The sequence below is a fragment of the Coregonus clupeaformis genome, chromosome 30, assembly GCF_020615455.1.
Source record: "Coregonus clupeaformis isolate EN_2021a chromosome 30, ASM2061545v1, whole genome shotgun sequence".
NCBI classification, from domain to species: domain Eukaryota; kingdom Metazoa; phylum Chordata; class Actinopteri; order Salmoniformes; family Salmonidae; genus Coregonus; species Coregonus clupeaformis.
In genome coordinates this window covers 11,310,412-11,382,500 of record NC_059221.1, presented here as the reverse complement: position 1 = coordinate 11,382,500, position 72,089 = coordinate 11,310,412, and the positions used below count along the sequence as shown (strand labels likewise).

The window sequence follows — 72,089 nt, the reverse complement described above, 5'->3', positions numbered from 1 at the left end:
TGTTTGGGGCAAATCCAATACAACACATTACTGAGTACCACTCTCCATATTTTCAAGCATAGTGGTGGCTGCATCATGTTATGGGTATGCTTGTAATCATTAAGGACTGGGTCGTTTTTCAGGATAAAAAATAAACGGAATGGAGTTAAGCACAGGCAAAATTCTAGAGGAAAACCTGGTTCAGTCCTCTTTCCACCAGACACTGGGAGATTAATTCACATTTCAGCAGGACAATAACCTGAAACACAAGGCCAAATCTACACTGGTTGCTTACCAAGAAGATAGTGAATTTCCTGAGTGGCCGAGTTACTGTTTTGACTTAAATCTACTTGCAAATCTATGACAAGACCTGAAAATGGTTGTCTAGCAATGATCCACAACCAATTTGACAGAGCTTAAATATTTTTTTCAGAATAATGGACAAATGTTGCACCATCCAGGTGTGGAAAACTCTTAGAAACTTACCCAGAATGACTCACAGCTGTAATCGCTGCTAAAGGTGCTTCTACAAAGTATTGACTCAGGTGTGAATACTTATGTAAATTATTAATTGAATCCATTTTGAATTCAGGCTGTAACACAACAAAATGTGGAATAAGTCAAGGGTTATGAATGCTTTCTGAAGGCACTGTAAACAAGGGTTACCGGTACTGAGTCAATGTGCAGGGGTACGAGGGAATTTATTTAACCTTTTTTTAACTAGTCAAGTCAATTAAGAACAAATTCTTATTTACAATGATGGCCTACCAAGAGGCAAAAGGCCTCCAGCAGGGACGGGGGCGAGGATAATAATATTATTGTTATTTGTTTTTAAGTAGGAAAAAACACACATCACGACAAGAGACACCACAACACTACATAAAGAGAGACCTAAGACAACAACATAGCATGGCAGCAACACATTACAACACAGCATGGTAGCAACACACCGTGACAACAACACTGGAGCAACACAACATGGTACACACATTGTTAGGCACAGACAACAGTACGAAGGACAAAAAGGTAGAAACAACATTACATCACAGGAAGCAGCCACAAGTATCAGTAAGAGTGTCCATGATTGAGTCTTTGAATGTAGAGATGGAGATACAACTGTCCAGTTTGAGTGTTTTTTGCAGCTCGTTCCAGTCGCTAGCTGCAGCGAACTGAAAAGAGGAGCGACCCAGGTATGTGTGTGCTTTGGGGACCTTTAACAGAATGTGACTGCCAGAACGGGTGTTTTATGTGGAGGATAGGTTACTAAGATAGGGGGGAGTGAGGCCTAAGAGGGTTTTATAAATAAGCATCAAACAGTGGGTCTTGCATCGGGTATACAGAAATGGACAGTTAACAGAGAAGTATAGAGTGCAGGGATGTGTCCTATAAGGAGCATTGGTGGCAAATCTGATGGCCAAATGGTAAAGAACACCTAGCCGGTCGAGAGGCGCCCTTACCTGCCGATCTATAAATGACGTCTCTGTATTCTAGCAGGGGTAGGATCGTCATCTGAATCTGGGTTAGTTTGGCAGCTGGGGGGGAAAAGGAGCGATTACAATAGAACAAGGTTAAGGGCAGAGAAAGCTTGTTGGACACTAAGAAAGCTGGTCTACAATTTTGTTTCTAGTGTCCTTTGACAGCTCTTTGGTCTTGGCCATAGTGGAGTTTGGAGTGTGACTGTTTGAGGTTGTGGACAGGTGTCTTTTATACTGATAACAAGTTCAAACAGGTGCCATTAATACAGGTAACGAGTGGAGGACAGAGGAGCCTCTTAAAGAAGAAGTTACAGGTCTGTGAGAGCCAGAAATCTTGCTTGTTTGTAGGTGACCAAATACTTATTTTCCACCATAATTTGCAAATAAATTCATTAAAAATCCTACAATGTGATTTTCTGGAAAAAAAATCTCAATTTGTCTGTCATAGTTGACGTGTACTTATGATGAAAATTACAGGCCTCTCTCATCTTTTTAAGTGGGAGAACTTGCACAATTGGTGGCTGACTAAATACTTTTTCCCCCCACTGTAGGTAGGGGTAAAAGTGAATAGGCAATCAGGATAGATAATAAACAGAGTAGCAGCAGCGTATCTGTAGAGTGTGAAAGTGTGTGAAAGAGTGTGAAAGAGTGTGAATGTGTGTGTCACATCAATATGCATATGTGTGTTTTGTGTGTGTGTGAGCATATGTATTGTGTGTGTCAGTGTAGTATGTGTGAGTGTGTGGGTAGATTCCAGTGAGTGTAAATAGAGCCGGTGCAAGAGAGTCAATGCAAAAAAAAGGGGTCAATGCAAATAGTCCAGGTAGCCGTTTGATTAACTGTTCAGCAGTCTTATGGCTTGGGGGTAGAAGCTGTTCAGGACCTGGTGCTCCGGTACTGCTTGCCATGCGGTAGCAGAGAGAACCGTCTGACTTGGGTGACTGGAGTCTTTGACAATTTGTATAGAGGTCCTGGATGGCAGGGAGCTCAGCCCCAGTGATGTACTGGGCCATATACTCTACCCTCTGTAGCGCCTTACGGTCGGATGCCAAGCAGTTGCCATACCAAGCTGTGATGCAGCCAGTCAAGATGCTCTCAATGGTGCAACTGTATAACTTTTTGAGGATCTGATGACCCATGCCAAATCTTTTCAGCCTCCTGAGGGGGAGGCGTTCAGGACTGTGTTGGTGTGTTTGGACCATGATAGGTCCTTAGTGATGTTGACACCGAGTGATGTGCCTCAGCTTCAGATCTCTTGACCCACTTTCCCATTTCCTTCTGCGGTTTCTTTCTCTCTCTCTCTCTCGCTCTCTCTCTCTCTCTCGCTCTCCACCACTAACATGCCTCCAGCCCTGAGGCGCTGGGGCTCATGTGAGATCATGCACCATAAGGTAAAACATACTGAAATGAGAACTAGATGGGCTACATTACTACAGTGTGCTATAGCAGCACTGGCCACAGTCAGATTTGTTTGACAAGGTGAGGGTGATAGAGTCGGATAAACACTGTTCAGGACAGCTCAACCAGTACAGAATATGATGTCTTCTTGTATTCCAAAAGGATGCTCAGTAAGGACAAAGTTCCTTGAACATCGAGCACCCGTCACTAATCACTAAAGAAAACAGACAATAATGCCCTTTTCAGATGATTAACCCGTTTCGCTTTTTCTCCCTCTGTCTTTGTGTCTGTAGCTGTAGAGCAGTCTGGGGGGAAGGGCAGCACCCCAGGGAAGACCAGGAGAAGTCCACTACAGACCCTCTACAACGGAGACCAGGTGACTAGCTTTAGAATGGCCCCATTCTATCATGCCTTGAGTGCGTGTGAACACTCAAGGTTATATAATGTTTGTTCACCTGATATTGATGTGTAAGTGTTTCCAGATGTGTCACACACAGGAAATTAAATTTGACAAAGTATTGATCTTGGTGAACCACTTTGACACATTTTATTTGGTTAACACATATTTGATTTCTCAAAAAATATAATTTTTGGGTAGCCTTTGGTCTCTGAACTGAATTATTGCTGCTGTACATTAAATATTGTTACATCATACTACATACCAACTGCCTTTTTCTTTCACTTTCCTCAGAGGTAATGGCTCAAGCGTTACTGCAAGGCTGAGTTGAGTTAATTTGATTTGACTTAGAAGTTATGACTCAAGTCCTTAGTGTTTACTATAAAAACAGTACCCCCTCTTCCTCAGAAAGACAAAGCTCTCTTTTTCAGCTCCAATATCTCAAATCTCAGGAATCCAGTGTATGCTGAGTGATACTGTATCTCTCTCTCTCTCTTTTTCTCTCTCTCACACAGAGGGCAGTTAGTTTGGTGCTGCTGATGCAACTAATCTTATCTGTTGTGTTCTTTTTCTCTTGGACTCCGGCCACCTGGCAACCCCTCTATCTTCTGTTCATTATTCACAGTGGGCCAGCAACACAAAGCACCATGCCCCATCCTTGATCCTTCTATTGCTTCCTCATTTCTCAAATCAAGCCACCTCTTTTGCTTCTCATTATTATAATGTTAAACACTTTGTCTCTTGCATGTGACTAGTGCCACAGCCTGTCTACTGGGAAACACAGTGGATGGCCTTGATGTTGCAATGCCAATTCCAGTTCATTTTCTAATCCGACAAGATAGATTAAAAGACTGACAGTTGGACACAATTGTTTTAGTCAGAGGATGTGGCTACATGAAGATGTTATCATTGGAGATATTTCCTATTTCATCACTAATTGTTACATTCTAAATGTGAGTGTTGAACTTGTACGTCCCCTTTTCTCTCTGTGACTGTAGTTGGATTTGTCTGCAGTGCAGACGTCTCTGCGTGGTCGGCGAGAGCTGCTGGAGGAGGCGTGTCTCACCCACACCAAGAAGCGGCGGGTGTTGACCCCAGATGACCTCCGCCACCTCATCGTGGACGATAAGCACGGCCTGCTGTACTGCTACGTCCCCAAGGTGGCCTGCACCAACTGGAAACGTGTCTTCATGGTCCTGACGGGGGACGGACGCTACCGTGAGCCCCTAGCCATCCCCGCCAACGAGGCCCACGTGGCGGGCAACCTGCGCACACTTTCAGAGTACTCCACCTCTGAGATCAACCGCCGTCTGCGCAGCTACCTGAAATTCATCTTTGTGCGGGAGCCCTTCGAGAGGCTAGTGTCGGCCTACCGCAACAAGTTCACCCGCAGCTACAACACGGCCTTCCACAAGCGCTACGGCACCAAGATCATCCGCCGGCACCGGCCCCACCCCCAGCCGGAGGCACTGGAGCAGGGAAACGACGTCACCTTCCAGGAATTTGTGTACTACCTGGTGGATCCCCGCACACAGAGAGAGGAGCCCTTCAACGAGCACTGGGAGCGGATCCACTCACTGTGCCACCCCTGCCTCATCCACTACGATGTGGTGGGGAAGTATGAGACTCTGGAGCAGGACTCCCGCTCTGTGCTGCGGCTGGCCGGCGCTGACGGGGAGGTCCACTTCCCTACCTCAGGCAAGAGAACCAGGACCAACGGGGACATGGCAGCTCAGTTCTTCCAAAACGTCAGCCCCTTTTACCAAAAGAAGCTGTACAACCTTTACCGCATGGACTTCCTGCTCTTCAATTACTCCATCCCAGAGTACTTGAAGACTAGATGAGGGCAGCTCTCTCCATGTAGGTTGGAGATTTAGTAATGACTCTGTTTGGCTCTGTAATCTTGGTGTGTACAGCTTGTAATTGATGTTCCAGATGTTATTTATAAGTGCCTTGCCAGTGGGGGGAATCACTGCATTGTCAGATGTAAGAAGTTTATGGGCATGGGGGCTTGACTTTGGAGGCGCCGTATTTGCTTTAATCCTCCTCATGTGGCCTAGATAAGAGAGAAGCAGGTTCTTCTTTTACAAATCAATGTGTCGAGGGTTGTAAAGAACTCGTTGTGTGTATCACAGAATCCCTCTACTATGCCTTCCTCTTAATTTATACAATTGTACGAGTATTTATTGTCAATACAGACTGAGTCATGGACAGAGCGAATTGTGTGAGGACGTTCTAATTCATGCATTTCTTTCTGCTTGCACATACAGCATGTTTCCTTGGCTCTTGCACATCTTCTGTAGCCAAAATGATCCTCTGGGGACAAAGGGTGTCATAAAACGTACATAAACCACCAAACAAAAGAAAGCATAGTCCACAAATAAAAAGAAAGAAACCCAATAAAAATAAGCAATTTACTCTCTAATGACAGAAGTATGAGGCTTACACAGACCCAATATGAATTGAACCAGTTTAAATGGTATATCTTACATGGTGGTTGCATTAAAAAAAATAAACGAAGTCCTCGTTCATACTGTACCATGTCACAATTTTCCCACATTATAAAATAATTGCCTCTATTTTGGTGGCTTTAAAGCCACCTGTTCATTTATGTTAGACTACAGTTGATAGTAAAAATGTACTGATAAACAATGTATGCTGGTTATATAAAGCCTGGCAGGCAGAATGACTGCAGATAGGAAGTTAATGACAAAATGGCACGTTTCGCAGTCACCCCTTTATTTAGCTCACATCAGACAGAGCAAACGGTGCATAGCTCATCAATCTACACACAATACCCCATAATGACAAAGCAAAAACACGTTTTTAGAAATATGACATTTACATAAGTATTCAGACTCTTCACTCAGTACCTTGTTGAAGCACCTTTGGCAGCTATTACAAGCTTGGCACACCTGTATTTGGGGAGTTTCTCCCATTTAATCTCTGCAGATCCTCTCAAGCTCTGTCAGGTTGGATGGGGAGTGTCGCTGTACAGCTATTGTCAGGTCTCTCCAGAGATGTTCGATCGGGTTCAAGTCCAGGCTCTGGCTGGGCCCCTCAAGGACATTCAGAGACTTGTCCCGAAGCCACTCCTGTGTTGTCTTGGCTGTGTGCTTATGGTCCAGTCTGAGGACCTGAGTGCTCTGGAGCAGGTTTTCATCAAGGATCTCTCTGTACTTTGCTCCGTTCATCTTTCCCTCGATCCTGACTAGTCTCCCAGTCCCTGCCGCTGAAAAACATCCCCACAGCATGATGCTGCCACCACCATGCTTCACTGTAGGGTTAGTGCCAGGTTTTCTCCAGACGTGACGCTTGGCATTCAGGCCAAAGAGTTCAATCTTGTTTTCATCAGACCAGAGAATGTTGTTTCTCATGGTCTGAGAGTCCTTTAGGTGCCTTTTGGCAAACTCCAAGCGGGCTGTCATGTGCCTTTTACTGAGGAGTGGCTTCCGTCTGGTCACTCTACCATAAAGGCCATCTCCACAGAGGAACTCTGGAGCTCTATCAGAGTGACCATCGGGTTGTTGGGCACCTCCCTGACCAAGGCCCTTCTCCCCCCGATTGCTCAGTTTGGCCGGGAGGCCAGCTCTAGGAAGAGTCTTGGTGGTTCCAAACTTCTTCCATTTAAGAATGATGGAGGCCACTGTGTTCTTGGGGACCTTCAATGCTGCAGAAAAAAGTTGGTACCCTTCCCCAGATCTGTGCCTCGACACAATCCTGTCTCGGAGCTCTACAGATAATTCCTTCCACCTCATGGCTTGGTTTTTGCTCTGACATGCACTGTCAACTGCGGGACCTTATATAGACAGGTGTGTGCCTTTCCAAATCATGTCCAATCAATTGAATCTACCACAGGTGGAGTCTCATAGCAAAGGGTCTGAATACTTATGTAAATAAGGTATTTCTGTTTTTAATTTTTAATACATTTGCAAAAAATTATGTTTTCACTTTGTCATTATGTGGTATTGTGTGTAGATTGATGAGGTACAATTTTTATTTAATCCATTTTAGAATAGGGCTGTAAAAAAAAAAAAGTCAAGGGGTCTGAATACTTTCCAAATGCACTGTATTTACAACATTATTTGCATCAACGTATGCTATAGGCCATGTGTTGAGGTAGCAGTGGTGTGGAGGACATGTTCTTATGTTGGAAATAACCAAATACTTTAGAAATGTCAAATTGCTGACTTGAAATAGAAGTAGCCTCTCCTAAGTGTTTCAAGTTGTAAAGTTTATTTGTCACATGCACAGGATACAGCAGGTGTAAAATAGTACCGTTAAACGCTTACTTGTATGTAAGCTCTTTCCCAACAATGCAGTATTCAGTATCAAGGTGAGTGGAAATAATATAAAGGAATAATATACATTACTAATAAGAAAACACATGAGAAGTATGAAAAACTACAACAACAAAAAACATGAGAATGCAAGTCATATACAGGGTCAGTGCTAGTACCGTAATTACTATGTGCAGGAGTACCTGTGTAATTGAGGTAGATACAGTCATGTGAAAAAGTAAGTACACCCCCTGGAAAATTGTCTGTTAACATTTTTTTTTTTTTTACATATTTGGACAGATGGATATGTAATCTTCACTTCAGCACTATTAACAGATAAAGGTAACCTAATTTAGTAAATGACACTGAAAGATTATACCTGGCAAACATTTATTCATCAAAAATCAACAGAAATGCAATTCCATAGCGCGGAAAAAACAAGTACACATTTTACATTTACATTTTAGTCATTTAGCTTCAATAGCTTGTGTTGCCCCCTTTGGCTGAAATAACTTAATGTAGACATTTCTTACATCGACTGGGAGGAATTTTTGCCCACTCTTCTTTACAGTACTGCTTCAAAAGTGTCATGTTCGAGGGCTTTCTTACATGCACGCCAGCTTCAAGTCCCCCCACAGCATTTCGATAGGATTGAGATCTGGGCTTTGACTCGACCATTCTATAACTCTCCATTTCTTCTTTTTGAGCCATTCTGTTGTAGCTTTGCTTTTGTGTTTTGGATCATTGTCCTGTTGCAAGATCCATGTTCGGTTCAGCTTCAGCTTTTTGACAGATGGCCTCACATTCTCCTCAAGAATTCTCTGGTACAATATAGAATTCATGGTTGACTCAATGATGGCAAGTTGGCCAGGCCCTGAGGTAGCAAAGCAGCCCCAAACCATAATGCCACAGCCTCCATGCTTTACGGTTGGTATGAGGTTCTTCTGTTCAAAGGCAGTGTTTAGTTTTCGCCAAACATGGTGTCTGGCATTGCGGCCAAACAACTCCACCTTTGCCTCATCTGTCCAGAGCACATTGTTCCAGAAGTTTTGGTCTTTACCCAGGTGTTGTCTGGCAAACGTCAGTCATGTCTTGATATTCTTTTTTTGAGAGCAGAGGCTTCTTCCTTCCTGACCTCACATGTAGGCCAAGTTTGTGCAGTCTCTTTCTGACAGTTGACTCATGCACTTCGACATTGATTGTGGCAAGAGAGGCCTGTAGATCCCTTGATGTTACCCTGGGGTTCTTACAGACTTCTATGAGCATCTTTTGGTCAGCTCTTGGGCTGAATTTGGTGGGACGACCTGTCCTAGGTAGATTGCCAGGGGTCTGGAATTTTCTCCATTTGTAGATGAGCCAGTGGAATGATGTAGTTCAAATTGCTCGGAAATTGATTTCTAGCCCCTCCCAGACTCATCTGCATCAATAATCTCTCTTCTGAGGGCATGCTGTGTTACCACACACCCATATGGTTAAGACCAAACCAGACCAAGTTTCTAGTCTTTATGGAAGGCTGGACCCTCCTAAGTTTCTCTCTAATGATTTTCTAATCATTTGCACCTGTTTTGGTGCACCTGATTCACATTTTTGCCATTTTATGTGCTGGTAAAGGTAGGGGTGTACTAACCTTTTCCGCATAAAGGAAAATGCATTTTTGTTTATTTGAATGGCATAACATTTTCAATGTATTTTATTTTTTGTGTGATTTGTTAAATTGGGTTACCTTTATCAATAAATGTGGTGGGAATTTAGCTCAAATATCAATGTGTCCAAATATGTACAAAAACAAGACCACTTTCCAGGGGGTGTACTTACTTTTTCACATGACTGTATGTACATGTAAACAGCGGTAAAAAGTGACTGATGGCAGGATAAATAATAATGGTACTAAGAATCAATATAGCAGCAGTGTAAGTGGTGAGTGGGTGTGTGCATGGTGATGAGTGAGTGTATGTGTGGTGTCTGTGTGTGTGTGTGTGTGTGTGTGTGTGTGTGTGTGTTCATGGAGCGCATGTCCGTGACTTATAGACAATGACACTGAAACAAATTATTGGTTGGAGAAAGACTATTGTATCTCCTCAAGGTATAGCCAATAATCCTGAAACAAAAGAGAATATGTTGGATAGAGTTGCGCATTCCGTTTGCCAAAAACTTTGACATAAGGCAAATGTGCACGCCAGTTACTAAAACAATGTAACTTTTAACCATGTTTCTACTGTGTATAAAACAGCCCATTTAAACGTACATGCTCTAGCAATGTGAAATATATTATTAGAATAACGATCGAAGTGTTGGTAGAGAATAATCATATAATTTAACCTACCTGATGTGTTTATTTCCTTGTTGAAGTGCCTGCATTACGCATGGTGCAAATTAGTCTACGAGTCATCGAGGAACATTTTATTGGTTGACGGGAATAACCAAAGTGATGAATTACTTAATGAATGTGTATTGTGTGACTTAAAGAAGGAGTTATGGCACAAGTTATTGAAGTGTGTGTTTATGTAAAACTGTTGTTTATTATATATGTCCATGGGAAATTACGCGTTTATGGTAGAAATGTGTTTTGGGGCTATCATGATGGAACATTCCTAGGGGAAGCGAGTTCCTGGAAAGAGTTCTTAGGTTCTCAGTTGGCTTTTGCCTGGGGGAGAGCAGGCTGGGCAGGTAACATGTTGGCTAGAGTAGAGCCATACCCGAGTTTGGTTATAGACAAAGAGTTGTTGCCGGAATAGTTTATACTGAGAATATCTTTGATTTATTCACGTCTTTGTCAACGTCCTGTTTGTTATTTTCTGTACCAAGTTTGTTGGCCAATTCGTCCTGCACCTGTTACTATTGTAAATAAAAGCCTTGAAGAGAGGTGAGAACAAGAACATCCTGTCTGTCTCCTCACTGGCCGATCCGCCGCTTCGGTTTCTGCTTCACATATGGTGGCAGCGGTGGACAGTGAAGCACCGACCACAATGCTACAAGCTGATGCAACAAGAAGGAGGACGCAACCGACTACTTGTGGGGGTGGCTACACAATCAACGCTACTGGGACGACGACACTCTTCTGGTAAACAAACTACAATGCTGTTTCCCAGACGACTGGTGAAAGTGGGCGAAGCTGTATCCAGCAAAGACGAGTTCTTCAGAGCCCAGCGGTTTTTGCAGACGCTGATGGAGTGTGACCTTCTTCCAGGTGATGAGCCCTGCAGCTGTCATCTACAGTGCACAGACCATCGCTACTGCCATTACTGCCTGCAGGCCAACCACAGCTGGGCCAGCTGTCCGAAGGCTTCCCCGTACTGGTGCTGTCACTGTCGCCAGTTCGGGCATGGCCTTTCTACATGTGTGTTCCATCAGAGGTGGGCTGAGACAGAGTCCACGATCCAGATGCAGGCCGAGCCCATCACATAGCTACTAGAGACCGGTGCTGGAGCCCTGGGTGGTCCTGTTCCGTCTGAGGGGATGCTGGTTACCGATATCTCTACTGCTGCCGTAGGTACAGAGGAGCTGCCCGTTGGTGGTGGTACTGGAAGAATCTGGCCTATCGGGAGCCTGAGCCACAAGAGCAGTTTTCCAAATCTGAGGGGACAATGTTCCCTGATGCATACCCTGAGTGTGTTGGAGAGTGGCGGACACCTCTCCAGTGTTCTCTGGCCCTGAGATATGGCCCACTACACCGCTGCCTGCTGAGCGCTGTGCTGCTGCAACGCATCTGACCGACCCTTCCGTGCCCCATGCTACCCTTACCCCTGAGCCCATACAGCAGCCTGGGTACATTATCGTGTATCACCTGCCACTGCGGGTGGTGCTATTTCCCTAGGAAGATGGCCAACTCTTTTCCCTGTTCCTGATGCTGGTTCCCTGAGGTTGCTGGTCATTTAAGGGGGGTGGAACTGACGACTACTGTACCTACTGTATCTGCTAAAGACACTTGGTGATGTCTTTTCCCCGACGCACCTTGTCCTTCACGGAGAGGAGGGAAGGTATGTCATGGAGCGCATGTGTGTGACTTACAGACAATGACACTGAAATAAATTATTGGTTGGAGAAAGACTCTTTATTGTATCTTTTCAAGGTATAGCCAAGAATCCTGAAACAAATGTATGGTAGAAATGTGTTTTGGGGCTATCATGATGGTACATTCCTAGCGGAAGGGAGTTCCTGGAAAGAGTACTTAGGTGCTCAGTTGTGTGTATGTTTGTGTGTGTGTGTGTGTGCATGTGAGCAACAGTGTCAGTGTAGGTGTGTCTGAATGTGTGAATAGAGACCTGTGAGTGAGCATATAGTCAGTGTGCGGGAGAGGGAGGGCAGCCGTTGTTTAGCTATTCAGTAGTCTTATTGCTTGGGGAAAGAAGCTGTCTTGGACCGAGACCCGATGCTCCGGTACCGCCTGCCGGGCGGTGGCAGAGAGAACAGGCCATGGCTGGTGTGACTGATGTCTTTGGCAATTTTTCGTGCCTTCCTCAGTACCACCTGGTTTGAATGTCCTGAATGGCTGGAAGCTCGCCCCCAGTGATGTGCTGGGCCGTCCGCACCACACTCTGCAGGGCCTTGCGGTTGAGGGCGGTGCAGTTGCCATACCAGGCGGTGATGCAACTAGTCAAGATGTGCTGTAAAAGTTATTCAGGATCTGAAGGGCCATGCCAAATCTCTTCAGCCTCCTGAAGGAGAGGCGGCGCTGTCGCACCCTCTTCACTACTGGTGTGAGAGGACCATGTTAAGTCTTCAGTGATGGACACAGAGGAACTTGAAGCTCTTGACCCTCTTCACTGCGGCCCCGTCAATATGGGGCCCCCGTGTTGAGGGTCAGCGTGGCGGAGGTGTTTCCTTCCCTAACCACCTGGGGTCGGCCCGTCAAGAAGTCCAGGATCCAGTTACAGAGGAAGGTGTTCAGTCCAAGGGGTCCCAAGCTTGGTGACGAGCTTGGAGGGGACTATGGTGTTGAACACTGAGCTGTAGTCAATGAACAGCATTCTCACATAGGTATTCCTCTTGTGTAGGTGTGAGAGGGCAGTGTGGAGTGCAATTGAGATTGCGTCTTCCGTGGATCTGTCGTGGCGGTATGCAAATTGGAGTGGGTCCAGGGTGTCTGGGATGATGGGGTTGATGTGTGCCATGAACAGCCTTTCAAAGCACTTCATGACTACAGATGTGAGTGCTACAGGGCGGTAGTCATTGAGGCAGGTTACTTTATAATTAATTTGGCAAGCTCCCTGAGTGTTAACGAGCTACATTCAAGTTGTGTACAGACAGCCTGTTTCAGACAAACACCCGTAGACTGTGAATAATGTCTGGAGAGAACAGAGGTTGCACTCAGTAGAGTTGCATCATTTCATGAACTCCTCAGCTGGGAAGTGACACAACATTTGACTGTTGTTGACAAGTGGTCTGTAAAACCTGGTATTTTCTGCTACCAATTTAGCCTACAGAGAAATGAGCAGGTAGTTACACTATTTATTATACCAGTATTACACAGTTGTCTTGCTGTTTTTCTGTAAATGTTGTCTTATGTTAGAGTCCTCTATGTTCACTTTGCAAGTGGCAAATTGTATTTTATAGTAATAATATCCACCATTCAATATAAATTATACTTTCACACACTAATTTCTCAAAAACCAAGCACACTAGTAGAAAGTGATGACATCTTGTATTGTCATTACCGGTTATCAACCATCATAGGACCATCATAGGATCAACCATCATAGGATGTCTTTTTCCATGTCCTTATTTTCAATTATGAATGACTGTTATTCTGTGACAGAAATCTATTTTGAGGCTATGAAACTATTGTGAAGGAATTCAAGTTTGCTCCACTTTTGAAAAGTACAAAAGCCCTATCTGCAATTTCTATATAGCTAATTAATTGGGGAACATTTTGCACAGGCTTTAAAAACTCCTTTATGTGCTCATCGTGTGTTACCAACAAACTGTGAATTTAATACCAATGTACACTAACTGATACAGACCAGTGGTCAGTTGTGTTAAACCAATGGGATTGACTGACTGGAGCACAGGGAGAGCTGAGAGAGAAATATGACGGGTTATGCGGTCACATACTGTTCAGTGCTTTTATTATTACAGTGGGACTGACCAGAGCCACAGACTACAGAAACCATATTGATGCTTGTTGTACATTTATGAAGTAATTGATACCATCATTTGAAATGTCTATGAAAGGTAACTTAAATAATATGAGAGTTCTGCAATTGTGTAGAAAAAGGCATGTTAAGGCCAGGCACCACACACTATCACAATACATTTTTACCAGTTACATGTAGACACAAATATAATGCTTTTTTGTATTACAATATGCAAATTAGGTGCACATATTTTCATATACCGCAAAATCTATTTTTCTGGACACTGGATGAAGTCAGCCTAAATATTTTGGTTTCATTTTGGTAAGACGCTCCAGGACCGGATTTACTTCGACCAGATTATGGATAAATCATGTTTTCGTCTTTCTATCTGTAAAATACTAAAGACATGTACAGGTAACTGCCAAAATAAATGAAACACCAACATAAAGTGTCTTAATAGTGCATTGGGCCACCACAAGCCATAACAGCTTCAATGCACCTTGGTATATATTCTACAAATGTCTGGAACTCTGTTGGAGGGATGTGACACCATTCTTATGAGAAATTCCATAATTTGGTGTTTTGTTGGTGGTGGTGGTGGAAAACCATTAGAAATAAGAATGAATAGAACAGGCGTCCCCATTCAAGTGAATGATGGCATATCTATGCTGCAATAGTCTATGTGCCGGGGGGCTAGGGTCAGTCTGTTATCTGGTGTTATTCTCCTGTCTTATTCGGTGTCCTGTGTAAATTTAAGTATGCTAATTCTCTCTCTCTCCCTCCCCTCCCGGAGGACCTGAGCCCTAGGACCATACCTCAGGACTACCTGGCCTGATGACTCCTTGCTGTCCCAGTCCACCTGGTCGTGCTGCTGCTCCAGTTTCCACTCTTCTGCCTGCGGCTATGGAACTCTGACCTGTTCACCGGACGTGCTACCTTGTCCCAGACCTGCTGTTTTCAACTCTCTCTCTCTACCGCACCTGCTATTTCAACCTCTAAATGCCCGGCTATGAAAAGCCTAGTGACATTTACTCCTGATGTACTGACCTGTTGCAACCTCTACAACTACTGTGATTATTATTTGACCCTGCTGTTCATCTATGAACGTTTGAACATCTTGGAGAAAAATCTGGCCTTAATGGCCATGTACTGGTATAATCTCCACCCGGCACAGCCAGAAGGGGACTGGCCACCCCTCAGAGCCTGGATCCTCTCTAGGTTTCTGCCTTTCTAGGGAGTTTTTCCTAGCCACTGTGCATCTACATCGCTTGCTGTTTGGGGTTTTAGGCTGGGTTTCTGTATAGCACTTTGTGACATCTGCTGATGTCACATTGGATTGATTGATTGATAGAAAATGGGTGGACTGGCGGCCATTGCGAGTGAACCCATAAGAGCAAAGAAGGAAGTAAAAGCAGGAAGTGTAACCATCAGTCTGTGCTGTGATTTGTTGATTCAACTCAAATTACATTTCATGAGCAATATCCTCATATATAACATCCTCATTCATAGCAGTATCCCTTCTTTCTTTTCTTTCCAAAACTATTGAGCGTGCCGTCTTTAGCCAACTCTCTTGCTATCTCTCTCAGAATGACCTTCTTGATCCAAACCAGTCAGGTTTCAGGACTGGTCATTCAACTGAGATTGCGCTTCTCTGTGTCACGGAGGCTCTCCGCACTGCTAAAGCTAACTCTCTCTCCTCTGCTCTTGTCCTTCTAGACCTGTCTGCTGCCTTTGATACTGTGAACCATCAGATCCTCCTCTCCACCCTCTCCGAGCTGGGCATCTCCGGCGCGGCTCACTCCTGGATTGCGTCCTACCTGACCGGTCGCTCCTACCAAGTGGCGTGGCGAGAAGCTGTCTCCGCACCACGTGCTCTCACCACTGGTGTCCCCCAGGGCTCAGTTCTAGGCCCTCTCCTTTTCTCCCTATACACCAAGTCACTTGGCTCTGTCATATCCTCACATGGCCTCTCCTATCATTGCTACGCTGACGATACACAACTAATCTTCTCCTTTCCCCCTTCTGATAACCAGGTGGCGAATCGCATCTCTGCATGTCTGGCAGACATATCAGTATGGATGACGGATCACCACCTCAAGCTGAACCCTGGCAAGACGGAGCTGCTCTTCCTCCCGGGGAAGGACTGCCCGTTCCATGATCTCGCCATCACGGTTGACAACTCCGTTGTGTCCTCCTCCCAGAGTGCGAAGAGCCTTGGCGTGACCCTGGACAACACCCTGTCGTTCTCCGCAAACATCAAGGCGGTGACCCGCTCCTGCAGGTTCATGCTCTACAAAATTCGGAGAGTACGACCCTGCCTTACACAGGAAGCGGCACAGGTCCTAATCCAGGCACTTGTCATCTCCCCGTCTGGATTACTGCAACTCGCTGTTGGCTGGCCTCCCTGCCTGTGCCATTAAACCCCTACAACTCATCCAGAACGCCGCAGCCCGTCTGGTGTTCAACCTTCCCAAGTTCTCTCACGTCACCCCCCTCCTCCGCACACTCCACTGGCTTCCAGTTGAAGCTCGCATCCGTTACAAGACCATGGTGCTTGCCTATGGAGCAGTGAGGGGAACGGCACCTCTGTACCTTCGGGCTCTGATCAGTCCCTACACCCAAACGAGGGCATTGCGTTCATCCACCTCTGGCCTGCTGGCTCCCTTCCTCTGCGGAAGCATAGTTCCCGCTCAGCCCAGTCAAAACTGTTCGCTGCTCTGGCACCCCAATGGTGGAACAAGCTCCCTCACGACGCCAGGACAGCGGAGTCACTCACCACCTTCCAGAGACATTTGAAACCCCACCTCTTTAAGGAATACCTGGGATACGATAAAGTAATCCTTCTACCCCCCCAAAAAAAATTGTAAAGTGGTTATCCCACTGGCTATAGGGTGAATGCACCAATTTGTGAGTCGCTCTGGATAAGAGCGTCTGCTAAATGACGTAAATGTGCCCTTGAGCAAGGCACTTAACCCTAATTGCTCCTGTAAGTCGCTCTGGATAAGAGCGTCTGCTAAATGACTAAAATGTAAAAAATGTAAATGTAAGCAATGTCAGTTAGCATCATTTGAATGAACATTCTACATTACCATGGAAATTATTACATCACAATACCAGGCAGCCATTGTGAGTGTATTTGAGTTTACCAGTCAAATTGCCAGGGTTAGAGGTTCCAAGCCTGTTCTATTCATTCTTATTTCTATGTGGAAAACGCTGTCTCAAGCGCCGCTCCAGGATCGCCCATAAGTGGGTTGAGATCAGAGTGATATACACTACGAAGCAAGCTAGATCTACTCAGGCGTTTATAAAGCTATCCAGCTTCAGTTAGTTTCACATTCCAGCTCAGGCTTCATCCGTACTATGACGGTGGATATTGCTCATCAGCCTGCAGCTAACTCTAGCAGGCTTGTAACTGCGCGTGCATGTCGCACATGGCTAGTCGAACGTGGAACTATTCACTGAGCCAATGCTGAAACATCAATACATGGGCGTGTCAGTGGCACATTTACATTTTTGCCGAAATCAACACGAAATAAAAGCTTTCTTGCGAATTCAGCAGGCTATGCTGTGAAATAGGCTAGTAGAAGTGCCATTTTCATTTTATTACCTATCGTTAATGCCGTCTTTGGTGTGCTTATCAATGCACAGACACATTTTCCCCCACCTATTGATACTGTGCTTGAACTTTCAAATGCATCCCGTCATTACTAAATGTGTAATGTGATGGGTATTTTAATATTACAATTTTTAACAAAACATTTGATTAATAAAATATTATCAGTCTTCTTCCTCAAATGAAGGGGATGATGAAGCAATCTTTGCGACAGGGAGGGAAGCTGATTTCATTTGTCCTCAACTCGTGGCTCAGTCACTTCATTTAGGCTAAGCTAAGGACCCTGGTACTAAACACCTCCCTCTGCAACTGGATCCTGGACTTCCTGACAGGCCGCCCCCAGGTGGTAAGGGTAGGCAACAACACATCTGCCACGCTGATCCTCAACACGGGGTCCCTCAGGGGTGTGTGCTTAGTCCCCTCCTGTAGTCCCTGTTCATCCACGACTGCGTGGCCAAGCACAACTCCAACACCATCATTACATTTTTTACTTTAGTTTATTTAGTAAATATTTTCTTAACTCTTAAAACTGCATTGTTGGTTAAGGACTTGTAAGTAAGCATTTCATGGTAAGGTCTACACCTGTTGTATTCAGTACATGTGACAAATAAAATTTGATTTGAGTAGAGTTAGCTGTGAGTTAGCTCTGGTGCCAGACGGCCATGGCATATGGTTTACATGCTCATCAAACCATTCAGTGACCACTCGTGCCCTGTGGATGGCGGCATTGTCATCCTATGGGGGCATAGCCATGGTAGCCAAAATAAGAAACCTAAGCATGATGGGACTTTAATTTCGTATTTAAGTCAGGAACCACACTTGTGTGGAAGCACCTGCTTTCCATATACTTTGTATCCCTCATTTAGTCAAGTGTTTCCTTTATTTTGGCAGTTACCTGTACATAAAAAGCATTTTTGGCAACTATTTCCAAGAAAATGTAATCTATAATAAATATTTGACAAATCAACAATTCCCTCTGAGTAATTCTGGAGAATATATCTAAGGATAACCACACAAACTTTGGTGAACGTAGATGCTTCTGAAGCTGAGAAAAATGAGTTGGCCTGTGGGAAGAGTCTGACTTTTGAGAAATGACAGTTAAAAGACAAGTACACTGAATTCTGCATACCAATCGCCAAATGCCTATTTTGACCAAATCTCTTCAAAGTAAGTTACTAGATATAGTCCAGTTTGTAACATTCTCTATGAAATTGACTTTAAAATGTGTGATTCAATGTAGTGAACTTTGAAATTATGGATGTATGTCCACTTTAAAGTGATTAAAATTCATGAAATATTGATGACGGTAGGATGATAAACAAACTAAAAAATACATTTACATTAGTTTCTTTTTTTCATTTTCATGTTTACTTTTTGAAAGTTCTCAAATTAAAGGACCAAAATATCAAGTAGATGCAAAAATGCCATTTCAGTCTGTGGTGCCTGGCCTTAAGATTTGTTTTATTCAAGCCCCTTAACCATGAGCTGGCAGTGAGGGCACTACAGTTGTAATGTACAGAAGGCATGTGAATGGGGCCATTGCAATGTTTTAAATAAAGCTACCTTTTCTTTAAATAGACATTTGTGATTATACAAAACACACCGACATGTAACTTTCATGATACATGGACTTGACAGATACTGTGTACATTAAGGCTTTGTTTTTGCATTTAAGATTGCTGCTGAACATTAATATGTGAAAAACATTAGTAAAGCTTTATCAGGCATTTTGCAATGACACTTTTGCCTGTCCTGTCATACGAGATAGCCTTGAGCAGATTTGAGAACAGTTTCAATTCTTTGCCCTTACCCCATCTCACATTACTGATGACATGCCAATAGTAACTTCATTCTGGTTTAAGATGTTCCTCCCTTAAAAGTTGTAACTTTTTAACTTAACACTGTGATAGTAAGCAGCTCTTAGAAAATCACTAAATAATACTGATGTCCTTCAAATATGTTCTATCATTGATACATTCACAGGTCCAGTTCTCTCCCACACCCTAGTTTCAATTTCAATGGGTGCAGTAGTTTCAAGCTAAGCATTGGTGGTGATGTTTGGTCTACAACAGAATGTTCCAGTAGTTACCAGTCCATTAAGGTTTTTTGAGTTCTGTCTATTGCCAAGCCCCACTCTGCATTCTACATCCAGAAATACTGTAAACAAGTTCAAATTCATTTTCATACACCAACATACAATGCACCCATTCTTGATCAATAACCGTTCCCGAATTTCAGAAAAAGTTCAATTTAGTGTGTTGATTTTTCAGTCGTCTCACATTCACAGGTGACATGTGGGGTGTGTGAAATAGGACCTGGATGAGTTTGCAGTTTGTCCCATCACCCATACTTTGAGGTTTTTAACGACCCACACCTGCTGATGAACTGCAAGCTGAGTGAGTGAGTGAGTGAGTGAGTGAGTGAGTGAATGCAGTCAGTCAGTCACACAGCCATCCCCACGCCCAGTAGAGTAACTAACTCCCCTCCAGTGGTGAAGGCAGAGGAGAGGCAGGGCAAGGAGATGATACAGACCCCTGGTCTGGGAAGGCACAGCACAGAGAGGCCTGTAGGAGACCGATGACCCCCCTCCCTTTCAGAGTCCCAGCCCCTCCATGAGTGAGACGGAGCGGAAGACCAAAGCCAGGAAGCCGGTCCCCAGCAGGTCTCCCAGGGCTGTCAGGTAGGGGATGGAAAAGTTATCTGGGTCCAGACTCCTCCTCCACATCAGACGGACTATCAGGTCAGCCACATAGAGGAGGATGCCCACCTGGAGGAACATCCCATACAGACAGACAATCAATCACACATCAGATTTGAATGAGAAATCCATAAGTCCTTATACGTCAATAACTCTATAATGAAAAGTCCTTATAACGTTGTATGAGACTTTACCAAACTCCATCAGTGGACCAGTGACTGAGGGTAGCAGGCGAGGGCATAGGGTGTACCTGGAGAAGGGTGGCACACAGGTAGCAGACGATGAAGGTGACAGTGAGGGCAGTGTGGCCTCCTTGGAGCAGAGAGATGGTATAGAGGAACACCAGGTGACCAGGCACCACCAGTAGGAACAACACCCTCGCTGACTTGGAGTTCACACCTGGAGAGACAAAGGCAACTAATGAATACTGTAGGTAGCTTTCTTATCTAGTTAGTTACTGTGGAAGCACTGGCTGAAAGGTAAATACAGTGCCTTTGGAAAATATTCAGACTCCTTGACTTTTTCCACATTTTGTTACATTACATCCTTATTCTAAAATGGATTAAATGTTAGTTTTTCTCTTATCAATCTACACACAATATCCCATAATGACAAAGCAAACACAGGTTTTTAGACATTCTTACAAATTTATTAAACATAAAAACCGGAAATATCACATTTACATAGGTATTCAGACCCTTTACTCAGTACTTTATTGAAGCACCTTTGGCAGTGATTACAGCCTCAAGTCTTCTTGGGTATGACGCTACAAGTTTGGCACCCCTGTATTTGGGGAGTTTCTCTGCAGATCCTCTCAAGCTCTGTCAGGTTGGATGGGGAGCGTGGCTGCACAGCTATTTTCAGGTCTCTCCAGAGATGTTCAATCGGGTTCAAGTCCGGGCTCTGGCTGGGCTACTCAAGGACATTCAGAGACTTGTCCCGAAGCCACTCCTGCGTTGTCTTGGCTGTGTGCTTAGGGTCGTTGTCCTGTTGGAAGGTGGACCTTTGAGGTCCTGAGTGCTCTGGAGCAGGTTTTCATCAAGGATCTCTCTGTACATTGCTCCGTTCATCTTTCCCTATATCCTGACTAGTCTCCCAGTCCCTGCCACTGAAAAACATCCCCACAACATGATGCTGCCACCACCATGCTTCACCGTAGAGAATGTCCCAGGTTTCCTCCAGATGTGACGGTTGGTATTCAGGCCAAAGAGTTCAATCTTGGTTTCATCAGACCATAGAATCTTGTTTCTCATGGTCTGAGAGTCCTTTAGGTGCCTTTTAGCAAATTCCAAGCAGGCTGTCATGTGCCTTTTACTGAGGAGTGGCTTCCGTCTGACCACTGTACCATAAAGGCCTGATTGGTGGAGTGCCGCAGAGATGGTTGTCCTTCTGGAAGGTTCTTCCATCTCCACAGAGGAACTCTAGAGCTCTGTCAGAGTCACCATCGGGTTCTTGGTCACCTCCCTGACCAAGGTCCTTCTCCCCCGATTGCTCATTTTGGCCTGGCGGCAAGCTCTAGGAAGTGTCTTGGTGGTTCCAAACTTCTTCCATTTCAGAATGATGGAGGCCACTGTGTTCTTGGGGACCTTCAATGCTGCAGAAATATTTTTGTACCCTTCCCCAGATCTGTGTCTCGACACAATCCTGTCTCAGAGTTCTATGGACAATTCCTTCGACCTCATGGATTGGTTTTTGCTCTGACATGCACTGTCAACTGTGGGACCTTATATAGACAGGTGTGTGCCTTTCCAAATCATGTCCATTCAATTGAATCTACCACAGGTGGATTCTAATCAAGTTGTAGAAACATCTCATGAATGATCAATGGAAACAGGATGCACCTGTGCTCAATTTTGAGTCTCATAGCAAAGGGTCTGAATACTTATGTAAATAATGTATTTCTGTTTTTTATTTGTAATACATTTGCAAAAATTTCTAAAAACCTGTTTTCGCTTTGTCATTATGGGGTATTGTGTGTAGATTGATGAGGGGAAAAAATAATTGTATACATTTTAGAATAAGGCTGTATCATAACAAAATGTGGAAAAAGCGAAGGGGTCTGAATACTTTCCGAATGCACTGTATGTACAAATACTATGATGAAGAGAGGACAAATATAACAAGAATGGCAAGAGAGTGGTTCCAAAGAGTAAAGTTCATATTTGATAAATCACAAACAGAGAGGATGTCACTGGCATATATTCTCCCTGTTTTGTTCCCCACAGACATATATACATGCAATCCATGACCCTCTATAGAAAGACAGAGTGGAGGAGCCTTTCCTGAGGTGAAGAAGGTAGTGAAGGGGCTGGGCCAGTGCTGTCTCATCTTATAGGGCAAGACTCCAGGCATGCTCCAGAAGTGAAGGTAGGTTGAGAGCCGACTGGCCTGGATGGCCACCAAGTTCCCTCCAACACCTGAGGGGAACCACCAAGCATGGAAAGAATATCAACCACACAAGTCTCCTATTATATAGTCACATGCTTTTCCATTGAAATATGAAACATGACTCTCTATATGTAAAACACATATGTTGTCCACCACATGCTTTTGACTTCATAAGGATATACTCTTAGGAATTGTTGATTTATTTCATTTCTTATTTGATTGATCAATTCCACATTGATAGATCCCTGATTGTAGAGGTCTGCACGGGACTGATGTCTTCATCCTGCGCCCTCAGCTTTTCATACCGCACCTGCCCGCTCCCGCTGGCTTTTTGTCTGACTCCCACCCCGCTCCCTGGTCTCCAACCCAACCACAGTCCTGCAATGTTATTTTAGGCATATGTGACACAGCTCGCTTGACAGCCATGGTTCCAGCAAGTGTGCGCCCTATACTATAGGTAATATCAAAATGCGCTAAAATAACCTAAGAAATAGGCTAGGTTAAATTACCCGAGATTTTCACGTAGCCCATTATATTAGGCTATCGGTATTACTGGGCTATATCAGCCAATATGCTAGACGTAGTTTGAAGAATGCAGAGTTGGAGAGAGAGCGGACACTTGCACTTTCTCTTGAGCTACGTTTAGCTTAGGCCTAATAGCCTACCTTTCAGGAGAGGGACAACTCTCAGACGGACACAAATATGGGTTATCAATATATATTTCTAGGCAATGTAGTAAACTATAGCCTAATCATATTTAGGAAGTTAATTTCCTTGGAAAGATATCTGCCTGTGCTTCTGCATAGGATAAAGCCTAGTACTCTATTTAATTGAGATCACAAGCACACCTGATATCGCACGCTCAATTAGGAGAGGATATGGATACTGAACTTGAAGCAGCAAGAATGATGAGAGCAGACACTTGCACTTTCTCACGAGCTACCTTTTGCATATAGGATTTAGCCTACCTTTTAGGAGCGGGACGATTTGCAGGCAGAGACAAAGAAATGGGTAATCCATATTTATTGAAAAGGTTGCACCTCGACTCTTGTTGGTTGAGTGCCCGCCACTTCTTTCCATTATCAATATGAATTTACCGACACTGTAAACTATATAGCCTAATCATATTTAAGTTAATTTCCTTGAAAAGATACACTAAATCACCAAAAGTATGTGGACACCCCTTCAAATTAGTGGATTCGGCTATTTCAGCCACACCCGTTGTTGACAGGTGTATAGAATCCAGCACACAGCCATGCAATCTCCATAGACAAACATTGGCAGTAGAATGGCCTTACTGAAGATCTCAGTGACTTTCAATGTGGCACTGTCATAGGATGGCACCTTTTCAAAAAGTCAGTTCGTCAAATTCCTGCCCTGCTAGATTTGCCCCAGTAAACTGTAAGTGCTGTTATTGTTTAGTGGATACGTCTGGGAGCAACAACGGCTCAGCCGCCAAGTGGTAGGCCACACAAGCTCACAGAATGGGGCTGCCGAATGCTGTCTCACCAGTATTGTCTTCACATCTCATTCTCACTCAGGCGAAGAGAGTCATGCATGTCTCATGGTAGAGTTAATAACTCAACTCACCCATTTCCATCCTTGTATAATGTGTTCCGAAACCATTTTCTAGTTTAATTTAACCAAGATGAGTCCACTCACCATTTATGACGGGTGTAAAGACAGCCATCCCCTCAAAGTTAGGGTCGCTAACAGTCTTGTCCAATATGAGTCCCCCAAAACTGAAAAAGGTCATAATGAAAAACATCAGTCAAGCATCTACTGATCAGATACATGTATTGAATAATAATAATATAATAATAATAATACAAGTTTTTTTATCCAAAGCGACTTACAGTCGTGCGTGCATACATTTTACGTATGGGTGGCCCCGGGAATCGAACCCACTATCTTGGCGTTGCAAGTTCTACCAACTGAGCCATACAGGACCATATGAAAATAATGATAAGGTGTCCTGTGTGTCGTACCTGCTGATAGACATGGCTATGATGACAGGCTGCCAGCCAGAGACGAGGACCTCCTTGATTTGAGGGCTCTTCCGGGCCACCACCACCCACAGAGGGATCAGAGCCAGGAAGAACACACACAACAGGGGAGACAGGTACCAGACGTCTACACAACAGAGAAAACACAGCTTAGAATAGTGTCCACAATGCACTGTTACCCCTCTCCCACACAAATAGAACACAATTCATCTGACATAGGAGCACCTCCAAAATTGCTTAAAAATTGTTTGATAATTCAACATTAAAACCATTTTACTTCTGCATGTTTAAATTGGGCTTTGTAAAATTAGCTAACTGTACAGTCGGTGCTGACCACAGGCAACAGATGAGTGGGAACTTACACGGAACAAAAATATAAACGCAACATGCTACAATGTAAACGATTTTACTGAGTTACAGTTCATATAAGGAAATCAGTCAATTTAAATAAAATCATTAGGCCCTAATCTATGGATTTCACATGACTGTGAATACATATATGCATCTGTTGGTCACAGATACCTAAAAAAGTAGGGGCGTGGATCAGAAAACCAGTCATTTGCCTCATGTAGCGCGACACATCTCCTTCACATAGAGTTGATCAGGCTGTTGATTGTGGCCTGTGGAATGTTGTCCCACTCATCTTCAATGGTTGTGTGAAGTTTTTTTTTTTCCATATTTTTTTTTGTGTCCATTATTTTCTTTATTTTAATTTATCTTTCTCTTTTTTCTCTTTTTTTTGTTTCTTTTTTTTTGTGTGAAGTTGCTGGATATTGGTGGGAACTGGAACACGCTGTTGTACACGTCGATCCAGAGCGTCCCAAACAGGCTCAATGGGTGACATGTCTGGTGAGTATACAGGCCATGGAAGAACTGGGACATTTTCAGCTTCCAGGAATTGTGTACAGATCCTTGCGACATGGGGCCGTACATTATCATACTGAAACATAATAATAATAATTTGCCATTTTTGAGGTGATGGCGGTGGATGAATGGCACGACAATGGGCTTCAGGATCTCGTTACGCTATCTCTGTGCATTCAAATTGCAATCGATAAAATGCAATTGTGTTCGTTGTCCGTAGCTTATACCTGCCCATACCATAACCCCACCGCCACCATGGGGCACTCTGTTCCCAACGTTGACATCAGCAAACTACTCGCCCACACCCTGCCATACACGCTGTCTGCCATCTGCCCGGAACAGTTGAAACCGGGATTCATCTGTGAAGAGCACATTTCTCCAGCATGCCAGTGGCCATCGAAGGTGAGCATTTGCCCTCTGAAGTCGGTTATGACGCCGAACTGCAGTCAGGTCAAGACCCTGGTGAGGACGACGAGCACGTAGATGAGCTTCCCTGAGACGGTTTCTGACAGTTTGTGCAGAAATTCTTCGGTTGTGCAAACCCACAGTTTCTTCAGCTGTCCGGGTATCTGGTATCAGACAATCCCGCAGCAGCCAATTATTTCTGGCCCGGTACCATCGTTGGGCCGCGTCTGTGAGAGATTCAGCAGGCTACTGGCATTACACATCTGGCTAAAAGATTACTGTAGCTCTGTTGGGATAACTTTTATCGATAACTTTATCTTGGCCAGGTCGCAGTTGTAAATGAGAACTTGTTCTCAACTGGCTTACCTGGTTAAATAAAATAAAAATAAACTTTGACACCTTCTGGAAACAAAAGATGCTCTACAGGAATGACAGAGTCCATCCAAATCATCTTGGCTCCTGAACTCTGTCCACGCATTTCAAGGCTGCGTTGAGACAATGACTTATCAACGACCCAAGCCCTGCTCAGATAATCCCTACCATTGTGTCACTGAGTTGTCGTAGTGCTGCAGCAAATGTACATTGTCCCAGGAGTGTTGGAAGTCATAATGCAAGTAACCTAATTTATGTCCCTCTAAGTCCCCTGAATTCCCCTGTCGATCCAATAGCGATTGTATGCAGTAATAATGTGTCTATGAACCAGAGTTATACTGTTAGCACTGAGGCGGTGTGCCCTAATAGGAAGTTTGCTGTGTGCAGCTAATTCTGCACTATCAGCTCAAACATAAATATCACGGTCATGTCTATTTCTGATAAGCCGCTCAGTAAAACAATCAAAACAATCAAGCATCCCAGAAAAGTGCTAAAAATAGCCCACATTAACATATGTAGCCTAAGAAACAAGGTTTATGAAATCGACAGTAACAGATTACATTCATATACTGACTATCTCTGAAACTCACTTAGATAATACCTTTGATTATATATAGTGGTAGCAATACATGGTTATAACATCTACAGAAAAGACAGAAATGCCAACGGGGGTGGTGTTGCGGTCTATATTCAGAGCCACATTCCAGTAAAGCTTAGAAAGGATCTCATGTCAAATACTGTTGAAGTAATATGGCAACAGGCTCATCTACCTCACCTAAAGCCAATTATTGTAGGAAGCTGCTAAAGACCACCAAGTGCTAACAGTCAGTATTTTGATAATATGTGTGAAATGCTTGATAATGTATGTGATATCAACAGAGAGGTATATTTTCTGGGTGACCTAAATATTGACTGGCTTTCATCAAGCTGCCCACTCAAGAAAAAGCTTCAAACTGTAACCAGTGCCTGCGACCTGGTTCAGGTTATCAGTCAACCTACTAGGGTATTTACAAACAGCACAGGAATGAAATCCACATGTATTGATCATGTCTTTACTAATGCTGCAGAAATCTGCTGTAAGGAAGTATCCAAATCCATCGGCTGTAGTGATCACAATATGGTAGCCATATCTAGGAAAACCAAAGTTCCAAAGGCTGGACCTAATATTGTATATAAGAGGTCCTACAAGAGGTTTTGTAGTGATTCCTAAGTTGATGATGTAAAGAACATGTGCTGGTCTGTAGTGTGTAATGAGGAGCACTCCAGTTACTAATAAGCATGCACCCATTAAGAAAATGACTATAAAAACGGTTAAATCTCCATGGATTGATGAGGAATTGAAAAATGTTATGGTTGAGAGGGATGAGGCAAAAGGAATGGCAAATAAGTCTGGCTGCATAACTGATTGGCAAACCTACTGCAAATTGAGAAATCATGTGACTAGACAGAACAAAAAGAAGAAGAAACTATACTATGAATCAAAGATAAATTATATAAAGAAGGATAGTAAAAAGCTTTGGAGCAACTTAAATAAAATTTTGGGCAAAAATGCACTCAGCTCCATCATTCACTTAATCAGATGGCTCATTCATCACAAAACCCTCTGATACGGCCAACTACTTTACTAATTATTTCACTGGCAAGATTAGCAAACTTCGGCATGACATGCCAGCAACAAATGCCGAACCTGCACATCCAAGTATAACTGACCAAATTATGAAAGACAAGCATTGTAATTTTGAATTCTATAAAGTGAGTGTACAATGACAAGCCACCTGGGTCTGACAACTTGAATGGAAAATTACTGAGGATGATAGCAGACGATATTGCCACTCCTATTTGCCATCTCTTCAATCTAAGCTTACAAAAAAGTGTATGCCCTCAGGCCTGGAGGGAAGCAAAAGTAATTCCGCTACCCAAGAATAAAGCACTCTTTACAGGCTTAAATAGCCAACCAATCAGCCTGTTACCAACCCTTAGTAACATTTTGGAAAATATTGTGTTTGACCAGATACAATGCTATTTTACAGTAAATAAATTAACAACAGACTTTCAGTACGCGTATAGGGAAGGGCATTCAACATGCACAGCACTTACACAAATGACGGATGATTGTCTGAGAGAAATGTATAATAAAAAGATTGTGGGAGCTGTTTTGTTAGACTTCAGTGCGGCTTTTGACATTATCGATCATAGTATGCTGCTGGAAAAACGTATATGTTACGGCTTTACACCCCCTGCTATTTTGTGGATTGTGAGTTACCTGTCTAACAGAACACAGAATGTGTTCTTTAATGGTAGCCTCTCCAACATAATCCAGGTGGAATCAGACATTCCCTAGGGAAGCTGTCTAGGCCCCTTACTTTTTTCAATCTTTATTAATGACCTGCCACTGGGTCTGAGTGAAGCCTGTGTGTCTATGTATGCGGATGACGCAACACTATACACGTCAGCACTACAGCGAGTGAAATCACTGCAACACTTAACAAAGAGCTGCAGTCCGTTTCAGAATGGGTGGCAAGAAATCAGTTAGTCCTAGCATTGTATTTGGGACAAATCATTCACTAAACCTCAACTAAATATTGTAATGAATAATGGGGAAATTGAGCAAGTTGAGGAGACTAAACTGCTTGGAGTAACCCTGGATTGTAAACTGTTATGGTCAAAACATATTGATGCAACAGTAGCTAAAATGGTGAGAGGTCTGTCCATAATAAAGTGTTGCTCTGCCTTCTTAACAACAATGTCAACAAGGCAAGTCCCACAGGCCCTAGTTTTGTCGCACCTGGACTACTGCCCAGTCTTGTGGTCAGGTGCCACAAAGAGGGACTTGGGAAAATTACAACTGGCCCAAAACAGGGCAGCAAGGCTGGCCCTTGTACACGTAGAGCTAACATCAATCTCTCATGGCTCAAAGTAGAGGAGAGATTGACTTCATCACTACTTGTTTTTGTAAGAAGTATTGACATGTTGAATGTACCGAGCTGTCTGTTTAAACTACTAGCACACAGCTCGGACCCCCATGCATACCCCACAAGACATGCCACCAGAGGTCTCTTCACAGTCCCCAAGTCCAGAACAGACTATGGGATGCGCACAGTACTACATAGAGCCATGGCTACATGGAACTCTATTCCACATCAAGTAACTCAAGCAAGCAGTAAAATCTGATTTAAAAAACTGATAAAAATACACCTTATGGAACAGCGAGGACTGTGAAGAGTCACACACACAGGTACAAACACATACATACAAACACACATAACATACACACTATACACACACGTACACCTGGATTGTGTGTTGTAGTAGAGTAGTGGCCGGAGGCCATACACTTAATGTATTGTGAAATCTGTTGTAAAAATGTATTTTAATGTTGATTTTTGTTATTATAATGTACAATACCAGTCAAAAATTTGGACACACCTACTCATTCAAGGGTTTTTCTTTATTTTTACTATGTTTTACACTGTAGAATAATAGTGAAGACATCACAACTATGAAATAACACATATGGAATCATGTAGTAACCAAAAAAGGGTTAAACAAATCAAAATATATTTTATATTTGAGATTCTTCAAATAGCCACCCTTTGCCTTGATGACAGCTTTGCATACTCTGAAATTCTACAAATTAACTTCTAAGAAGGCACACCTGTTAATTGAAATGCATTCCAGGTGACTACCTCATGAAGCTGGTTGAGAGAATGCCAAGAGTGTGTAAAGCTGTCATCAAGGCAAAGGGAGGCTATTTGAATAATCTCAAATATAAAATATATATTGATTTGTTGAACACTTTTTTGGTTACTACATGATTCCATATGTGTTATTTCATAGTTTAGATGTCTTCACTATTATTCTACAATGTAAAAATTTTTAAAAATAAAGAAAAACCCTTGAATGAGTAGGTGTGTCCAAATCTTTGACTGGTAGTGCATATTACTGCCTTAATTTCTGCTGGACTACAGGAAGAGTAGCTGCTGCCTTTGCAGCAGCTAATGGGGAACCATAATAAATACAAATACAAATACAAACTGCTCTGGTGGACATTCCTGCAGTCAGAATGCCAATTGCACGCTGCACATTTTAGAGTGGCCTTTTATTGTCCCCAGCACAAGGTGCACTTGTGTAATGATTATGCTGTTTAATCAGCTTCTTGATATGCCACACCTGTCAGGTGGATGGATTATCTTGGCAAAGGAGAAATGCTCACTAACAGGGATGTAAACAAGAATTAAATTCTTTTTTGAAAAATAAGCTTTTTGTGCATATGAAAAATGTCTGGGATCTTTTGTTTCAGCTCATGAAACATTCGACCAACACTTTACATGTTGCCTTTATATTTTTGTTCACTGTAACTTCTGACCACAATGTGGAGAAGGTCTTAATTTGCTTAAATAGTTATTTACCCAGATACATGCACTCTACTGACTCTATTAATAGTTTAATTACTGCTTTCTAATTCAAAGTTGATTAAGCCCTTCATCCATTATAATAAAGCCATACCTCGGTACTGGTAGAGTGTAGTACTGACTCCAGCCAGCAGGGACAGTGTGATCAGATCTCCCAGACTGGCAGCGATGGGTGTGGCCACATTGTCTGGGTTGATGCCCACTTTCCTGGCGCCAATGATCACCCCGATCATCACGAGCCCTATGGAGGGAGGGAGGGAGGGGGAGAGAGGGGGAGGGAGGAAAGGAAGGAGAGAGGGGGAGGGAGGCAGAGCGAGGGATGGAGAAGGGAGAGAGAGGGGGTGACTGTGAGCATAACTGTTAACAGATACTACTATCAAGACACTTGGAATCTCAATCCAATAAAGACACCCTGAGGGTGAACTCACCTAGAGACAGTGCTGCAACGAATGCAGTGATGATGCTGCTGGCACAGAGCACAGCAGCTTGGTCCAGCTCCACCCCACCTCTAGACATGGCCCCCAGTGTTATGGCTGCCACTGCAGCCAGGAAGCCCACCACCGTGGCCTGAACCTGTGGATAGAATTGATTTTCACATCCCCTGGGTTCATCCATCACATTTACTGTCCCTTATGGGCTTACCATACCTACATTATTATGCCTTGGATAATGTGTGACCAAGGGCTATCTTGAGCTCTTCCTAAACTTGGACGAGTCTAACACAGCTGCTTTTACGGTGATCCCATTCTCGAGGTCAAGTTAGCCTCGGGCTACAGTTACAGTGCTGCTATATGTCTTTCAGGCTTGGAGATAAAAGGCCAAGTTGTGCCGTGGAAGACTTATGAATGTCCATCTTCCTGTCTGCCTGTCTCCCAATAAATCAATATCAAAGCATACAGAAATAATTCAATAATTCTTTACTATAATGATACCATGTCATGGAATATTGGAGAATACCTGAATGAGAGCCAGGTTGCTGCACACCATCGTCCACTGATGCTTGGGGTCATCCATCTGTCCAGTGTTAGCCTAAACAAAAGAGCTCATCATCAGTACAACATACGCCAACATCAAACTTTGGCTTTTCAACAAGAGCTTTCTGTGTGATTATTTGTGGGGAAATGTGTGTTTTTTACACTTTGACACTAGCCCCTACGAGTTAGCAAGAGAGCATGAAGAGACCAGGCTACTTTGCCGTCCTACTTTGGCTAATACTACGTACTTTATACAATAGGATGCGGTCCTCTGTAGCTCAGTAGCTGGTACAGCATGGTGCTTGGAACGCCAGGATACTGGGTTTGATTCCCCGGACCACCCGTACGTAAAATGTATGCAAGTATGACTGTTAGGATTAAAGCGTATTCTAAATGGTATATATTATTATATTTATATTAGGATGCTGAAGATGTGGACTCACTGCGGTGGAGAGGCGAGCAGCCAGGGTCATCTCCAGGTTGCCCTTCAGCCCCACCAGAGCTGGAACCAGGATGAAGATCTCTGTGATGATCTTAAACACCTCCCAGTGCTGAAACACACAGACACAGACATCATTATCAACTGTGTCCTTTCAGCCGGACCCCGACAGGGATAAACACTTACATTGTCCTCAAATACCACCATCATCCCAATGCTAAAATAATCATCCAACACCAGCAGTCCTTCCTTTCTTTGTAAACTGTGATCTTCAAAATTAAATATTACTAGAGTTTAATCTCAGTTATATATTGGCATCTATTTTGTCAGATAGACTTTGTCAGACAGAACATTAAAATAGTTAAATTGAGTGAATGAGAGTTCCTCTTGACAACGTGTCTACAAACCTCCCACTGCAGATCTAAAAATAGAGGAAAGTATAAATGAACAGATAAGTCAGCTTTGCCAGGATGGGGGTGGGGTAAGTTATTTTTATATGCCGCTCTCAATTTCTTTTCGAATGTCGATGGAAGGCTGTCACATTCGGGCCCTATCTTGGGAAGTGTCCCAGTTCCTTCTGCCTCCGCTGGTGGGCGGTCCAGAGCCCTAGCTCCAGCTCAGATAGCACCCTATCCCTTTTTTAGTGCACTACATAGGGAATAGGGTGCCATTTGGGATGCAAACCTCTGTCTCTCTCATTACCAGTCTGATTCATCAATCCTCCCTATGTCAGCCAACTGCCCACTCGCTCTCTCTATTCAATTAAAGCCTCCCCAGACCTTTCCCACCTCCAAATCGGATTTGTATGGCAATGGAAGGAGGAGAAAGAGTTGAAAATGGGCATCCAAAATAGAGAGGATATTAGAGGAAATTTCATGAAACAAACTGATAAGCTTCTGAGAAAATCTTAGGCATGATGAGTCCTGTGTTTCAAGTCATTGTCCATCTTTCCAGTGCCCCTGTGACTAAAATGCATTACTAATATCCAGAGGGGTTACAACAGGAGCGAAACCATTCTCAAAACAATTCTCTCAGATGTTCTAAGACAGCGCTGTAAGTGGTCTGTCCCTGTTGGCCTTTAATGACCTGACCATTTTGAATCCTATCAATCTACATAAAAGAGGCCTATAATAAGTTATATATACACACACACACACACACACACACGTGATCACAGATGGTTATAAATACACAGAAGTAGGAGGAGACAGGTAGCCCATCACATAGATCCATACTTGTACAATATCCATGATGATGCCAGCGGAGACCATTCCCAGTCCAGCCACCAGGTATGGCAGCAGCACCTGGGCTGCAATCTGCCAGGAGCTCTCAGGCAGGAAGCCATGGGCAGAGCGGGTCAGCTTACAGGTGAAGCCACGCAACTTCTTCCCCTGGTAGCACAGCTCCAGTTCCAGCCGTGTCACCACCATGGTTGTATCCACTTACCCCATTCCTCAAACGCTTGACTGGGTAGGGATAAAGGGCTGGGGGTGGACAGTGACACAGCCTGGGATCCACAGACAAGTACTATGTTCTTTCGCCAGTAAGCACCACAAGCTAGTGTCTCCGCCGCTTACCTCACAGGTGGGAGCTTGACTTCACTACAATGTTGCTTTCCGTGATTCATGAAAGGTCGTGACAACAAAGCTGGTGACTATGAAGAAGTAACAAAGGACCCTTGTGCTGAAAAGTGGGTGAACTTGATTAAAGTCCTCTTGAAGTTAGACGTTGTTCTTGTGCTGTCCTCGCCATGTCCTTGACCCCACAGGGGGCCAGTATGAAAAATTTATGTACTCACTAACTGTAAGTCGCTCTGGATAAGAGCGTTTGCTAAATGACTAAAATGTAAATGTAAATACTCCTTTTCCCCAGAAGATATTAGAGAGAATGGAACAAAACTCAGAAAACACCAAAAGTTATCTTGTACATTGATGCGTCAGTCCTGGTGAGGGGTCCAGACATCACTAGAGTGATCACTCTCTCTGTCATATGATACACCAACAGGCTCCATCTTACTAGCTCACAAACAAACAATGAACCTCTACCAAGAGGCTTTCATTCAATCCCCGGTCCTTGACAGAGAATAGAAAGAGGCAGCAGGTGCAGTTGATCCTTCTGCCCCATTAGATGCTCTTTGTTGCTCCTGTTCCATTTGTTTGATTGTTTCGATGGCCCTTTGCTGGCTCACTGACAGTGTTCTCTGTGCCCTCTGAGAAAACAGCAACGCAGTAGGTTCCTGGAGACTCATTCACCATCAAGGGAGGCCTCTGCAGGAGGAAGGCTGTCTGTCTGCGCCACAGTCATTCAGGAGGACGACCGGCTTACCGGTTGAGACTGAGACACACTCTCTCTATTCCTCCCTCTCTCTCTCTGGTGTCGTGACTCACTCACTCCATGCTCCCTCTCCCTCTTAAACGCACAGTTTATCCCCCCCTCCACCTTCCCCCTCTTTATTCTAGCACACAGAGTCTCTCTTCCTCTATCTCCCGCTCCATCTCTCTACTGTGTTTCTCTCGGTTGTAGTAACAGGTTTAAGTCCTGTCAGAAACATATGTCAGGGACCTGCTCTAACTGGTGGGCTGGCTTTGCTCCTCTCTGTGTGTAGTGTCACCCCCTTTCATCTGACCACTTGGTATCTGCCCTCTCGTATCCTCCCTCAGTCCTTCTTTTCATGTCCCTCTGCTCAGACTGCCTCTGTCTATCCCTTTGCATGCTGTGACTGTCTCTTTATGTTAGGGCATCCTACCACTTCCCTCTCTGGCGTCAGCAGTATACATAGAGCTGATCTCACAGCTGTGTTTCCCCTAAACCACATGCATGATGCGGAGGGACGGAGAGAGAGGAAGAGAGAGAACCAGCCTCTGATTACTCACCGGTGGGTAAGCTGGCTGCCAAATGCCAGGGACGACGGGCAGAGGAGAGGACAAAGTCAGCGCCATGCAGCATCAGAGCAGTGATTCAGCGAAAGAGACATGCAATGAGCCATACTTCGGCAGCATACCCACCCTCTCCTGTTTACGCTTCTCTTTACTCTTCTAATCAAAGAATGTTGAAATCATGGAATGCTGCAATCTAATGAAATACGCATCACATTCGCAGCCACCCTGAATACAATATATAATGCCCAGCCCAACTTTAAGGACACAATGCATAACCTAAACCTAAAGTATGCCACCTTCTTGCATAACAAGATGTCTTGTCCCTGAATCCCATATATTTCTAAACAACACCTAGCCCATGTTGATTCCTTCTTGATTCACTGCACTGCCACTGACTGTCATTCGCTTTTGAGCACTTTGGAGCTTTAGGGCACTAGATGTTGGCCTCATACGAACCATCCTGATCTCGCAAGCTTACATTCTGTTTCGCTAGCGAACATACAGTGGGGAAAAAAAGTATTTAGTCAGCCACCAATTGTGCAAGTTCTCCCACTTAAAAAGATGAGAGAGGCCTGTAATTTTCATCATAGGTACACGTCAACTATGACAGACAAAATTAGATTTTTTTTCTCCAGAAAATCACATTGTAGGATTTTTTAATGAATTTATTTGCATATTATGGTGGAAAATAAGTATTTGGTCAATAACAAAAGTTTCTCAATACTTTGTTCTATACCCTTTGTTGGCAATGACACAGGTCAAACGTTTTCTGTAAGTCTTCACAAGGTTTTCACACACTGTTGCTGGTATTTTGGCTCATTCCTCCTTGCAGATCTCCTCTAGAGCAGTGATGTTTTGGGGCTGTCGCTGGGCAACACGGACTTTCAACTCCCTCCAAAGATTTTCTATGGGGTTGAGATCTGGAGACTGGCTAGGCCACTCCAGGACCTTGAAATGCTTCTTACGAAGCCACTCCTTCGTTGCCCGGGCGGTGTGTTTGGGATCATTGTCATGCTGAAAGACCCAGCCACGTTTCATCTTCAATGCCCTTGCTGATGGAAGGAGGTTTTCACTCGAAATCTCACGATACATTGCCCCATTCATTCTTGTCCTGGTCCCTTTGCAGAAAAACAGCCCCAAAGCATGATGTTTCCACCCCCATGCTTCACAGTAGGTATGGTGTTCTTTGGATGCAACTCAGCATTCTTTGTCCTCCAAACACGACGAGTTAAGTTTTTACCAAAAAGTTCTATTTTGGTTTCATCTGACCATATGACATTCTCTCAATCCTCTTCTGGATCATCCAAATGCACTCTAGCAAACTTCAGACGGGCCTGGACATGTACTGGCTTAAGCAGGGGGACACGTCTGGCGGCGTAGTGTGTTACTGATGGTAGGCTTTGTTACTTTGGTCCCAGCTCTCTGCAGGTCATTCACTAGGTCCCCCCGTGTGGTTCTGGGATTTTTGCTCACCGTTCTTGTGATCATTTTGACCCCACAGGGTGAGATCTTGTGTGGAGCCCCAGATCGAGGGAGATTATCAGTGGTCTTGTATGTCTTCCATTTCCTAATAATTGCTCCCACAGTTGATTTCTTCACACCAAGCTGCTTACCTATAAGCAGATTCAGTCTTCCCAGCCTGGTGCAGGTCTACAATTTTGTTTCTGGTGTCCTTTGACAGCTATTTGGTCTTGGCCATAGTGGAGTTTGGAGTGTGACTGTTTGAGGTTGTGGACAGGTGTCTTTTATACTGATAACAAGTTCAAACAGGTGCCATTAATACAGGTAATGAGTGGAGGACAGAGGAGCCTCTTAAAGAAGAAGTTACAGGTCTGTGAGAGCCAGAAATCTTGCTTGTTTGTAGGTGACCAAATACTTATTTTCCACCATAATTTGCAAATAAATTCATTAAAAATCCTACAATGTGATTTTCTCATTTTGTCTGTCATAGTTGACGTGTACCTATGATGAAAATTACAGGCCTCTCTCATCTTTTTAAGTGGGAGAACTTGCACAATTGGTGGCTGACGAAATACTTTTTTCCCCCACTGTATCAGTGTGGATGACGGATCACCACCTCAAGCTGAACCTCGGCAAGACGGAGCTGCTCTTCCTCCCGGGTAAGGACTGCCCGTTCCATGATCTCGCCATCACAGTTGACAACTCCGTTGTGTCCTCCTCCCAGAGTGCAAAGAGCCTTGGCGTGACCCTGGACAACACCCTGTCGTTCTCCGCTAACATCAAGGCGGTGACCCGATCCTGTAGGTTCATGCTCTACAACATTCGGAGAGTACGACCCTGCCTTACACAGGAAGCGGCACAGGTCCCGTCTGGATTACTGCAACTCGCTGTTGGCTGGGCTCCCTGCCTGTGCCATTAAACCCCTACAACTCATCCAGAACGCTGCAGCCCGTCTGGTGTTCAACCTTCCCAAGTTCTCTCACGTCAACCCGCTCCTCCGCACACTCCACTGGCTTCCAGTTGAAGCTTGCATCTGCTACAAGACCATGGTGCTTGCCTACGGAGCTGTGAGGGGAACAGCACCTCCGTACCTTCAGGCTCTGATCAGTCCCTACACCCAAACGAGGGCATTGCGTTCATCCACCACTGGCCTGCTGGCCCCTCTACCTCTGCGGAAGCACAGTTCCCGCTCAGCCCAGTCAAAACTGTTCGCTGCTCTGGCACCCCAATGGTGGAACAAGCTCCCTCACGACGCCAGGACAGCAGAGTCACTCACCACTTTCCGGAGACACTTGAAACCCCACCTCTTTAAGGAATACCTGGGATAGGATAAAGTAATCCTTCTACCCCCCATTACCCCACCCCAAAGAAAAAAAAAGAGAAAACAAATATTGTAAAGTGGTTGTCCCACTGGCTATCATAAGGTGAATGCACCAATTTGTAAGTCGCTCTGGATAAGAGCGTCTGCTAAATGACGAAAATGTAAATGTAAATTATGGCAAAACAAATGCCTTATTTTAACCAATTTGAGTGGCATGTTTGGAAGGTCATTTATTTTTTAAGAATCAATATTTCAGTGTCAATACACTTGATTCCTTTGGAAGTATGAATTATGTCCTCAAATACTGATAAGATTAGACACACCAAGATTTTGGCATTATTATTTGATAAATGATCCAACAGAGTAAGCGTCAGTGACTGCCTACTGTATATACTGTAAGACAGTCTATTTCATAGTCATGTAACGTATTCACTTGAACATGAGAAGGCTGGATATCAGGGTTCAAGACAACATGGAGCACTCACCTGGACGCTGTCCAGCACCATCCCAGCCATCACCATCCCCATCCCAGCCAGCAGGTAGGGGAACACCACCTGGAGACCGATGAAAATGGACGACTCTTCTTCCACCTTGGCCACGGCCACCTTCTCCTCCACAGCCTTCTTGACGGGCTGGACAGGGTGCAATAATGGCAGCTCATCTTGCCCATCTAGGCTGGCACTGCCACCTTGGCCTTTCCCCTTGCCCTTTGACTTGGACTTCTTGGACTTCCCCTTCCTCTGGCGTACCTCCCCTTCTGGCATGGTGGTGGTGGATGTGGTGTCTTACACTGAAGAGAGATAACACGTTCCACACAAAGGTAATCAATAGTCTTACATATCATGGACCAAACCAACAACAATCCTGCTTGCTAGATACAGTGACATAGGGCAAACTGTAATATGTCTTGCATTGGCATGCTCCAGCATGATGGCAACTGTCAACATTGCAGAAACATCCCAGTAAGCAAATATGTATTCTCAGAACGTTGAAAATAAATATTTTCCAGTCGTTTAAAATATGCATTTTCTGAACATTGACAAGATGTCTATTACGGATGTTGAAAATACGTATTTTCTGGACGTTGAAATCAGGTGCATTTTAGGTGCCGAGTGAAAGGTAAAAATAAGTATTTTCCAGACGTGAAAAATACGTATTTTCCGGACATTGAAAATACGGAATTTACAGATGAAAATATGTATTTTCGGTCATTGATTTTTATGGCCAAATTTCAACTGCACATACACCGTTCAAAAGTTTGGGGTCACTTAGAAATGTCCTTGTTTTCCATGAAAACATATATGAAATGAGTTTGAATAGGAAATATAGCAAAATGAATAGGAAATGTAGTCATTGACAAGGTTAGAAATAATGTTTTTTAATTGAAATAATAATTGTGTCCTTCAAACTTTGCTTTCGTCAAAGAATCCTCCATTTGCAGCAATTACAGCCTTGCTGACCTTTGGAATTCTAGTTGTCAAATTGTTGATGTAATCTGATGAGATTTCACCCCATGCTTCCTGAAGCACCTCCCACCAGTTGGATTGGCTTGATGGGCACTTCTTACGTACCATACGGTCAAGCTGCTCCCACAACAGCTCAATAGGGTTGAGATCCGGTGACTGTGCTGGCCACTCCATTATAGACAGAATACCAGCTGACTGCTTATTCCCTAAATAGTTATTGCATAGTTTGGAGCTGTGCTTTGTGTCATTGTTCTGTTGTAGGAGGAAATTGACTCCAATCAAGCGCCGTCCACATGGTATGGCATGGCGTTGCAAAATGGAGTGATAGCCTTCCTTCTTCAAGATCCCTTTTACCATGTACAAATCTCCCACTATACCACCACCAAAGCACCCCCAGACCATCACATTGCCTCCACCATGCTTGACAGATGGCATCAAGCACTCCTCCAGCATCATTTCATTTGGTCTGCGTCTCACAAATGTTCTTCTTTGTGATCCGAACACCTCAAACTTCGATTTGTCTGTCCATAACACTTTTTTCCAATCTTCCTCTGTCCAGTGTCTGTGTTCTTTAGCCCATCTTAATCTTTTCTTTTTATTGGCCAGTCTGAGATATGTATTTTTCTTTGCAACTCTGCCTAGAAGGTCAGCATCCCGGAGTCGCCTCTTCACTGTTGACGTTGAGACTGGTGTTTTGCGGGTACTATTTAATAAAGCTGCCAGTTGAGGACCTGTGTGGCGTCTGTTTCTCAAACTAGACACTCTAATGTATTTGTCCTCTTGCTCAGTTGTGCACCGGGGCCTCCCACTCCTCTTTCTATTCTGGTTAGAAACAGTTTGCACTGTTCTGTGAAGGGAGTAGTACACAGCGTTGTATGAGATCTTCAGTTTCTTGGCAATTTCTCGCATGGAATAGCCTTCATTTCTCAGAACAAGAATAGACTGATGAGTTTCAGAAGAAAGTTATTTGTTTCTGGCCATTTTGAGCCTGTAATCAAACCCACAATTGCTGATGCTCCAGATACTCAACTAGTCTCAATAAGTTTTATTGCTTCTTTAATCAGCACAACAGTTTTCAGCTGTGCTAACATAATTGCAAAAGGGTTTTCTAATGATCAATTAGCCTTTTAAAATGATAAACTTGGATTAGCAAACACAACATGCCATTGAAACACAGGACTGATGGTTGCTGATAATGGGCCTCTGTATGCCTTTGTAGATATTCCATTAAAAATCTGCCATTTCCAGCTACAATAGCCATTTACAACATTAACAATGTCTACACTGTATTTCTGATCAATTTGATGTTATTTTAATGGACAAAAAAAATGCTTTTCTTTAGAAAACAAGGACATTTCTAAGTGACCCCAAACCTTTGAATGTTAGTGTACATTCTCAATAAAGTAAGCATTATATCACAATAATATTTTTTCAAGCCTCTTAATATAGGGAAGACGAGCCAACTGAAGAGTGTAACAGAATATTTATTATTGCTCCCATCTGTCACATGCACTTATGTTAACTTTTTCAAATGCTTTAAAACTGGCAGCGATGGTGTTCAAAGTAGTCCAATCTACAGAATAAACCAACAGGCCACTTCAACGAGAATAACATTGTCAGTAACGGTTACATAAAAATGTTTTCTTGCTATGACTGTGATATGTTATTGTTTATTTACCTTAGTTAAATGCACTGACTGAAGAGCGTCTGTTAAATGACCATAATGTACATTTTAAAACAAACACTTGCAAATCATGCTGGGTATAATCTTTAATGAGCTCCGCCCCCAAACAAGTAAACATTTGGTCGGTGTAGACCAGATCCAAATCTGATAGAATCATAGACGACTAGGCTATGTTTCACAAGTTTGAACATCACAGTACAGTACGGCACAGTTTAGTAAAGTAGAGTACAGTACAGTACGGTACAGTATGGTATGGTAAAGGACAATATAGTTTTATTCAGTAGAGTAGACTACAGCAGAGTACAGTACAGTACAGTACATACAGTAGAGTTTAATTCAGTAGAGTACAGTAGAGTTTAATTCAGTAGAGTACAGTACAGTATAGTTTAATTAGGTAGAGTACAGTACAGTACAGTTTAATTAGGTAGAGTACAGTACAGTATAGTTTAATTAGGTAGAGTACAGTACAGTACAGTTTAATTAGGTAGAGTACAGTACAGTACAGTTTAATTAGGTAGAGTACAGTACAGTACAGTTTAATTAGGTAGAGTACAGTACAGTACAGTTTAATTAGGTAGAGTACAGTACAGTACAGTTTAATTAGGTAGAGTACAGTACAGTACAGTTTAATTAGGTAGAGTACAGTACAGTACAGTTTAATTAGGTAGAGTACAGTACAGTACAGTTTAATTAGGTAGAGTACAGTACAGTACAGTTTAATTAGGTAGAGTACAGTACAGTATAGTTTAATTAGGTAGAGTACTATACAGTACAGTTTATTTCAGTAGAGTAGAGCAGGGGTTCCCAAACCTTTTCATTCAGGCCCCCCTTCCAGCATTGGAGAACATTCCGCGCCCCATCTATTTATTTGGGTACAAGCACTTCATGACACAAATTGTTCACACCCCTCTTTTTGGTGGAGAGAAAATGTTGCAGGTTTAAAGCTTATTTCCTGCAATTCTTCACATTTTGTCATGGGGTGCAGAGAAAATGTTGCAGTTTTAAAGGTCATTTTCTTGCAATGCTATACATTTTGCCATGTCTAATGGGTATTCATGTGATAGTTGAGTGACTCAAACATTACAACAAAATCTATGGGCTAAAAAACCTAGCTAAAAAACATTAGCTAACATGGGCTTGTTGATCTGGACATTTCTGACAAGTTATAAATACTGTAGCTCTCTAAGGTATGGAATGACTAACATGACAACAGGAAAACTGATGATGCACTACCCAATTTCGAAATTGCACCTTGTGCATTCTACTATTAGAACTTTCAAAAGTAAGTTGAAAGCCGGGGTAAGTTTCTTAAAAATAATGCTAAAGAAAACACGCGCCGCCCCTGCCGACCCCACGCGCCCCCACTAGGGGGCACTCCGCACAGTTTGGGAACCACTATTAGAGTACATTGTGGTCCTCTGTAGCTCAGCTGGTAGAGCACGGCGCTTGTAACGCCAAGGTAGTGGGTTCGATCCCCGGGACCACCCATACACAAAAAAAAACGCTTTGGATAAAAGCGTTTGCTAAATGGCATATTATTATTAGAGTAAAGTAGGGTACAATACAGTACACTATACTTTGCTCTACTGTACTATACTCTACTTTTCTTTACTTACTGTGTACTGTACTCTCCTGTGCTCCACTGTACTGTATTGTGATGTACTGCAGTGGCATGTATTCATGGATGCCAAGGGAAGCCAGGCTTCCCCAACAAATTGACCAAGAAAAAAAGAAAAAAAAAGAAAAACATATTTATTTAATCTCTGTGTTTCAAAATGTTCCTTCAATTTGCAATAGGCTGAATGTATCTCACCGGAGAAAGTACCTTATCGAGTGAAACAGCGCCCCTCTGTCTCAGTATGTGTAGCCCATGTATCTGATGCTGTCTGACCAAAAAGTGTATGACATTGTTGCTGCCCGTAGCATTGAATTCAACAGCAATGGAAGCCTGCAAGCATTTGGCCTCCCTTGATATTAAAAAAATATATATATTATAGCCAATCAGTGTTGAGCTAAACTGAGTGAGCTCAACTGTGAATGGTCTTGGCGCACCCAAAAAAAGTGTCAAGGGAAGCCAGTTTGGATTTGGCTTCACACCAATTAAATCACATCTAAAGCAAAACGTAATTGACAGAAAAAACTTGAATTGTTGCATCTCGTTGTGTCGTTGTCCTCTGGTGGCTAGCTACCTATCTAAAATGGTCCCTTTCCTAAATTAGCCATGGATGTATTTGGACTGGTTTTTCTTAATTCTCCGTACTGGCCAATGAATATAACGGCAATTCTGATCCAACTAAATTATAAATTCATACATTGTTCCCCTGGCCTGAGAGGATGGAAGTTTAATATGGAGCTAGATGTAGTAGGCTAATGTTAACTAGCTGGCCCATTGTTGATCATGAAAGGAAGTTAGGCTAGCGAACAATCATTTTAGCCAGGTAGCCTAGGACAACAAAAACTAAAAGCGTGTACTGTATGACAAAGTCATAGACCGTTTCGGCAACATGAACGAGAGGAGGATGGCATTGGCGTTCCTCTACTAGTAGGATGGGTCAACATGTTTTTTTGTACTTGCAGGCAAACACACACACAGAAATCAGAACCATGGACAGCCACATCATATTTAGCTTATGTTGATTGGAGTAAATCGTTTTTGGTATCTTTAAGTTGTCACTGTATTTGACTAAGCATAGGTGATTTAATGATGTTGAAATGTTGAAGATGAAATGGTGCTGGAATAGTGGAGGCAGCTCCTGTTTTCTTTGCGAATTGCGGTAACTCTCTGTGGTTCTAAATCAATAGTTGTTTAGTAGTTCGAAAATGTCGGAAACATTAAACTTGTTTGACCATGCTGTTGGTCATGTAACTGTTTGTTACATGCAATATGCTTTGTGGACTGCACCGGACAGATGTTGTTCTCCGGTTTTGGGATGAAACAAACGTGGGTTGAATTGATTCTGCCACTGTGTGACTTTTGTCTTCTTATTGTCTTGGCCTTAGGCCTATATATATATCACAGTGGCATTTGAACTAACAGGTTGTAGAGCAAAGAACACAATTATCACAACACATACAGTGGGGGAAAAAAGTATTTAGTCAGCCACCAATTGTGCAAGTTCTCCCACTTAAAAAGATGAGAGAGGCCTGTAATTTTCATCATAGGTACACATCAACTATGACAGACAAAATGAGATTTTTTTCTCTCCAGAAAATCACATTGTAGGATTTTTTATGAATTTATTTGCAAATTATGGTGGAAAATAAGTATTTGGTCAATAACAAAAGTTTCTCAATACTTTGTTATATACCCTTTGTTGGCAATGACACAGGTCAAACGTTTTCTGTAAGTCTTCACAAGGTTTTCACACACTGTTGCTGGTATTTTGGCCCATTCCTCCATGCAGATCTCCTCTAGAGCAGTGATGTTTTGGGGCTGTCACTGGGCAACACGGACTTTCAACTCCCTCCAAAGATTTTCTATGGGGTTGAGATCTGGAGACTGGCTAGGCCACTCCAGGACCTTGAAATGCTTCTTACGAAGCCACTCCTTTGTTGCCCGGCGGTGTGTTTGGGATCATTGTCATGCTGAAAGACCCAGCCACGTTTCATCTTCTACACGGATCAGTCGTCCTGGTCCCTTTGCAGAAAAACAGCCCCAAAGCATGATGTTTCCACCCCCATGCTTCACAGTAGGTATGGTGTTCTTTGGATGCAACTCAGCATTCTTTGTCCTCCAAACACGACGAGTTGAGTTTTTACCAAAAAGTTATATTTTGGTTTCATCTGACATTCTCCCAATCCTCTTCTGGATCATCCAAATGCACTCTAGCAAACTTCAGACGGGCCTGGACATGTACTGGCTTAAGCAGGGGGACACATCTGGCACTGCAGGATTTGAGTCCCTGGCGGCGTAGTGTGTTACTGATGGTAGGCTTTGTTACTTTGGTCCCAGCTCTCTGCAGGTCATTCACTAGATTATCAGTGGTCTTGTATGTCTTCCATTTCCTAATAATTGCTCCCACAGTTGATTTCTTCAAACCAAGCTGCTTACCTATTGCAGATTCAGTCTTCCCAGCCTGGTGCAGGTCTACAATTTTGTTTCTGGTGTCCTTTGACAGCTCTTTGGTCTTGGCCATAGTGGAGTTTGGAGTGTGACTGTTTGAGGTTGTGGACAGGTGTCTTTTATACTGATAACAAGTTCAAACAGGTGCCATTAATACAGGTAACGAGTGGAGGACAAGTGGAGCCTCTTAAAGAAGAAGTTACAGGTTTGTGAGAGCCAGAAATCTTGCTTGTTTGTAGGTGACCAAATACTTATTTTCCACCATAATTTGCAAATAAATTCATAAAAAATCCTACAATGTGATTTTCTGGAGAAAAAAATTCTCAATTTGTCTGTCATAGTTGACGTGTACCTATGATGAAAATTACAGGCCTCTCTCACCTTTTTAAGTGGGAGAACTTGCACAATTGTTGGCTGACTAAATACTTTTCCCCCCCCACTGTAGGTTGTAATATGGCTTTTTTCCCTGGCTTGGCTTCCCCAGTGATTTTACCCATGCACCGCTACTACTGTACTGTGCTGTCCAAAGTCTATGTTTGCGCCATATAGGCCGGTCCGGACCGGACCCGGACGTCTGTTGACGTTGAAATCAAGGCCGGTCCAGACTTGAGGTCTTCACGGGTCCAAAAATGTGGACCCGCTGGGGCATTCCCACCTGGACCTGATATGCATAAATTAATTTGTAAAATATTGAGACCCATTCCGAACGGACCTGAGGACAACTATTCCTGTTCCGTATAGACCTGGTCGGATCCAGACCCGGTCCGAGCCGAGCGAGGGAAGCAGCAGAAAAGTCGTTTTTTAAGCTACTTTATTAACAGGAGCTGATAAAGCACAAGAGGTGGGAGAGAGAGGTGCAGCTCTAGCAGGCTAGGGAGGGGCCGTACTGTCAGCGAGTGACACTGGGAGTAGGGAGGAGGGAGGGAGAGATGAGAGACAGCAACCAACCAACCAACTCCCGCTATAGTAGACTAATATCTGCCATAGCTAGGTTATTTATCATCAAATATGATTACATAGTACCTGCTTGACTGCATCAAACCGAGAGAAGCTTGTTAAGCCAGCTAACGTTAGCTAGCTAGGCTAATTGAGGCTGCAGTGCATGCCCTTTCTCATCCTACAGTTACAAATAACAAGAACTCCATTCAGAATATTAAGTAGCGGTTGGTCGTTGTAGCCTATCCTTCTCCTTTAACTTTTAATTCCATCTTCCATTGATTAGATATCTTCTAACTTTTGACACACACAGAGGCTCTATGACTGTAGCCTACTGCCGTTTTGATGACTTATGATTGGCCAACAACAACAAGCTACACGTGCCACGCTCCACTCATAAAAAGCAAGAGCAGCAGCATTAATTATACAATTTATCTCTCTCTCTCTACTGCAGCAGTCGAGTTCGATCTCTATGGTCCCTACCGGACAAGTCAATTAAAATTACACATACCCCATACCTTTGACAATCATATCAGATCCGACCCAGACCCATGACATTAGTTAGAATCCTCCATCCGGACCCTGCATCATGTATTCGGGTACAGGTGGATCCATGAAGACCTCTTGTCCAGACCGGACAACATCTGAACCAAACATCAACGTCCTTGGACGTTGAAGTAAAGGCCTGTCTGGACTGCACCAAAAAAAGATGGCTGGTCCAGGGCAGGACCAAAAAAAGACTTCCAAAACACGTTGCTGTCAGTAAATGCTTAGTGGGATAAAACCTGACCCCTTGCCTTTTTGACAATGTTTTAGAGGCTCTCTAGTAAAAAGTACAGATTTATGCCAAGACCTTGCCAACGAATGATAAGTGACTGTTATGTTTGATAGCATGCACAAACAACAAGGGTTGGCTGATGACAACCATATATTTATGGATGACAATGACCTACTACTCCTGCCTTGATCCATTCATTATACTGTCAACAACGTTACCACCTGGGGCTGTAATCATTACTCTAAACAGTTACAAAACGTTCTGGTTTGCTATGAAAACTAGCGTTTCTATTGGACATATTTAGGTAGGTCCCTCCCTGTTTACTGAACATGTCCAATAGAAACGCTTGTTTTCGTTGTAAAACAGAACAACTGTTTGAAGTAATGATTACACCCCTGATACTACAGACAGCTATGTAACAATCAAATCCGATTACCCCACTGCTCTGACGTTATGTCCTGGTATTCCGCGGACTCTTTGCATTCATTTTCCCTTTGATAAAGCAAGTCCCGATTGTGAAGAGGAAACCTCTGAAAGCTTGTTAAAATAAATTCATAAAGTAGTAAGAAGCTTTAGACTAGCGAAAATGTTGACGTGTAGTTGTCGCGAATACCATGTACAGGAGGCTGACGTGCACATCCCATAATGCTCGTGCATTGGTAACCAATGGTTATACCAGCAAAAGAGTCTGATTGGATCGGAATTGGAGTAGAGGAGTATAGTAACGCATAACTCCGCCCATTAGATAAGGAAATGAAATTCCATCCATATTGTGGCTCTGGAAGCAACGAGGACAGCAGTAGCCTAAGGCATTATATATGTATCCATTAAAAACCAGTCTTCAATTTCATTTCATAATAAGCGAAACAATAATTTGTAACATCAGAACTATAATGAATCTATTATATTCAGATGATTGAGTGACTTTGTAATTTGTTAGCAAGTTTATTAGCAAGTTTATAAATGTTCTCGTTATCTGACATGTTGTTTCAATGCTGTGGTTTGGGATGCAGTCATTCTAAACACAACACTCCTATGCAACAGTCATATTCAATGTTCTTACCTGTTGTTGAAGCAGCTCTTAAAGAAGAGCATATGAGGCCGAGATAGTGCTCCAGAAAAATATGGTCACCAAGTTCAGTGGCGGACACCAAGAATAACTGATCTATGGAGTGGGGGCTCCAGAACTGGTGGCTTAAAGAGGGGGTCGTCTTAAATTTCACCCTGGTTGGCAAATTAGGATACCACCCGCCTGCCTGACCTCATCTGCGTCAGAGGATGGCGACAGCAGCAGCCAGCAAGCACTTTCCCTCGGATACCAAACAAACACTCAAATCATTACATTTGTTTGTGTGTAAACTACAAGTACGTATGTCTTAATGTTAAGTAATGTGACTGAACAGAAATGAATATTGCAATGGTTGCACCCATACCAAAGGAATTATTTTTTGTTTACCCAGCATGTTGACAATACTATCAGTGCCAAGTCATTTGCTCAAGTGCTCCTATGGTCAGTGGCAACAATTGTTTTTTAAAGGCCCAGTGCAGTCAAAAATTTGATTGTCTTGTGTTTTATATATATTTCTGCACTATGAGGTTGGAATAATACTGTTAAATTGGGGATGATTAGGTGGCCATGATGGTATGAGGGCCAGATTGGGAATTTAGCCATGACACCAGCTAGACCAATAAGAAATAGATTTCCAATCCTCTCTGCCAATAACAGCTAGTTCTCAGTTTTCCCCTCCCCACAGACCACTCTCAGACAGTCCTAGCAAAATTCTTGCTTGCGAAATTGATCTTTGCTAAGAAGCTATTTTTGTTTCTTTCTGACCATTTTAACTGAAAACAATCACAGTAAGGTACTTAATTTTTACCCAGAAATGATTTGATATTGAGATAAAAACAGCTGCATTGGAACTTTAAAGGTGAATGATATCTGACCCTCGTTTCATATTTTAATGAGCTTTGGGATTTCAATACTGTAGCCTGTACTGTACCTATATGCTTAGTGTTAGGAGTGTTGAAACTCAACTATACAGAGGCACATAGTGACATCACATTTAAGACACTTTGAAATGTCACACACTGAACCAGCCCCATCAGAAAGGGAACAAGGTAGGAAACCAGTGCTGTAGTGGTGCCTGGAGAAGTGGGTATACTCTAATTTTGCCAAAGATGTCCCAAACGACCTGCCTGGCGAAGTAAAGGTGCCCTATGAGAAACAGTGACATGTACTCTGAATGACCTAAAATTATAAATGCCATATTGGTCTTTCTCAGTCAGGCCAACCCAAGCTGTACTGTGCAAGTAGTCTAATAGTAGGCTTATGAAATAGATAAATGAGGCTGTCAACTGAGTCAGAAATTCAGACGTTTCAGATTTGTTCAATTTTTTCTGGTTTTCCCTCACCGTCGCACTTTTTAAATAGAAAATCAACCAAATTGGACGTTCTAAATCCACAACAATGCTTAAACCACATCAGGAGATCACTTTTGAGTCCTGGGAAAAATCATAGAAATTTAGATCTATTTGTGTAGTTACCCTTTAATTCAAGCAAGCAGGAAACTAGCACTGTTTTGTTTGGTTAGCCTTGTTTCTTACACGAGATACAGTTTTCAAAACAAAAGGCAACTGGATTGATGCAAATAATCATGATATCATTCTTCCTTTGTAGCTAGTTTGTAGCTAACATTTAATTGAGAAGATTTTTGGGAAAGCGTTTCCTTCTACGGTCTACCAGAAGATGTTTAGGCCTATCATTAGCATCCTCATATTTTTCCAGTTCCTTCATTGTTTGAAACCTGGATGTTTTACTTCATAATGTCTCACCTTGCTTCAAAGTAGCCAAGACAAAATTTGACCATAGAAATGTTGAGGGAAATATTTTATAAACACTTCCTCATATGTGCTCTCCTATTCTATTGGTTTTCAAATCAACTTTCTTTCATTGTCTAGCAGCCAAAAGCATTATCGTAGTCATATTAGCAACCCATGATAGTTGTTGATTCTTTAGATCTCCCCTCTTTCTAAATTTCTAACATATACTTCTGTCTCTGTCCATGAAACTGCTTGCATGCGCATTTTAGAATGGTGTTTTTTTGCAAATTGCATTTTGGAACATTCACGCATAGGCCTACCGCCGTGTGCACTTTGCTGCCCTTCAAATGTGATGAAATAATAGTTTATAAACATTTTAAGCTAAACATTCTGATCTGTTCCATCAGCCTCGAGACAGGATTGTGTTGAGGCACAGATCTGGGGAAGGGTACCAAAACATTTCTGCAGCATTGAAGGTCCCCAAGAACACAGTGGCCTCCATCATTTCTAAATGGGAGAAGTTTGGAACCACCAAGACTCTTTCTAGAGCGGGCCGCCCGGCCAAACTGAGCAATCGGGGGGAAGGGCCTTGGCCAGGGAGGTGACCAAGAACCCGATGGTCACTCTGACAGAGCTCCAGAGTCCTTCTGTGGAGAAGGGAGAACCTTCCAGAAGGACAACCATCTCTGCAGCACTCCACCAATCAGGCCTTTATGGTAGAGTGACCAGACGGAAGTAAAAGATGCATAACAGCCCGCTTGGAGTTTGCCAAAAGGCACCTAAAGGACTCAGACCATGAGAAACAAGATTCTCTGGTCTGATGAAACCAAGACTCTTTGGCCTGCATGCCAAGCATCAAGTCTGGTGGAAACCTGGCACTATCCCTAAGGTGAAGCATGGTGGTGGCAGCATCATGCTGTGGGGATGTTTTTCAGCGGCAGGGACAGGGAGACTAGTCAGGGTTGAGGGAAAGATGAACAGAGCAAAGTACAGAGAGATCCATGATGAAAACCTGCTCCAGAGCGCCCAGGACCTCAGACTGGGGTGAAGGTTCACCTTCCAACAGGACAACGACCCTAAGCACACAGCCAAGTCAATGCAGGAGTGGCTTCGGGACAAGTCTCTGAATGTCTTTGAGTGGCCCAGCCAGAGCCCGGACTTGAACCCGATTGAACATCTCTGGAGACACCTGAAAATAGCTGTGCAGCCACACTCCCCATCCAACCTGACAGAGCTTGAGAGGATCTGCAAAGAGGAATGGGAGAAACTCCCCAAATACAGGTGTGCCAAGCTTGTAGCATCATACACAAGAAGACTCGTGGCTGTAATCGCTGCCAAAGGTGCTTCAACAAAGTACTGCGTAAAGGGTCTGAATACTTATGTAAATGTAATTTCAGTTTTTTTTATTTTATACATTTGTAAAAATTTATAAAAATCAGTTTTTGCTTTGTCATTATGGGGTATTGTGTGTAGATTGATGAGGGATAAAAATAATAATAATCAATTTTAGAATAAGGCTGTAACGTAACAAAATGTGGAAAAAGTTAAGGGGTCTGAATACTTTCCGAATGCTCTGTACTCCTGTGTCCGTGAGAATCATGGTTACCCCTCAATGCAAGCCATTTCGATCTATGGAGTCCACATATCGATTTATAAATGAAAATGCCGGTTGGAACTGGTACCAGAACCACACAGGTTCTCAAAACAGGGGACTTTACATCTAATAGGTTTTTTAGCAGTGGTGTTAAGTAAAAATACTTTAAAGTACTGCTTAAGTACGTTTTTTGGGGGTATCTGTACATTACTTTACTAATTATATTTTTTGACAACTTTATCTTTTACTATACTACATTCCTAAAGAAAATATATAATTTTTACTCCATACATTTTCCCTGACATCCAAAAGTACTCGTTACATTTACTTTTGATAAAAACCAAATACATTTAGACTTTTACTGGGTGACTTTCACTTTTCCTTGAGTCATTTTCTATTAAGGTAGCTTTACTTTTACTCAAGTATGACAATTTGGTACTCTGTCCACCACTGGTTTTAAGAAGGGAGTATACGCAATGCCCACTGTAAAAAAAGTGGGTATACGGCATATACCTGCGTATAGCCTCCACTACAACACTGTAGGAAACCAGATGCAACAGACTGAAACCTTGGTTTGGAATCTGGTTAACCTTTTAGAAAGACTGGTGAGAATTCCAGTTAGACTGGAATTACTGTAGGCTGGTCTTAGTATGAATATGAGTGGGAATACGAGTCAGAAACGATCCTAACCTTAACTCTAACCCAATCTTGTCCACATCCTGGCTCAACCCTAACTCTAGCATCAACCCTACCCCAACTGTAACCCTAGCTTCATATTCACACCCCAGCTCAACCCTAAGTCTAGCCTCAAACCTAACCCTAACCCTAACCTTAACTTCATGTCCAACCCTAGCTTCATGCTCAACCCTCAGGGCTCTGAGATGTTTTCCTCTGTCACCTCTCACCAAACTTTCCCTTTGCACAGTGGTGTGGTCCTCCACTAGGTGGTGGCATGGAATAACAAATCAAACAGAACATACTGTAAAGTGAAAACCTAAATGTCTTTATTACTCCTCAGTCAGCCATGCAGGTAAAAATGTATTTGTGTCACTCACCACATTGCAACGGAATCCTTCGCTGAGAGTTGGCTGTGGATTGCAACAGAGTTACTAATGTCTAACAGCATACAGTAGTGCTGTTTTACAGAAGCCACATACTGAAATATACATGTTGATCTATTTTAAAGAATGGTTTCTTTACATATTTCTATTCCTGTCAAAACAACATGGGAGTAGTGGTAGCAAGGACACAATGAATGGTTGTATTGTTTGTAGCAGTAGAAGTAGTAGTAGATGTCGTACAGAGATTATTGTTCCCATAATCCTTGTTGTAGTTATGGAGTTGAATGTAAGCCCCCTCTGAGAGGTGGAAAGCTCCAGGAGATGACTGGGATCTGGTTGACGGTCCACTGATGTTTATTTTAACATCATATTAAATCGAAACCAGTAAGATGCAAATACTACCTTTACGTCTGTTTTTCCTTTATTCATTTTTTCCGACTTTGTTTTGCGTTAGGATTTTTGGCAGCGATTCAGCCGTCAGTATGAGCTGTGATGTTTTCATCACTTCATTAACACCTCCATGCAGACATCATACATAAAGTTCAATATGGACTCCACATGTGCACTCCACAGGAGGGCCTAGGGGGCGTCGCGGTGGACTCTGGAGCTGTCTAAAAGGCATGCGGACGCCTTAAAGGCATCCCGTCCGAAACAGTTCGGAACAGTTTGTGCATATATTATGAGGACATTTTGTGATGTTTTTGTTCGTTTTGGTCTTCAGCAAGGATTTTTTCGGCTGTTCGTGCACAATAATCTTTTCTCTCAAGACAAGCCGAAGTTGGTTGCCAAAGTCTACGCCCCTTCGTCTGCGATTGGTCAACAGTAGGGATTCTTCAATAAAGTGTTTGCTGTCATTCAACGAGAGATAAATTGTTTTCATGCACATTTTTTCACTTGAGAAATATTGCACCAAACATCTTAGTTAGATGTAAAATTGTGCGACAAAGATCTCCTTGAGTTGTGCGACAAAGATATCTTAGTTATCTTGGATTAATTCTGACTATTTTTTTCTGTCTACAGTGTCTCAAGATGGACAAACAGTACTATTGCTGCTTTAACCTAGTTTTTCCAAGAGGTGTTTTAAGGGAGTATGCGAGCACACTTGTTCGGTTCACCTAGCCGAGTTCGACTAGGTGCCAGCCGAACTGAAGCATGCTGACGCCTTAAGGGGGAAACAGTCCCCTCTAGCTGAAGCCGCTACATCTGTGACTTGAGAATCAAACAGCTCTGCTTTTCACTGTAGAAGTTTTATTGCAATTTCCTGTCTTAGAAATGTTTGGAATATGAGACGTCATTGGGAGTAGGAGATTATTTTATCAATGGTGGTGTGGATCATTGGAGTGAGTGTTTTGAGTTAGAGTTAGAGTCTCAACTCAACAGAGGGGGGAGACTGAGGACTGTCCTAGCTTCTCTGAACCCGAGGATGGGTATTTCCAGACCCTCTGGCCAGCATGGTGGAAAGTCTCAGGGCTAAAAATACATGTCCCTGGGCCTGGGCTGTCTGTCTCTGGACACCTGTTGCCAGCCCAACGACCAACAGCTGTTGGCCTCACGCTACTTTCATTTTTCCCTTCTCCAACACTCCTGCAGCTCCTCTGTGTGTGATCTCTGACACTGTCACCACAGGCACAACCCGTGAGAAGAGAAGGAAAATGGGCTGACTGGTTGTATGCCAATGAAATCATGTGGGTGTCGTGTCACTCAAGGACTTCCATTGAAACAGAAGAGTGATTTATGATATTGCTGCAGGCATATTGATCTGTGGTTAGGCCTAAACTGGTTTGGGTTTATTTATTGTTCATTTTCCCACACCATTCTACTACACTCTCTATCCTACTCTTTTAGCATGACTTGTATTGCTTTTATCCTACTGTTTTGGCATGACTTGCATTGCTTTTCTCCTACTGTTTTAGCATGACTTGCATTCCTATTACTCTGCCAAGTGTAAACCTTATATATTTACATAATGACTTGTGGTGAAAATGCATTGCCCAACACAATACTCCGGAAGTATATCTGTTGTGTATTCGGAAAGTATTCAGACCCCTTCCCTTTTCCACATTTTGTTACATTACAGCCTTATTCTAAAATGTATTAAATTTTAAAAAATCCTCATTAATCTACACACAATACCCCATAATGACAAAGCGAAAACAGGTTTTTAGTCATGTTTGCAAATTTATAAAAAATAAAAAAACAGATTTACATAAGTATTCAGACCCTTTGCTATGAGACTCTAAATTGAGCTCAGGTGCATCCTGTTTCCATTGATCATCCTTAGATGTTTCTACAACTTGATTGGAGTCCACCTGTGGTAAATTCAATTGATTGGACATGATTTGGAAAGGCACACACCTGTCTATATAAGGTCCCACAGTTGACAGTGCATGTCAGAGCAAAAACCAAGCCATGAGGTCGAAGGAATTGTCCGTAGAGCTCCGAGACAGGATTGTGTCGAGGCACAGATCTGGGGAAGGGTACCAACAAATTTCTGCAGCATTGAAGGTCCCCAAGAACACAGTGGCCTCCATCATTCTTAAATGGAAGAAGTTTGGAACCACCAAGACTCTTCCTAGAGCTGGCCGCCCGGCCAAACTGAGCAATCGGGGGAGAAGGGCCTTGGTCAGGGAGGTGACCAAGAACCCGATGGTCACTCTGACAGAGCTCTTGAGTTCCTCTGTGGAGATGGGAGAACCTTCCAGAAGGACAACCATCTCTGCAGCACTCCACCAACCAGGCCTTTATGGTAGTGGCCAGACGGAAGGCACCTAAAGGACTCTCAGACCATGAGAAACAAGATTCTCTGGTCTGATGAAACCAAGATTGAACTCTTTGGCCTGAATGCCAAGCGTCACGCCTGGAGGAAACCGGACACCATCCCTACGGTGAAGCATGGAACATCTCTGGAGAAACCTGAAAATAGCTGTGCAGCGATGCTCCCCATCCAACCTGACAGAGCTTCAGAGGATCTGCAGAGAAGAATGGGAATAACTCCCCAAATACAGGTGTGCCAAGCTTGTAGCGTCATACCCAAGAAGACTTGAGGCTGTAATCGCTGCCAAAGGTGCTTCAACAAAGTACTGAGTAAAGGGTCTGAATACTTATGTAAATGTGATATTACATTTGCAAACATTTCTAAAAACCTGTTTTTCCTTTGTCATTATGGGGTATTGTGTGTAGATTGATTAGGGAATAAAACAACTTAATCCATTTTAGAATAAGGCTGTAACGTAACTAAATGTAGAAAAAGTCAAGGGGTCTGAATACTTTCCGGATGCAATATGCTTGAAAAACTGTATGCAGGCCTACTTACAGTAATCTACTTTATGTACAGATGTAGGATCTTATCTTGATCACACTTTGTTGCTGAGAATTTTCCTGCACAGCAGGAAATTCAAACTTGTAGTTTATTCAAGGTTAAAAAAGGCTTCTAAAGTTTGTAATTTCCACTTTAGAATCTCAGACTTGATTTTCCCTAATGAAAAATGTATCACCCCCTACAAAAAAGTTCCATTATTTTATAATCCACGTAATAATTCACATTTTCTGTTGCTGCAGGATTATTTTCCTGCTGTAGCAAACGGTCTCAAATTAAGATCCTACACCTATCTGTATCTGATCAAATGGAATTCAACTAGTCGTAGGACCCAAATACACTGTGAACATACTAACTGTAAGTCGCTCTGGATAAGAGCGTCTGCTAAATGACTAAAATGTAAAATGTAAATGTAATAGATGTGAAGTAGATCTTACTCCAGAGGGAGTGATAGCATGTAAACTGCACAGCCATTACACCTAATGTGGTCCTCTGTAGCTCAGCAGGTAGAGCACGGCGCCTGTAACGCCAAGGTAGTGGGTTCGATCCCCGGGACCACCCATACACAAAAAATGTATGCACGCATGACTGTAAGTCGCTTTGGATAAAAGCGTCTGCTAAATGGCATATATATATATATAATAAGTATGTATTACATGGCATGAGAGATACAATGACTACTTTAGAGACACAGAGAATGGGGCTTATTTTACCCTTTGTCTGATGGCAATAACATTTACTGCTGAATCCAGCCTTTGCGCGACCTGATCAGAGGAAAACACGTGTGTGTGCAATGCCTGTGTGTTTGAGCAGACACATGTCCCCACCATTACTGAATGTGTTCAGATCCACCATCTGTTTTTACGCTGCCTTCTGACCCTTTCATAAAAAAAGACATTACATAATCGTACTGAACTTGATTGATGATGGCTTCGGCTTACTGTTGCTCTGTGCCAATACTTTCTTCTCTGCTTGTATTCTCAACCTTCCTTCTCTTCCCAGTCTTATCAAATTAGGGAAAACAGAGAGCCAAATACAATGAGAAGAACACATAGGGAACCGGATATGTTCATTTTTAGAGAGGAAGGGCAACATTTATTTGTTTTTTATAAAAGGAAAGCCTGAACCGTTTTTTGTTGTTGTTCAAATTGACTTTCGATAAGACTAGAGTGGGTCCACAGTGGTGAAGTTAGGGTCTAATACGGGGGGGAGCAGCAGCAGCCTGTTGGTGTGAGGCTGACTGTCTGACAGATGCTGCCAGCAGGAGATCAACCCTACTGTCCATTTGCATTCCTCTATCCTCCTCAGTTTCACACCGTCCTCTGCTTTTCCACACATGCTCTCCCCAGAACGACAGCAGGTGTTAACAACCCTTCCCCCTTTCACACACACACTAGCTTAGACACACTTTCACACACATGTACATGTACTCCTGATGGTAAGGAGAGCCCTGATACCCCTGACCCTTACGGGAAAGGGGAATAGATACCTACGATCAAACTTGAATTACAGTAGGTGATTGAAGTTGTAGTGATTGAAGGCGTTGCACCCAAAAGAGCAACAAAGATTCATTTTCATTGATGGTCATTTAATATCTGCATTACTAATTGCTGATGAATGTCCTTGATAAAAATTAGGCCAGTTTGTCTGTGTGTTTCAAATTTTGTTATGTAATATAGCAGGGGGTCTTTGATTCATCTCACAGCATTGTGGCAAGCTGTGAGCCGAAGAGATCAAAAGAGCCTGTAAAGTAGCATGGCAATAAACATAGTATATTTTCACGATTGACCATGGAAGCTGAGGGATTGCTTCCTGTATTGCTGACATGTTCAAATCGAATAACAAGGCTGGATCTCTCTGGCTTCCTGGCTCTCTCATTCCTAGTGTTTGACTATGTTCATGTCAAATTGGCAGATATCCTTCTAGAATTTCCCAGGACTATGTTCTGATCCGAAATAGCTATATTTATATTGGGGGAATGGAGTGTTACATAACATTACTTTTTAAGTCAGGTTATTTACAAACTAAACATGTAATGACATAATAATAGTATGTTTACTCAGCTAGCCCCGTGCTCCTCCCTGCACAGTGGACTAGTGTTCCTCCACAGACATACACACATGCATACTGATGTGTTCAATGATGACAATCTTTCAGTATTTCAATAGATTGCATATAACTCTGACTAATTAAAGATCGGTTTGGGAAGCTGAGATAAACTATTAAACACTGCCTTACAATCTTGACTCTGATTTCCTTAGCCTTAAATTATTGGGTTTAAAGATAATACCATTGGCTCCTTCCATATTGTGAAGAGAACTAGCCATTAGAGCTTTGCAGTTGATTACACTAAATCATATACTATAGCATGATTATGAGTACAGGCTATGCACTATAAATACACCCAAGGGAATTGAAGATAGTTCGCAGGGAAAGATAGGCCCCTACTTTACTTATTCTCAGTGGTTAGAATGGTTCCAGGGCTGTGGTGGAGAAGCATTTGCCCTGGACAAAATGTTTTTGTCCAGTCTACAGTGCACCTGGCAGGCTACACACCAGGAAACATGATGTTTTGGTGGAAAATCGGGCCCGAGGGTGCTGCGACCTATGTTTGTTGGCTTTGACTGGGCTATTGTAGACAAGTACTGTGGAAAGACGTGGGTGGATGACTGGACATTTACATTTTACATTTACATTTTAGTCATTTAGCAGACGCTCTTATCCAGAGCGACTTATCCGGACAGCCTGGGTATTGAAAGAAACCAGTGGTGTGTGTGTGTGTGTGTGTGTGTGTGTGTGTGTGTGTGTGTGTGTGTGTGTGTGTGTGTGTGTGTGTGTGTGTGTGTGTGTGTGTGCGTGCGTCTGTGCATGTGTGTGCGATTTATTTGTCAATTTTACTTCTCTTGTGGCTTTCAGCTCCCAAATCTTCCAATAGTAAGTAGCAGAGGAGGCTGGTGGGAGGAGCTATAGGTGGATGGGCTCATTGTAATGGCTAGAATGGAATAAATGGAATAGTGTTAAACCCATCAAACATATGGAAACCACATGTTCCATTTATTCCATCCCGGCCATTACAATGAGCCCAACCTCCTATAGCTCCTCCCACCAGCCTCCTCTGGTAAGCAGTTTGTTTGTAGATCTTGCAGATCTGTATTAGTGCTTTGGACATTTGTTTGATCACAACTTAGTGTAAGTGCACAGAATAAGATTCTTAGTTACATATTGGACAACGTTCAAAGTGAGAGAGCTGAGGAAATGGGGAACTGGTCCTCATTTACTGGCAAAACAACACTGAGCGCCAGGACCTCGGGCTATGTTATTCAATATAATCAATGGTGATGAACTCCTGAGTGGCGCAGTGGTCTAAGGCACTGCATCGCAGTGCTAACTGTGCCACTAGAGATCCTGGTTCGAATCCAGGCTCTGTCGCAGCCGGCCGCGACCGGGAGACTCATGGGCGGCGCACAATTGGCCCCAGGGTAGGGGAGGGAATGGCCGGCAGGGATGTAGCTCAGTTGATAGAGCATGGCGTTTGCAACGCCAGGGTTGTGGGTTTGATTCCCACGGGGGGCCAGTATAAAAAAAATAAAAATGTATTCACTAACTGTAAGTCGCTCTGGATAAGAGCGTCTGCTAAATGACGTAAATGTAAATGAATCAAAGATTAAAACAAGATTAGGAGAACAGATTAATAAGGGAAACAAAGTCAACATCACAATCACAATTGAATGTTTCCCACACTAGCATTTCATTAATCGTGTGACCCATTGGCCCACAAGTTTTACTTGGACACACACCAAATGCATGACACCCTGAGTCAAATTGTTGGCAAGACCTGCTACTACTATCACTATGGTGTGTGTGTGTGTGCGTACGCACGTGTGTGTGTGTGTGTGCATGACATAATCTTCTGGGTTTGGCCCTTTCTGTCGGTACTTCTGGACTCCTCCACATTATTTGCTGCTCTTCAAAGGAATATCTTAAACTGTTACACATGACTCTAAAATGCCCCCTCCCCATCACACAAACACAAACACAAAGAGATCCCTCTCTAGGCCTACAAGTCTCTGATCAGTCGAGGAAAATCTCCCCTAGAAATCTCCTGGATCTGATTTTGTCAGCTCATTAAGGCATTTAAGCATGATGTGGTGTTGGTTACTTGCTGTCTTGGAAATATACACGGCTGTGCTGACATTCATAAGAAGGAAAAAAAAAAAACGAGAAAATATGGACGGATAACGTTAACCAGGATGCAGTGGATGATGACAGTCTCTGGAAAACACATTTCTGGCTTCATCTTTAACATGTTACATAAGTTGGTTTGAGAGCCTTTGTGCATTGTATTATGCACAGATGGTGGGTATGCATGTACATGTCCCTGTGTGTGCATGCGAGCGGGTTTGTATGTGTATGAACCACTATCAGTCTTTGGCACTGTTACTTGTTGAATCATCAAAGCACACAAGGCCTTGTGGTCCATCGCCAAGCTTACTCTAATCAGTCTTGTAATTAGTCTAAATCATCAACACAACACCGGACAATACAATTGCAATCTGGTCTGGACTGTTGTGGCCTCGGTCCAAAGCGAGCTAGCTCCTTCTCTCGCACACATCTGGGATCCATCACCATGTGCTTCCTTGCATGTGGTAGTGTTTAAAAGAACTCTGTCTTGAAGCAGTGAGCACAGGCAGCAAGGTCTTTCTCACTTTCCACTGCCAGCCATTTAGCGAAGGTGGTCTTTCTCTGCTTGTGCCAACCTGAAGTAGTGGAGTGGCAAGGTCTGTCTTTGTAAAGTCCCTCTATTACAGGTAAAGTAGATTTCCTAGGAGTCATAGCACATTATTAATGAACACTTAGTAAAAGTGGGAGTTGTGAGCCATGCCATCGTGATGTACTGTGCAGATGAACTCATGGATACCATTTTTATGTCTCTGTGTCCAGTATGAAGGAAGTTAGAGGTAGTTTAGCGAGCCAATGCTAACTGCTTGCAGATACCCATAGACTTCCAGTCATTGTGCTAACACTAGTTAGCAATTGTGCTGGTTAGCAACTTCCTTCAAACTGCATGCAGAGATATAGAAATGGTATCCACAAGTTAATCTGACTGGGGAAGTAGATAAAGTGCCTCATCAAAATCCTGAAGTATCCCTTTAAGATCTGTTAGCTCCGTTCGCCTGTTCTGATCTAAGTACCCAGACTAACTGGCTGCATTGGCCTTAAAGCTCCATTGATGACAGGGTGAGGCGAGGCATCCATCCCAGCTCCAGCTCTAGCTCCAGTCTTAAATCAAGCTGCTTCCCGGAACCTACCGTACTGGGGGAAACAGCTACTTCACTGTCCGGCACTCTGAGTGCTCCGTTTGAGGGGGCAGGGAGAGAACCTGTGAGATGCAGTATCAGTAATGTGAACGCACTGAAGGCCCTTCCAATTAAAACATCCATTTGGCAGAACACAGCTTAATTACATAAAGAGCTCAAATGTTATCTTGTGAATAGGGCGAGTGTGTCTGTGTGCATGTGATAGATAGATGGATAAATAGATAATGACAGAGAAGTTGAAGAGAGAGATTATTTTCACATATGCATTTGTCTGTTGTTTACGTCTTTCATCCATGTACAGTATGTCCAGTACTTCTGGTTACTTCAGAGCAGGGGCACAACTTTGGTTTTAGAAGTGGGGATGACATAAATTATTATTATAAAAATTTTTATCCAGTCAGATAAACACTCCAAACAGCCTACCCGACTGCTCGGAGGCGTCCGCATGGTCCTAAAGCACACCGAGGCTCGTTTTGTGTCACATTGCAATGATAAAACTGAGGGGGTAAAACCCGTCCCCAGTGAAAGTTGCACCCCTGCTTCAGAGTGTACACAATCTGAAATAAAAAGCAAAAGGCCTATATCACAGATTGATACAGACTTTCAATAAATCTATTTACAGCCAAATATTCAGGACACCTAGGTTTAACAGTGCCATAAAGCTGATACCCGATTAGCACCAGTATCAGTCAGCAAGGGTGTGTGTGTGTGTTTTTTAATGTGGCATATCTGCTTTGGGAAACTTTAGGTCACAGTGAGCTCAGCTGTCCAAACAATCCAATAATTTCACCTGTGCTCCACTCATGCATGCAAAAGCCCAATCATGTGGAGTGTTTTGGAAATAAATAAAATCATTGCTTCACCATCACACCTCTTAGCATTCAGAGTGTGCTGAACAAAGACCTCTTAGCAATCAGAATGTGCTGAACAAATACCACTTAGCATTCAGAATGTGCTGAACAAATACCACTTAGCATTCAGAATGTGCTGAACAAAGACCTCTTAGCATTCAGAATGTGCTGAACAAAGACCTCTTAGCATTCAGAATGTGCTGAACAAATACCACTTAGCATTCAGAATGTGCTGAACAAAGACCTCTTAGCAATCAGAATGTGCTGAACAAAGACCTCTTAGCATTCAGAGTGCGCTGAACAAAGACCTATTATGTTGATTGATTAATTCCAGTTAATAATTTTGGATTAAAAACGTATAGGCAGTTTAGCCAGCCCAATTTTGAAAATAAACTAAATTTGATCACATTCACATTTTCTCCTGACACACAAATGGACTATAAATACATAAAGTTACCAATTAGTTTACCCTGACCAGATGGACAGGGCGCATACGCTGTATGCAGCTGCTCTGATTAGTAGCCTACAGTTGATCAGACTGAAAAATAGTATTGTTTTCATCCCATACAGCATGTCAGATGTCTAATGTTTAGGTGTAGCCTAGGCTGATGCAACATTTATGTCATGAGTTTTTGCTTGTGTCTGTCCGGAGTGATTATGCGTTATCATCTTTGCTAAATAAATACCGGAGGAAAGTGGAAAGCCTACTTAAGCGCATGCGAAAAAATGCGCTGCGTCAACCTCTCTCTTTAATCTAACTTTCAATGGATGATGCGATGGAAGCTATCAAATAATTCAGAATTGTTTTCGACATCCCAGAAAAGACAGTCGAACATTTGAAATGTTCAGCAAGTAAAGCATCGTAACGTGCAATTACCTCTGCAAGCTGCTTGTAGTTGCCCTTCTTGGTGGAACTTTCCCTCTCGTCGTGTCCTCTAAAAGCAAAATTATTGCATGCCCAAAAACGCAATGGTGTTCATAAGCCGCTTGAGCACATCCCTGTTTCTTCTTACTTTCTCGTTGTGTTGCGCAGTTTGAATACGCAGACCTTCGTCATAATCGATGCAGCTTTTTACAAGAAGCTTGAATCTGATGTGGGCATTTATATGCTCCCTGCTTTTGTTTTGCTGTTTAGCTGAAGAATCGATGTTCTTCAGGTCACCTTTCGACCAAGGCTCAGACTTTCCAAAAAGCAGGCAAGGCCAGCAATACAGGCGACTTGATGAAAGGCTCCATGTTAACCAGCTATACTTTTGACACCAGTTGTTATTGAACGCCCTCACCTTTTCATCCTTCTTCATGAAACTGATCTCAGGCAGAGGTAGAACTTCGCTTTTAATTTGCACCTTTTCCGTGTACCCCAGAGAATGAAAGGGGTTCTTCAACAAAAAGTCCACAACATTTTCGGCAGCGTTGGCCATTCCACCATTCTGGCGGAGAAAACTGCACACTTGCACTGGTAGCTAGCTACTGAAGTTAGCGAGGCAAATTTAAATAATTGCACTAACTGGACACAAAAATACAGTTCTAAAACCAAGAAAACGATTTATAATATACCTCCTCCGTCTCCTGTAATTTGATTTTTTTTGTTGAATTGAATAATATAAAAAAAACTGCTCAACTATCACTCTTCCCTCTTAATCTCTATCCAACAATGTCACCAAGCTTCTCAACACATAGAACCCCCATAATGCTCTGTGGCACAATCCCAATACAACACACTAGGTTCAATTCTATGACTGGATGGACAACATGTCAGTTCATACTGCAAAAGCTTTGATTGGTTGGAGAATGTCCTCCGGAAGTGGTCATAATTACCATGTATGTCTATGGAAGGGCGTGAGGCCTACGAGCCTCCTAGGTTTTGTATTGAAGTCAATGTAGCCAGAGGAGGATGGAAGCTAGCTGTCCTCTGGCTACACCATGGTGCTACCCCAGACAGTGCTGTTGAAGTTACTGTAGGCTTTCATTGCAAAACAGTGTATTTTAATACATTATTTGAAGACATATTAATATATTTAACAGAGTTTTATCAAAAAATGATAACTTTTTTAATGTTTCACAATTTACATTTGTGAAACATTGGTCCTCCCCTTTTATTTTTATTTTATTTATTTATTTAATTTCACCTTTATTTAACCAGGTAAGCCAGTTGAGAACAAGTTCTCATTTACAACTGCAACCTGGCCAAGACAAAGCAAAGCAGTGCGATAAAAACAACAACACAGAGTTACATATGGGGTAAAACAAACCATAAAGTCAAAAATACAACAGAAAATATATATACAGTGTGTGCAAATGTAGCAAGTTATGGAGGTAAGGCAATAAATAGGCCATAGTGCAAAAATAATTACAATTAGTATTAACACTGGAATGATAGATGTGCAAGAGATGATGTGCAAATAGAGATACTGGGGTGCAAATCAGCAAAAATAAATAACACTATGGGGATGAGGTAGTTGGGTGGGCTAATTTCAGATGGGCTGTGTACAGGTGCAGTGATTGGAAAGGTGCTCTGACAACTGATGCTTAAAGTTAGTGAGGGAGATAAGAGTCTCCAGCTTCAGAGATTTTTTCAGTTCGTTCCAGTCATTGGCAGCAGATAACTGGAAGGAATGGCGGCCAAAGGAGGTGTTGGCTTTGGGGATGACCAGTGAGATATACCTGCTGGAGCGCATACTACGGGTGGGTGTTGCTATGGTGACCAATGAGCTAAGATAAGGCGGGGATTTGCCTAGCAGTGATTTATAGATGGCCTGGAGCCAGTGGGTTTGACGACGAACATGCAGTGAGGACCAGCCAACAAGAGCGTACAGGTCACAGTGGTGGGTAGTATATGGGGCTTTGGTGACAAAACGGATGGCACTGTGATAGACTACATCCAATTTGCTGAGTAGAGTGTTGGAGGATATTTTGTAAATGACATCGCCGAAGTCAAGGATCGGTAGGATAGTCAGTTTTACGAGGGTATGTTTGGCAGCATGAGTGAAGGAGGCTTTGTTTGCGAAATAGGAAGCCGATTCTAGATTTAACTTTGGATTGGAGATGCTTAATGTGAGTCTGGAAGGAGAGTTTACAGTCTAACCAGACACCTGGGTATTTGTAGTTGTCCACATACTCTAGGACAGGGCATGGGCAAGTTGCAGCGGAGGGTCCAGAGCTGGTGGCCGGGGTAGTGGTAGCCAGGTGGAAAGCATGGCCAGCCGTAGCAAAATGCTTGTTGAAATTCTCGATTATTGTAGATTTATCGGTGGTGATAGTGTTTCCTAGCCTCAGTGCAATGGGCAGCTGGGAGGAGGTGCTCTTATTCTCCAAAACTTTTTGGAGTTAGTGCTACAGGATGCAAATTTCTGTTTGAAAAAGCTAGCCTTTGCTTTCCTAACTGCTTGTGTATATTGGTTCCTAACTTCCCTGAAAAGTTGCATATCGCGGGGGCTTTCGATGCTAATGCAGTACGCCACAGGATGTTTTTGTGCTGGTCAAGGGCTGTCAAGTCTGTGGAGAACCAGGGGCTATATCTGTTCTTAGTTCTGGATTTTTTGAATGGGGCATGCTTATTTAAGATTGAGAGGAAAGCACTTTTAAAGAACAACCAGGCATCCTCTACTGACGGAATGAGATCGATATCCATCCAGGATACCTGGGCCAGGTCAATTAGGAAGGCCTGCTCACTAAAGTGTTTTAGGGAGCGTTTGACAGTGATGAGGGGTGGTCGTTTGACCGCGGACCCGTTATGGACGCAGGCAATAAGGCAGTGATCACTGAGATCCTGGTTGAAGACAGCGGAGGTGTATTTAGAGGGTAAATTAGTCAGGATTATATCTATGAGGGTGCCCATGTTTACGGATTTAGGGTTGTACCTGGTAGGTTCCTTAATAATTTGTGTGAGATTGATGGCATCTAGTTTGGATTGTAGGATGGCCCTTCCTCCTCTGAGGAGCCTCCACTGATGTTCAGTTCATTAGTGAGCAGGGCAACATGCTGGGTGGACTCACTGGACTGCCACAGGGAGCTGGACTGGTTAATGTAAAAAATATTACGCACAAAATGATCAAGCTACTACATTATGCCAAGTATTTTACTTTTACTTAGAAAGAGAAAGAGAGCGAGAGCGGGAGTGAGAGAGAGAGAGAGAGGATAGGGTTAGTAGTGTTGAGATGACAATGTATTCAATAAAGGTATTTTCAGTCGTAAAGGGAGGTGATATCAGAGCTGGACAGAGGCTGCCTGCCACACTCAAGCTACATACCAAACCAAAAGCACTGGTGATTTATCACTCCATGCGGTGCTATGGTCAGATGACATGAAAATAGAGCTCCTTGGCCAAGCAACACCAGTGGTGGATTTGGCGTACAAAAACTGAAGCACATGCAGAAAAGTAGCTAATTCTGTACTTACGGTAAAATATGGTGGTGCATCTTTGATGTTATGGGGCTATTTTGCTTCCACTGGTCCTGTGGAAGGTCAACAGCATCATGAACTTTTAGCCAAAAACCTTGTTGCTTCTGGCAGGAGGCTGACACTTGGCTGCAAGTGGATCTTCCAGCAAGCACACATGAAAATCCACAAAGAAATTGTTAATTGAGTCTTCTTGACTTGAACCCCATTGATTACCTGTTGTTTGAATTGATGAGGGCAGTCCAGCGCAGACAAAGGATATCAAGGATCTGGAAAGATTCTTCCCAAAGTCTTGTCTAAGATCCCTCCCAAAGTATTCCCCAATCTCATAAAACATTTTAGAAAAAGCTTCAGTGTCGTTATCCTCGCAAAGGTAGGGTACTGGAGTACTGAAAACAAGGGTGGCAATAATTTTGACCCAAATCTTTTTTAGATTTAATTGTACTACAGTGGGGAAAAAAAGTATTTAGTCAGCCACCAATTGTGCAAGTTCTCCCACTTAAAAACATGAGAGAGGCCTGTAATTTTCATCATAGGTACACGTCAACCATGACAGACAAAATGAGGAAAAAAAATCCAGAAAATCACATTGTAGGATTTTTAATGAATTTATTTGCAAATTATGGTGGAAAATAAGTATTTGGTCAATAACAAAAAGTTTCTCAATACTTTGTTATATACCCTTTGTTGGCAATGACACAGGTCAAACGTTTTCTGTAAGTCTTCACAAGGTTTTCACACACTGTTGCTGGTATTTTGGCCCATTCCTCCATGCAGATCTCCTCTAGAGCAGTGATGTTTTGGGGCTGTCGCTGGGCAACACGGACTTTCAACTCCCCTCCAAAGATTTTCTATGGGGTTGAGATCTGGAGACTGGCTAGGCCACTCCTGGACCTTGAAATGCTTCTTACGAAGCCACTCCTTCGTTGCCCGGGCGGTGTGTTTGGGATCATTGTCATGCTGAAAGACCCAGCCACATTTCATCTTCAATGCCCTTGCTGATGGAAGGAGGTTTTCACTCAAAATCTCACGATACATGGCCCCATTCATTCTTTCCTTTACACGGATCAGTCGTCCTGGTCCCTTTGCAGAAAAACAGCCCCAAAGCATGATGTTTCCACCCCCCATGCTTCACAGTAGGTATGGTGTTCTTTGGATGCAACTCAGCATTCTTTGTCCTCCAAACACGACGAGTTGAGTTTTTACCAAAAAGTTCTATTTTGGTTTCATCTGACCATATGACATTCTCCCAATCCTCTTCTGGATCATCCAAATGCACTCTAGCAAACTTCAGACGGGCCTGGACATGTACTGGCTTAAGCAGGGGGACACGTCTGGCACTGCAGGATTTGAGTCCCTGGCGGCGTAGTGTGTTACTGATGGTAGGCTTTGTTACTTTGGTCCCAGCTCTCTGCAGGTCCTTCACTAGGTCCCCCGTGTGGTTCTGGGATTTTTGCTCACCGTTCTTGTGATCATTTTGACCCCACGGGGTGAGATGTTGCGTGGAGCCCCAGATCGAGGGGAGATTATCAGTGGTCTTGTATGTCTTCCATTTCCTAATAATTGCTCCCACAGTTGATTTCTTCAAACCAAGCTGCTTACCTATTGCAGATTCAGTCTTCCCAGCCTGGTGCAGGTCTACAATTTTGTTTCTGGGGTCCTTTGACAGCTCTTTGGTCTTGGCCATAGTGGAGTTTGGAGTGTGACTGTTTGAGGTTGTGGACAGGTGTCTTTTATACTGATAACAAGTTCAAACAGGTGCCATTAATACAGGTAACGAGTGGAGGACAGAGGAGCCTCTTAAAGATGAAGTTACAGGTCTGTGAGAGCCAGAAATCTTGCTTGTTTGTAGGTGACCAAATACTTATTTTCCACCATAATTTGCAAATAAACTCATTAAAAATCCTACAATGTGATTTTCTGGAATTTTTTCTCTCTCAATTAGTCTGTCATAGTTCACGTGTACCTATGATGAAAATTACAGGCCTCTCTCATCTTTTTAAGTGGGAGAACTTGCACAATTGGTGGCTGACTAAATACTTTTTTTTCCCACTGTTACATTCATACTGTAGCTACTAAAGCATCCATTTTACAGATTGCTGCACTGAGGCATTGTGACTTCTAAAACTGAGCCAACATGCTGGAGGGACTGGAATGTGGTGGTTGTTTTAGGATCCCAAACTGCACAATGCCTTGGCGTGGATTTCCTGTGGTGAAGCAAATATTTTCAGACACCCTGAGACATGCCCTCAGTGCTTTTTCCGCCTGAAATAACCTAGTGGAATCGATCAAACACTCTGTCAGCATAAAGTTAAGTGAATACAAATGCAAAATACTTACTGAATTACTGTGAAATGTTGAAACAGATCCATTGAATCAGTGCCCAGTCTCAACTGATCAACACATCTCTTTTATACCCAGTCTCAACTGATTCAAGAAGAGATTCTTGAATCGGCATGCTGAACATACCATACCTCCCCAAGCATTTCAACCAAAGGAAACTAATAAACGAATGCAACAAAAAGAAAGAAAAGGAAAACAGAAGCCTGTCTTATGAATGTGTTTCCTCAGCATGTCTTTATGAGAGTGCTGTTTTTTATGACCGTTAGCTCTGAGGACATTATTTTCTCCTCTTTTCTTTGTTACTTTAAACCCCCCTCCGTCCTCCCACCTCCCTCTTCACTCCCTCCCTCCATTCCATTCTTGCAACAATTTAAGTCTGTTTACCATCCTGCCAGACCCTGAGTTTTTCGGAGGTCCAATTTTGAGATTCCACCACAAATTATATGGTGCCAGTGAGCTAAGCCTCCCTTTTAAAACCCATGTGTGTGTGTTTCTGTGTTTACTTTCACCCCAAGAGGCTCTTGTGGGGCAGTCAATTCTGGCCCAGAGTCATTTCACTGTCATCAGTTGGGTTTCTTCTTTCCTTTTGTTTTCGAAAGCATATAATGTTAATTCTTCTTTCCCTCTGTCTCTGCTGTGTCCATTAATATCTCCATTACAAAGACAAAGAGAGAGGAAAATATTTCAGTATTCTTGCAGGGAAGAACTGAAGAGCAAATGCAACCCAAATGTGAATGTACTGTAACTAGAGAACTATGGAGTGTCTTTATACACTGAGTGTACAAAACATTAGGAATGCCTTCCTACTACTGAGTTGCACCCCGTTTTGCCCTCAGAACAGCCTAAATTAGTTGGGGCATGGACTCTACAGGGTGTCGAAAGTGTTCCACAGGGATGCCGACCCATGTTGACTCCAATGGTTCCCACAGTTGTGTCAAGTTGGCTGGATGTCCTTTGGGTGGTGGACCATTCTTGATACAGACGGGAATCTGTTGAGCGTGAAAATCCCAGCAGCGTTGCAGTTCTTGACACACACAAAATGGTGCGCCTGGCACCTACTACCATACCCCGTTCAAAGGCACTTAAATATTTTGTCTTGCCCATTCACCCTCTGAATGGCACACATAGTCAATCCATGTCTCAATTGTCTCAAGGCTTAAAAATCCTTCTTTAACTGGTCTCCTCCCCTTCATCTACACTGATTGAAGTGGATTTAACAAGTGACATCTATAAGGGATCATAGCTTTCATCTGGTTTCCACAAAGGGAAACCCAGCCGCGAGCTGCCCAGTGACGCGAGCCTACCAGACGAGCTAAATACCTTTTATGCTCGCTTCGAGGCAAGCAACAATGAAGCATGCATGAGAGCACCAGCTGTTCCGGACGACTGTGTGATCACGCTCTCCGTAGCCAATGTGAGCAAGACCTTTAAACAGGTCAACATTCACAAAGCCGCGGGGCCAGACGGATTACCAGGACGTGTACTCAAAGCATGAGCGGACCAACTGGCAAGTGTCTTCACTGACATTTTCAACCTCTCCCTGACCGAGTCTGCAATACCTACATGTTTCAAAAAAACCACCATAGTCCCTGTGCCCAAGAAAGCGAAGGTAACCTGCCTAAATGATTACTGCCCCGTAGCTGTGACGTCGGTAGCCATGAAGTGCTTTGAAAGGCTGGTCATGGCTCACATCAACACCATCATGCCAGAAACCCTAGACCCACTCCAATTCGCATACCGCCCCAACAGATCCACAGATGACGCAATATCAATCGCACTCCACACTGCCCTTTCCCTCCTGGACAAAAGGAACACCTATGTGAGAATGCTGTTCATTGACTACAGCTCAGCGTTCAACACCATAGTGCCCTCAAAGCTCATCACTAAGCTAAGGACCATGGGACTAAACACCTCCCTCTGCAACTGGATCCTGGACTTCTTGACGGGCCGTCCCCTGGTGGTAAGGGTAGGCAACAACACATCTGCCACGCTGATCCTCAATACTGGGGCCCCTCAGCGGTGCGTGCTTTGTCCCCTCCTGTACTCCCTGTTCACCCACGACTGCGTGGCCAAGCACGACTCCAACACCATCATTAAGTTTGCTGACAACACAACAGTGGTAGGCCTGATTCCAGACAAAGATGAGACAGCCTATAGGGAGGAGATCAGAGACCTGGTAGTGTGGTGCCAGGACAACAACCTCTCCCTCAATGTGAGCAAGACAAAGGAGCGGAACGTGGACTATAGGAAAAGGAGGGCCGAACAGGCCCCCATTAACATCGACAGGGCTGAAGTGGAGCGGGTTGAGAGTTTCAAGTTCCTTGGTGTCCACATTACCAACAAACTATCATGGTCCAAACACACCAAGACAGTTGTGAAGAGGGCACGACAACACCTTTCCCCCTCAGGAGACTGAAAAGATTTGGCATGGGTCCCCAGATCCTCAAAAAGTTATAAAGTTGCACCATCGAGAGCATCCTGAACGGTTGCATCACCGCCTGGTATGGCAACTGCTCGGCATCTGACCGTAAGGCTCTACAGAGGGTAGTGCGTACGGTCCAGTACATCACTGGGGCCAAGCTCCCTGACATCCAGGACCTATATACTAGGCAGTGTCAGCTGAATGCCAAAAAATGGTCAAAGACTCCAGTCACCCAAGACATAGACTGTTCTCTCTGCTACCGCACGGCAAGCGGTACCAGAGCGCCAAGTCTAGGACCAAAAGTAATCAAATGGCCACCCCCCCCCCGGCATGTGACAAATAACATTTGATTTGATTCACCTGGTCAGTCTATGTCATGGAAAGAGAAGGTGTTCCTAATGTTTTCTACACTCAGTTGCACATGAGGTGTAACCATATTGCATTCATATTGTGTCTTGAACTGTATGAAGCAGTCTATCATATTGCAATATGTAACAATACAGTAATAAACCCATACTGCCAAGATTTCTCATATCTCCCATTTCTTTGAATTGTGGAGAGACCAGACCAGTCTGTTAAATTGTAACAGATACTATGGACCATTGAAACGGGTCAGACTTTCCACATAATCTTGCAAAGGGGGATGGTTTAAAGTGATCTGGTTTAAAGTGTGATATTCTCTGCTCCTCTTGGGCACACTGATATTAAATAGACATAGTGTTGACCACATCATGGTTATGTAAGCATTGAGATAAGTTGTCCATTTAAATAAAACAGTAACAGGTGTGCATGCATGCGTGACTGTGTGTGTGTGTGTGTGTGCGTGCGTGTGCATCCCTGTGTGTGTGGATTTCGGCGAGAGAATCTGTGTTTGTGAAAGCACAAGCCTAACAATATGGAGCTGCAGATGGTAACATGATATTCTCAAGGAAGAGAGTCTGTTTGACTTTATAGGATGAATGAAAACATTGACCGGTGCACAGGAATGTGGAGGAACCAGAAAAGGAAGAAAACTAAAAAGCTGTCTGAGAAAAACCACAGTAAAACTCACAGCTCAAAGTAAAACCGTGAAATTGACTGAGAAATAGCTTACTGACGGGATTCCATTTCTGTTGGAAATGTATGTTATTGTGATGAGTGTGATTAGAAGGAGTCAGGCGCAGGAGGGTAAATCACTGAATACAGAGTTTTCTCCGTCATACACAGTTGCGCTGGATAGCGACAACTAAATACAGGCACAGGGGAACAATCTACCCCGGCAATACAAGGTACGGGTAGCTCCAACAAAATACAGGCACAGGGGAATAATCTACCTCGGCAATACAAGGTACGAGTAGCTCCACCGAGCTCCACTCAACTCACATAAAACAATCACCCACAAGGACAAGGGGGCAGAGGGAACACTTATACACGGACTAATGAGGGGATATGAACCAAGTGTGTGTAACTGAAAAGACAAGACAAATGGAATGATGAGATATGGAGCGGCAGTGGCTAGTAAGCCGGTGACGACGAACGCCGAAGCCTGCCCGAACAAGGAGGAGAGGCAGCCTCGGCGGAAGTCGTGACAGTACCCCCCCTTGACGCGCAGCTCCAGCAGCGCG

At 43.2% G+C, this 72,089-nt stretch overlaps 2 protein-coding genes across 4 annotated transcripts in view; one reads left to right on the top strand and one right to left on the bottom strand.

The window, feature by feature from the left end:
• Positions 1-5,469, top strand: part of LOC121546762 (carbohydrate sulfotransferase 11-like) — a 14,181-nt gene extending 8,712 nt beyond the window's left edge. Inside the window, exons 2-3 of the mRNA XM_041858002.1 lie at positions 3,146-3,228; positions 4,248-5,469. Of these exons, the coding sequence (XP_041713936.1) occupies positions 3,146-3,228; positions 4,248-5,093 (929 nt within the window). The 3' untranslated portion in view covers positions 5,094-5,469. The remainder of the gene's footprint in view (positions 1-3,145; positions 3,229-4,247) is intronic.
• Positions 5,470-18,656: 13,187 nt separating this feature from the next.
• Positions 18,657-47,536, bottom strand: LOC121545912 (solute carrier family 41 member 1). Of its 3 annotated transcripts, none has more exons than XM_041856829.2 (11): positions 47,426-47,536; positions 37,921-38,225; positions 31,779-31,886; positions 31,319-31,390; positions 30,790-30,934; positions 30,456-30,602; positions 24,291-24,435; positions 23,965-24,044; positions 22,197-22,331; positions 20,165-20,313; positions 18,657-19,983 (listed from the first exon to the last, which is right to left on the bottom strand). In XM_041856829.2, exons 2-11 carry the CDS (start codon positions 38,197-38,199, stop codon positions 19,810-19,812), a joined length of 1,434 nt encoding a protein of 477 aa, XP_041712763.1. In that variant the 5' UTR covers positions 38,200-38,225; positions 47,426-47,536; the 3' UTR covers positions 18,657-19,809. The 3 variants fall into 3 exon arrangements, with proteins under 3 accessions (XP_041712763.1, XP_041712764.1, XP_041712765.1); XM_041856830.2 differs by lacking the exon at positions 47,426-47,536 and adding an exon at positions 46,799-47,000; XM_041856831.2 differs by lacking the exon at positions 47,426-47,536 and adding an exon at positions 46,103-46,636.
• Between the last annotated feature and the right edge of the window lie 24,553 nt (positions 47,537-72,089).

Excerpts from the sequence above, each read along its gene's own strand:
- LOC121545912 (XM_041856829.2), bottom strand. The coding sequence starts at position 38,199 with ATGCCAGAAGGGGAGGTACGCCAGAGGAAGGGGAAGTCCAAGAAGTCC. Across the intron at positions 24,045-24,290 it reads ATAGCCATGTCTATCAGCAG|TTTTGGGGGACTCATATTGG; the intron begins GTACGACACACA and ends GACCTTTTTCAG. Across the intron at positions 20,314-22,196 it reads CACTACCTTCTTCACCTCAG|GTGTGAACTCCAAGTCAGCG; the intron begins GAAAGGCTCCTC and ends TTGTCTCTCCAG.